Here is a 69305-nt window from a genome sequence, read left to right on the forward strand (position 1 = left end):
TCACGCCCCCTGCCGGCGCGGAGGCCCCGCAGCGCTCCCTGCTCCCCCCCCCGCCCACCTCGCCTGAAGCGAAGGGCGGGAAAATGGCGGGCTGTGGGGCTGAGGGCTCCGAGCGAGGCTCAGGGTGGGTGCCAGCCCACGGCGGGCTCATGTCGGGAACAAAACACGGGAACGGCCAAACCCCGCTGACAGGCGCTCGGGTTTGGTGTTGGGGGGGTGCGGGGTGCGCGTGCGTTTCTCTGTTTTGGGAACAAGCACGCCATTGGCTACGATGAAAGGTAAAAACTAACACATATTTATTAAATGGTTTTACAAACAATCAATAGAATAATTCCATGTTTACAAAATAGTAATCAGGCTAGGTAAAGTGCTGCAAAACATTTTAAATAAAGACATTTTTGTAAGTTTCCAGTTTCTGGTTGCCCGGGGAGGCGGTGGCGACAGACTGCCGGGCCGCTCGCACGCTGAGAACAGACGTGGAGACTGCGGGGAATTTGTTCAGAAAGCTTAGACAGCCTGGGAAAAGTGCAAAACGAACAAAACCCAAGTGAAGCGAGGGTTTCTTCAGTTCCTATTACTTTGGGTTAACATTATTTCCCCTCCTCTGCATAGAGTAATTATTTTTTTTTCCACGAACAAACTGAAGAATGGTAAGTAGGTGTGTAGCACAGACACATGGAAAAAGCCCTGTGTGCTGAAAATGGGCGCTTTCACACCAGATTTGACACCCCTAAGGCCACCCATCAAATGGCCATCACTCCACCCGTCACCCGGATGTACTGACGCAAGGGGCAATTTTCCAAATACGAAGGACTGACAGACCCTGTCCTGACACATGCTGTTTTCTTCAGCAGGGACGCGTGAAGAAGCCACCGCAAGGTGAGGGAGGGCGAATGCTTTAACCACGCGACTGCAAAAATACACAGCATCCTCCGTTTACTGCCAGGTAAGAGCACACCAGACAATAACGTGGGCAGAAGTGATCCCACGGCAAGATCATACCCTGTGTTACCCCATGGCACTCGCTCACACATCCACGCTCTCCAATCTCGCCCTCCACGCTGTGTTGCCTTTTGACTGGAAATTGCACACAGGCAGGTCTTCCAGGGAACAAAACGCACGTTTCAAAGCTACGTGCTACCTCATACTCGCTTGCCTTTCTTCCTGTCCGTGTACTCAGTTTTGGAAGATGGGAAGGTGATGACAGTGCTCAGTAGGAAAGATGCGGTGGACCATTGTGACAGGAATTTTTAAGGAACTGCTATTTTGTGGCTGCTGCTAGAATACAGCAAAATGAAGGTTTCTCGAGGGATTTCCAACTAAAGGCAGCGTGGATGGGATCTCACAAAGGAGAGAAATGTTTTCTTTGTGTTTTGCTGTCAAACTGCTGGCAGTGGAATGTATCGTGTCCAAGCAAAGTGTTTCTTACATGCAGTTGTTTGGGAGGGAAGAGGTAATTTCCTGCAGAAAATTAAGCATCTTTCCACTACCTGAGGAAGAATATTAAATGCTACAGAATTACTTCCTTCCTATTACACAGCATTTAGGGGCTTGAATGTAATTGACTACCACAAGAACAGAAAAATAAAATTCTAAAGACACTCAGATAAGCCATTATGCCCCTAAACTTTAATGATTTGCTTGCTCAAGTTTTACTTTGTTTTTCTTTCGGGGGGAGTGGGGTAAATTGAGACTCGTACTGGAGAAAAATCAATCTATTGTTCTATCTTGAAACCAGAAAATGGATCATTTACAAAAAGTCCAATAAACTCCTCCAACTGCTTCTCCTTCTTGATCTAATCTATTATTCTAGAAGAGTGCCCCTGTGTTACATACTTTTATAACCACAAGTATTCTTCATAAAACAACAATAAAGTGCATGCTGTTGTAATGCCACCATTGACAGCCAGCTAGTCCGTCCCATCAATCTGCTCCCGAAAAGCCTGTGAAGGACTGCTCCCTCCCTCCCGCCTCTCCCTGTCCTGTAGCCCATTTCCCCTCCTGGCACCAGTACTCCTGTACAAGGGAGCACACGTTTTTTTGGGTGTCCTACAAAGTTTTACTGGCAACTTGGAAGTTGTACTCTTCTAACTGTATAGATTGTCCTAAACATGCAGCAAGGAAGTGAGACTTTTAACTCATCTGAGAAATTTAAATGGCCTTTAAACTTACTGATTTCCCAGCAAAAGCTTCTTTTAGTTTTTTAAAAAATGGGAAGGACAGGCTGGGGGGAAGCTAAAAAGGAAACTTAGCAACCAATGCTGTGGAAGTGATGTGGCCATGTTTTTTTTAATCATTTCCAGAAACTTGCTTTTAATGTTAAGATGTAATTTCAAAAGCTGCATCTTGTGGGATCTATATCCAGCATCCACTTAGTTCATAATGGATTTGATAATGAAGGCACAGGCTCACTTTTTTACTGGTGAAGGACAGCAAACACAGTCAATACGCATTACTGACACAAAAGCACAAGCAACGATAAAGCTAGTGTCAAAAATTCTCAGCCTCTTTCCTTTCGCTACACTCTTTTTGGCCATCTGCCTATTTTTTCACCTCAAAAGGAAAAAAAAAATAAAATGGAGTTAACTTGAAACACAGGTTTACCTACACATATATGTTAGTGGAAGATTTTTACAATCTGTTGCTGTACTTTCTGAGGGTCCTGGATGACAGTATTCACCTCTTCAAATGCCAGCAAATGGAAAATCACTCGAGGAGTAGTAGCAGCTGACATGGTCCCTCAACTTTGCTAATGGTTTACATCACATTAAAAAAACTAGCTTTACTTCTTCCTATTTCTTTGATTACTATTGCTTGGTATGACAATTCAATTTTGTCACAGGTGAACAAAAAAGCCCTAGAAAAAGTTAAATAAGTTATCTGCTTAGGATCCCATGCCACTCACTCAGCATGTGTGGAGTTTTAACTGGCAAATAATTTAAACAAGTTCTTTTTTGTTTTAAATTGCAGGCCAGGAAGAAGATTCTGAGTGTCTTCTATAGCAAATGACCTCACCGAATACTTTTAGGTGTCTTAAAATATTCAGCTTGCAACACAACTTTTGTTGCAAGTGATGGCAGCTGTCCTGGGGAAAAAAAAAGCCCAAACCCGCAGAATCTTGAATTAAGGAAGTGGCACCTAAAAAAAAGCCTTTTCTTTATTTCTTTTTTTTACCTCTAACCTCTATTCCAAACAATAACTACCCTCACCTGCTTCCAGAAAGGTTGTTTGGTTTACATATTAACTCTTAAATATAAAAATGTGTTGGCTGACTTACGTGGGCAATACTGCCAAGGACCAGACTCTACCAAGGAACACAGCAGGTGGTCAGTCAAATAGCATGCCACTTTACAACTCTACAAGCCTAAAACAGCAAAAAACTTGGAAATGCATCACCATATCCAAAATAATTCAAAGGTTTTAAGTATGAAATCAAGTTCTTTGATAGTGTTGCACACACAGTTAAACTAGAGTTGTGCTGGTTAATGTATTTCATATATAGTAGATGCACTACACGTAATGCTAACTGCAGGGATTCATACTTTTCGGTATGATTGAAGGAGGTGAGATTTAGTTAATCTCATTGCAATCCTCTGGTAACTTACCCTCGCTGTGTGCATCATTAATTGTATTACATGGTTGGCAACCGAGAGTAAATAAACTGCCGATGTTGAATATTTGGCTCAGGACCCCAAAATACATGGTTGGCAAAAAGATAAAAAACCCTCTCCCCCAACTCTTTTGAACAACTGACCTCCAACACTCATCTGCAACCAAAGTGGATAGATAATTCATTTCCATGCTATTACATTGAGGTGTAACTACCAGAAACATTAAACTATTGGTATCAGCTCATAATTTATCCAGTTAATTCACTCTGCGTAAGGGAAGTTATTACAACACATCTAAAGGGATAGTTAAAGCTTACAGCTCAGAATTTTCCTTTTTTTTTTTTTTTTTGCATTTGATTTTTTTTTGTGTGTTTTATGTTTAATTTCTTCTATGTTACCAGCTGCAATTTCCAGGTTAATGACTTCCAAGCAGATTTGAAAGGAAGCCTGAAGATTTTTTCTTTTCCTGGGATTCTGCTTCTTGGCCTTGTGAAAGTCCCAATTCTTTCTCAATCTGCTCAAGCTCAGACTGGTCAAGCAGTTCAAAATCATCAGCCTCCTCTGTGTCTGTCTCCTCGCTCAAACTGGGCACTGCCTGTGAGGGAGCTTGCTGTGCAGACTGCAACTGGTCTTTGATGGCAGCAGACACGGCAGCTGCGATGACATCCCCAGCAATTCCACTCATTAAATTAAAGGTTTGGTCACTGGTCAAAGGCAAGGAGAGCCCTGCAGTGGATGGTCTCTCTTTACTCTGTCTGGAAGCACGATCCGCCTTGAAACATGTTTGTTCTTTTTTTTGTTTTTGCTGGATGGGCATACCGATGCTTGAGTCATCGTCATCATTTGTTCCGGCACCATTTTCTAAGGAAGGAAATTCTGAAAGATCTCTAGCGAAAGCTTCTTCATGATCACTAGGTCGGTCAAAATCTGTTACAGGGTTAACAGAAGGAAACAGTATTAAGCAAACACAAAAGGCTTCCCAAAAAAGCAGCCAAATATAAAAATGCAATTCATAAGTGTTCCTTTGAAAACATTTACTAATCCATAGTCTAGTAGTATTCCTGCAGTCTCAATGCAGAGAAGCTTTGTGCGACATCTAAAATAAAATGGTTTTGAGGTTGTAAATCTAGTACCACAAATCACCTGGTGTCAACCTAACTCAGAAAGTTATTTGAGGAAAGTATCTTTTTAAAATGGTATCTAGCTGTACATGAAACAACCCATGCAAATCTTTAGCACAGCTAGTTCTAAATATACCAACCACTTATTTTAAGTCCTAAAATTTACAATGTGATAACAGGTCTCTCAACTCTTTTTCTTCACAATATATATAAATTACAAATATGTAACCATGTATGAATGTATTACAAGCTTTTAATACACTTGTAGAATAAAAAAAGGAATGTTTATGTGTTTAAATAAAAATATAAAACCCGTATAAAGACTTGATTTATAACTTTTTCCTGTCTTGGCCAATGCTTGTGTTATATAGGAAACAGAAAATGGGAACTCTGTGGATGACCGGGATTGTTTCATGTTTTCAAGAGGATAAAAAGCAGAATGTAAACAAATAAAATATTAGATTTTAATGGCTGCATTAATGGCATAATATTTGTTATTAGAAACGTGTACAACATACTGTACAGTACATGGCCTGTGGAAAAGGCCTAAATGAGCGTAAGGGAATAGTTTGATCTAGTATTAGAATGAGAAGGTAAAAAATAATCTGTTTGAACTTACTTTCTATGAAAACAAGCAAAAGGTGCATTCATAAGGGCTAAGGAAATGAATCCTAAAAATGTCTCATACGTCATTTTCTCCATTTTCTTTAGGAAAAACAGGCTGGGAAGGTGAGGAGGAAGGGTTGTGCTGTATGCAGAGTGGTGGCTCAAATGTACAGAGCTTTGACAGGAGATGAGCCAGTCCTTGGATGCATCCCATCTGGTCTTGCACTTGTGTGTATGTCCCATTTGCTGCAATGCTCCGTAGGGGAGAAGAGTGGATGTTGTTTATTTTTCACTTAACAAGGCCTTTTATGCAGTTTCCCACATTATCCTTACGGCCAGACTGGCGAGCGAGCTGGGTCAGTGAACTGTAAGGTGGGTGGAAAATTGGCTGGACTGCCAGGGTCAAAGGGCTGTGATCAGTGATACAAGGTCCAACTGGAGGACAGTTATTAGTGGTGTCTCTCAAAGGCACTGACACCAACACTGTTCAATGTTTTTATTAATGACCTGGATGAGAGGATGGAGCGCATTCTCAGCAAGTTCATGGGCAGAAAGGAACTGGTGTGGGGCAGGTGTATTTGATATTCTGGAGGGCAGGGTGCCCTCAGAGGGACCTCAACAGGCTGGAGAAATGAACAGGCTGAAAAGGAACATCATGAAATTCAACAAAAGCAAATGCAAAGTCCTGCATCAGGGATGGAATAACCTGTGCAGCACTACAGGTTGGGGGCAACGAGACAGAAAGCAGCGTTCAAGAAAGAGACCTGTGGACAGCAAGTCAGTGGTATGCCCTTGCAGCAAGGAAGGCCAACCACATACTGAGCTATACTAGCAAAAATGAAGTCGGAAAGTCAATGGAAGGGATTTCCCCCCTCTATTCAGCACCTGAGAGCACCCATTTGGAGTACTTTGTCCTGTTTTGACCTCTCCAGTACAAGACAGATGGAAGACTGGAGTGAGTTCTGTGGAGGGCCAGCATGATTATTAGGGGGCTGGAGAACAGGACATATGAGGAGATGCTGAGAGAATGGGCTTTGTTTGGCCTTAAGAGAAGGCAGCAAAGCGGGGGGGATCATATAACTGTCTTTACCTAATGGCAAGGTATAGAGAAGATGGGGCCTGACTCTTCTTAAAGGTGCGCAGTGGAAGGATGAGAGTAAATTGACACAAGCTGGAACATGGGAAATTTTGACTCACTATAAGAAAAAACTTTTTCATCGTGAGGGTGAGAAAATATTGAAAAAGGCTGTCCAGGGAGGTTGCTGAATCTCTGTCGCTGGAAATGCTCAAAATTCAAATGGTCACAGCCCTGAGCAACTTGATAAAGTTGAACCTGCTTTGAATAGGCTGTTAGATGAGATGAATGACAATGGCTCATTCCAACTTAATGATTCTGTGATCGTACAATGCCGTCTATTTACAACTTGAAATATTAACAGAATAAATTAATTTGGCCTGCATAATGTCGTTAAGTAATATCACCCTACTTGTCATTTACAGTGAACTTTTTCTAGAAGAGGAGAAATGCAAGGTGAGCAGAGCAACAAATCCACAGATAAGATTACACCAAACTACTGTTGTCATTAATCTTTATTCAGGCAAAGTGCTAACTGAAAGCTTGCTCTGTAAAAAGTAAGAACTTAAAGATCTGCTTGAGATCAAGACAAGTGCTTGAGAATCTTCTCCTAGTCTTAGTGTTCGCATCTAATTTAGGCTCATTGCTGGCTGTCTTCGTTAGCATTCTAGTCACAAAACCTAATAATACTTTCTTTAATTGGCTGTTTAGCAATTCAAAGTATTCACTTTTTCTTCCTCAGCTTTTATTTGTATAGCTTACCCATGAAAGCATTAGCTAAGCTTAACTTAACTTAAAAGGCTTACTTGCTTAAAAGGTTTGGCGGGAGGGAGAGCTAAATCTGGCACTTACTGAATGTCTCGGTTTTACCCACCACTACTTATTTATTTAGCCACTTACTGATGTACTTTATTATTTTTAAGATGAGGAGAGTTCTTACATAAGATGTATCCAAAATTATATAAGACACTGAAATTAATTTTAAATTCATTGGGGGGGAGTGGGGGGGGGGAGAACCCAACCCAAAAAACTTCTGTCCTCAAATTCTCTGATCGTTTTCAGGTAACTTACATGATTGCAACTTATCGATGAAATAGATGAAGCCATTACATACCATCAGATGTGTCTGTCTGTGGAGAATACCCCTCGGATAAGTTAAAGGTCCCATTATCGGTCCAAGATACCTCCGATACATCTGTGTCAGACACTGACAGCTCTTTGGCAACAACTGCAGGACTAACCTACACATAAAAAAGTCCCATACATGGTATTCTTATACTCCAAAAATTCACACTACAGGAAGCCAATGCTTAGATACTGAAAAAGAAGCCTCTTGCATGTTACAGCAATAGAAATCACCTCCTATTTAAGCTTTAATTGTAGAAACATGAAAATAATAGGAGTATACAATACTTAGAAGCGAAGCATTCCTTTGTAGTAACTGAAAGCTGTATTATACTAAAGAAGCATAGAAAATTCCAGTTATTCATTCTGAAAGTAACATTCTACTGTAATGAAAGCAGAATGAGCCTGCGAATACAAAATACACATAAATGTAAAGAAATGCATAAACTTGGATCAAAAAACCAGCCCATTATCCGTAAGACAGTAAAAAATTAGCTAAATAAAAAAAATCATTATCCTTTACGAATTTATCCAACAATATTTAATTATGTCAGCTACAAAATTTTATCCCATGGGATATAAATTTTTTTTTCAGACTACAAAAACACCTTCGAAGTGATCACTGTCAAAGTCAGACTCTACACACTACTGATCAAAACTGCATAAGAATTCCTATAAATCTGAATTTTTTTATATCAAGCAGTGTTCTGACTGTAATGGAAAATCCTTTGCCATACAGTTATTTAGAATATTAAGAGAGAAAGGAGACATTAGAGTGTTGTCATACATATCTAGAAATATATCTATAGATAATATACTGATTCACACTATCATTGAAAATGATCAGACAAGTGATTACAAAAGTATCTGACAAATTATGTAGGTTTTCTACAAACATTTCCCTTTTCTATTTTAATTTGATAAAAATTAACTGCATTTTCACTGTTGCAAATAAAAATAGTCGCCTTTGCTATTCAATTCTAGCTTAATCATTCTACAGCCGATATGAAATAAACACATTCTTAGTTTAGTAGGCCAGAGAAACCATTACCTTGAAGGCCAGAAGTCACAACTGCAGTAAGTTAATTAGTATAAGCCTAAAGATGGAGACTATGAATGACTTTTAAAACATACTGCTTAGTTCAGGAACACAGCCTCCTGGGCAGGTTAAAGTCTTCCACAGAAGAACAGAGACAGTAGTCTAGATACTCTCCATTATCCATATAGATTTTAAAAGCAAGATAGGGCTGACTGAAAAAAAGTCACCTTAGGACACAGAGCTGATATGTCTAATTCACTGTCATCTTCTGTGGGTTTTGTTTTTGCTGTTTCTGAAAGAAAAAAAAAATATTTTTTTATCCTACTCATGACAACGGACTTCGAGGTTCAGTGTGTGTTCTCTGTCACACAGCTTGCGTAGTGCAGTAAACTTTCACCTGTGGACACAGTGCATCATTTACGTAATATGCTACTAAGGTGAGGGAAACAAGGCTGACTGAGAGGCTAGATATTTATCAAAATACATTGTGCAGCTGCCGAAGTGGGAGAGAGAATGTTGCTCTGAAATACATTCCAAGAGATGTTATTTACCTGTGTTGCACTTCCTTCAGAAGTGTCTGTTGCCCACCATCATGTTATCTGCCCCGGCAATATATATCTATCTTTTGAACTGCACTGCTGGTACAACGCACAGTTGTAACATATTGTTGGAACAGGCAGCGTAGTTATCTCAGCATATTACTTTTACATGAGAACAAGCATTTTCTGGGTACGTGCATGTAATCTTTGCTCACAAACTCCTCCTCCTTTGCACCCAGCTACCCTGCATTCACATTTATATGCAAATATGCAACAAAACAACTTCTGAAGTCTGGTAGAATGTTGCTCCTTACAGATGAAGAGACACGCAAATTTCACCTCCCCTCTCTGTCTTGAGAATAGCCTCATGAATATTTTAAACCAATATAACCTGAAAAACACAGTCATATTATTCTTGGTTGCCTATTTTTGCGACTTTCTATTTCCTCTCTTGTGCCAGTACAAGGGTTTGTGAACCCATGTGGTGAACGCAAGCGGCGAAGCAAGGTAGGGTACTTGTCTGGGTTAAATTAAACCAGACGGTGAGAGGCAGGAAAGAGCGAATCTAACCTCAACCATTTTCCCAGTGCTGGCTTATGAATTCATGAAATAGTCTGATCTCTCTCTCTGCCAGTTTCACTTAAAAGTAGAAAAAGGCAGACTAATACATGAAAGAAAATTTTCAATGCATTATTCCTTATTTCCAACAACTACTGCATTATATGTAAGAGAAGGGGAAAAGGCAGATGGTTCCTCTCTCATCATGTCTAGAACAGCACACTGTATGATGAACGGTTACAAGAAATGCATATTTTAAAGCAGATATGAAATCTACTGATGTAACACTAACTCAAAAGGGTAGGCTACCTGCAAGTAATGTGACTACAGTACAAAAGTTTAAGTACCAAAACTGTAGCGCACACAAAAACCAAACTAAAGATAACATTGTTCATATAAATATTTTTCTTGAAATAGCAGTATTACTTAAAATCTAAAAGTTTCCAATGTTATAAAGATTTCAGGTGAGCTAGGTGAGATTTTGTTTTAAACTGATTTCTCCCCTTTCTAACTAAAAACTTCAATTAACTGTAGCTACTATCCTACTACAATTCTTAAATGCTTCTTGAGTATTTGGGGAAGAAAACAAATTCTTGTTGCTGTTGGGAGTGAAAACAAGGCAGATTTAGATACTGGAACAGAGTTCAGTCTCTTACTGAAAATTCTGTTACATACTTATTTTGTGCTCTTGAGTGAGACTCCTGCATAAGTTTGCCTTATCTAAACAGAGATAAGCATTGCATACTTACAGGGAGGTTTTTTTTCTGAAAACCTACAAGCAGTACGTCTGATCAAGTATGAAGAGAACCATTAGTCCTGCCTTGTATCCTTCCATGAAATATTTTTTTTTTAACCATACCCAGACATCTGACATACATTATCACTCCTTATAAGCCTAAGAATGGTAGCCAGGTTCAAAGCAAGAAATACCTTTACAATTGGCTTCACAGCACAAACCAAACTGTCTACAAGGTGAATAAAATTTTCTCTGCATAGAAAAATACATTACTTGGGACTACACTTAATTACTCACCAGATCTCTCCTTCTTCTTCTGGCTGATATATTCCACTATTCCAAAATCTAGTTTCATCAGAACAGTCTTAATTTTGTTGCACACTTTCTGCCCAAATTCATTGCACTTAAGGAAGGGACATAAAAAGGCACACAATACTGTGATAAAAATGAAGACAGAGAGAAAAACTGTATTGAAATATTGCTTTATAAGAAGTTACTCAATAAAGCTTAAACAATGCATTTGCATAAGATAACTACTAATTTTACATAACACAATTAGTTCTACATAAAAACACATCGAGAAATGCCCATGTCAGACAAACTGTTAACGTCAAATACAGTTTCTAGGAGCCGTTCCTACTCGTTGCAGAAAACACCATTCTATTCGTATCAATTGACACCTTTTTTACTTCCAGTAAGGCACAATTTATCATCACTATAACATTTATCATTGTCTTGATTTAGTCTGATTTTGATACCTCTACCTGAGCAACATGACTATGCAACATTGTGCCAGAATCAACATGCTGGAAAAACTTGTAAGCTGACTTGCATGTGACAAAAAGCACTTGTTAGAACCTACATATGTATATATATATGTGTGTATATATATCTCGTAGAATCACAGACTGGTTTGGGTTGGAAGGGACCTTTAAAGTTCATCTAGTCCAACCCCCCTGCAATGAGCAGGGACATCTTCAACTCGATCAGGTTGCTCAGAACCCCGTCCAGCCTGACCTGGAATATTTCCAGGGATGGGGCATCGACCACCTCTCTGGGCAACCTGTGCCAGTGCTTCACCACCATCATCGTAAAAAATTTCTTCCTTCTATCTACTCTAAATCTATGTTCTTTTAGTTTAAAACCATTACCCCTTGTCCTATCGCTACAGCACTTAATAAAAAGTTTATCCCCACCTTTCTCATAAGCCCCCTTTAAGTACCAAAAGGCCTCAGTAAGGTCTCCCTGGAGCCTTCTCTTCTCCAGGCAGAACAACCCCAACTCTCCCAGCCTGTCCTCACAGCAGAGGTGTTCCAGCCCTCTGACCATTTTTGTGTCCCTCCTCTGGACCCGCTCCAACAGGTCCATGTCTCTCCCGTGCTGAGGACCCCAGAGCTGGACGCAGGACTGCAGGTGGGTCTCACCCGATCGGAGCAGAGGGGCACAATCCCCTCCCTCGACTTGCTGCCCACACTGCTTTTGGTGCAGCCCAGGACAACAGGGTTGGCTTTCTGGGCTGCGAGCCACATTGCTGGGTCATGTCCAGCTTTTCATCCACCGGTACCCCCAAGACCTTCTCCGCAGGGCTGCTCTCAATCCCTTCATCCCCCAGCCCGTATTGATACTGGGGGTTGCCCCAGCCCATGTGCAGGACCTTGCACGTGGCCTTGTTGAACCCCATGAGATTCACGTGGGTCCACTTCTCCAGCTCATCCAGGTCCCTCTGGATGGCATCCTGTCCCTCAGGTGTGTCAACCGCACCGCTCAGCTTGGTGTCATCTGCAGACTTGCATGTGTGTGTAAATATATATGTAAAGAAATAACCCCCCCCCTCCCTAAACAGAGACCAAATAATGAACAAATCGCATACATAAATCATGATTGAAAAAGTGACTATACTTACGCAGGACATAGGAGAGGACAACTCCAGGAATGTAACTTCCCAAGACAGTGAAAAATGTACATACACTGCAGACTAGTAGGCAAAACTGGCAAAAACATTAAAATTGGCCATTAACACTTCCACTATTTAAATATTCAGATCATTTTGCAAAAGAAAAATGTTGCATGCTAAATGAAAGCTAGAATGCAGTTGAAATTTCTTTTTTTTTTTTTTTAATTAGGAAATACTTTAACACTTCAGGTGCATATAAGCGTCAAACAGTCCATTTTGGCTAATTAGGATGTATCCCCTCTTCTGTTATAAAAATATGCTATTTTTATTCATTGACTGTAAAGGTTTAACAAGCTCATGTTTTTTGCTAAAATTACCAGATATTACTTCACCTTCATTACACCAAGAAAAGGTTAAATGGTTGACATGCAGGAAAAAACCCAAATCACTAACTGAAATACTACAATGCATACTTGCTGCATGCTTATAAAAGGAAAAAATCTGTCCTGTAAGCACAGTTCTCTCCCCTGTTGTGTTGCTTCGTGAAACTGTTTTCTCTCTTATGCTGGCAAGCATTCTCTCGATGCTTGTTGGCTACTCTATCATCCCCGTTAATGACAAGAATGAGGTGAATTTGCAATATGAAACTTGAGATTTGGCCTCTGCTGTGACTGAGACATATAGTGCATCTTTCACAACTGCACAGTGCTGAGTACAGCATCGATCTGTTGGAAGTTTACAGAAAGAATCCATTTGCTTTTGGAGTTGAATTCCAATAAAATGGTTAATTCAAAGAAATTCTGCACACAGCTTCAGTGCCTAATTTGCTTGTAGTTATAGCAGTAAAATAATGACATGGCTTGAAAATGAGGTCAGGAAAAAGAAAGGAAAACATGCTGTCAAAATCAGCTTTTCTAAATCAGTATTAGATATATCTTAACACACAGTTACTGTGTCATGTTACCACATGACAAAATTATGGGACTGTGTACACTGATGCCGCATTTCCTTACCTCAATATACACCTATGTCTTTTAAATATAACTTTATTATCCTAAACATCTAACTTCTTTTTGTATAATTTATTCATTTTTTAAATGTATTTCACCTGTTGCTCATCTGTATTTTCAGTCTAAACTCCTAATATTTGAGTGTGGTACTACATACTTCCTATTTGCTAATTCTGAAGGGCCTGTTTTCAGGAAAGATTTTGTGGCAAAGTTAATTGAGATCGAAAGAGGAGAAAAAGCCTCCTAATCTCCTTTTATATTGTATTTAGCAATACAAATATAAAAGTGAAATCTACTATTACCATGGTATACTTCTACATTATTCATATTTTTCTTTGGAAAAGAAAGCTGCTTCACTTTTGGCTAGAACTATATAATGATAGTCTTCCTGTTTGGAATGAAGATACCTTACTCTTGCTTGCCTCTTCCTGAACTGGGTTCTCCAGCTCAGTCTTTCCAGTAAAAAAACCAAACCCACCAACTATATCTGTATAGAAGAAAAATTATCACAATAAAATATGAGGAATTCTCTTCTATCATGTAATACTGGGGCAGCTATTCCTGAAAACTACAGTTATTTGGGAAAAAAACCTTGTGTATGTTTAGGAACTGTATACTTTCTCTGCTTTTTCAAGTTTTTATTAAATTGTGATGTTTTAAATTTCCTTTCCATGGAATGACTGGTGACGTTCCAGCAGCTGTAAGGGAAGGGACTGTATTGCTATAAACCTTACCGTGAGCAGCTTTGCTCACTGATGACCTATCTGTATTCTCCACAGCAAAAAGTTAGCAGAAACTCATGACTGAATGTATCATAATGTGTACTTCATCTTTCATTTTTTTGCTTGCTTGCTTCTTGTTGTTTTTTAAATCTATCTCACCTCTTCATTAAACAATATCGAACTGTTAATCTTACTTGGGAGTGCTTACCTTGCCAGGGTTTTGTTCCTTGAAGTGGGACATTTCTTGAAGAAATACAAATAAATTCATCAGTGTTTCTGAAATGCACTGATTTATTCTGGGTCTGTAGTCTTGCCTGGAATTGATGACTTCCCAGCTGAGGAAAACAAACAAAAATACCCAAGAACTTTGGTTATAGATCATACGAAAGTTGAAACCAGTTGAAAACATCATGTTGTAAAGCTATAGCATCCAGCGATCCTATGGCTGCCGCTACGCTACAGAAACCTGTGCTTGCTTCCACGTATTTTATGTTGGGCTAATTTGATCTTTTTTAATCAAAAAAATTCTGCTCAGTAGTAGCATTTCTCAGTCCACACAAGCAATTATGGAGGAAATTACTGCTTATTCATTCTGGCCATATGAAAACACTGAGTTCAAGGCACAGTTGTCATCTAAATTGAGCAACTGAACCCCAAACTTGTTAATATTATTTTTTCTTAAAAAAATATACCACGATGTTTTTCATTGCCACAGGATGGGCATACATATTAATACATTTGATTTCAGGCATATAATCCTCGTGCTTTTTCTTTTCTATTTTTTGTCGTTTTGCAAACTATGATGATCCATAAGATACTGTTATCCAACTTAGAAAAAAAGAAATTGCTTCTGAAGTCTTGATGCTTACATTCATTTCCTTACTAAATTTTTATTTTTCTAGTATATTGAAAGGACTGTTTCTAAAGCTTAGCTTTTGACTGTTCAGTCCTTTTAATAAAATTAAAAAAAACCACCTGTACTGAAGAATTTGCTGAAAAGTATGAGGAAGCATATGTATCTAATTTGGGGCTGATCAGTTTAGACAATATCCAGTTTAATGATCACATCGTATACTTTTTTGGTGTAGACAAAACATCTACAAGAAAGATGTTTTAGGAAACCAGAAATGAAAGAAAAAACACACAGAGGCCAGTCAATGTCAAATCAAACTGGTACAAAGGATGGATGTACCACCATGCAAATGCTGAGAATCTGAAGTAAATTCTGCACCAGTTTTACAAAGTTATCTTTTGCATAATTCATTGCTCAGTACCCACAGCTTTGATCACAGTGAATGCACGTAAACTATAAACAATCCTACAGTCATTTTACTCACATACACGATCCATTAAATGTCCAATGCATCACTGTGTTAATAGTAAACACTTTTGTCACAGGTGGATCAAATTACAAGATAAATCAAAAACTACATTATGAAAAAAATGAATGTACAAAGGTCGGTGTGCAGCAATAAGGACATACACATAGACTTTCAGATCAAACTGCCAACTCGTATTTCCAAACAATTACTCTGCTATTTAGCTACTAAACCACCACAAGGCCCTGTTAACAGTTCTTGTTATTCAGAACGCAAATGCCCTCTGATAGTTCCCTGGGACAACTTAAATTTTAGCAAGCATCAGTGACCGATGAGATTTTTGCTGTTCAAACTTTACCCTGTACAACCTTGGTGTTCAAAAGTATCATTTAAACATTTGTTTTAATATTAGGAATAACAAGATCTAAAATTTTAATTTTTCTGTAGTGAACATAAGACCAAAAAAAATTATGTCATAACTTGTAAAAATACCTACAGTGATTAAAAACTTCCATGTTAATATCTGTTCAACGACAGATTGCTTAGTCATTTTTATTGGAACATATTGTAAAAATTAAAAGCCATCAAGAGCATTCGGATTTTTCTCAGTTGACGGCTGGCTAGTAGGTTGCTTTTGCCTACCTTCTCTACTGAGGACACACGCGTAATCTACCTTTGCTGTATGGCATTTTATTAGCTACGATTTAATGTTCATTCTTACTAATAAGGAGCCATTGTGTTCTAGGCTATGAACTTGTTAATGTCTCTCATTTCCTGATATAAGGAAAGCCATGAAGATTTTGAAGTTTTTGAACACGTTTGTGTTTTTGTGAGCCACTGGCAGTATCGATGCACACGTACGACAGCCCTGATGTCCACAGGCTATCGAGACTCCTGGCTCAGGTGTTACTTGGAGTTTTGTTCCCATGACGAACATAATGGTGCATACTTAAAATTAGAGTGCTGCTTTTTAATTTGCTTAATACCTAACATTTTTCAAAACAGATGTGGATCCCAATATAGCAAATTTAACCCTACCAAAATAGGCTTATTTTTCCTGATAAGTATTTTGCAGTTCCCTCAAAACTGGTTCACAAACTCGCAGGAACCCACAAACTAGAAGTTTGGGTTTTTTTTAAAGTGCCTAAAAAAAGTTTGCTCCCTCATGTTATTTTTACTTTTTCAGTCTATAAAGCAAAAGTATACAGTAATGTTTTTATATGGGCATGAGTTCACACCCACTTCCACCAAGAACTGCAATGCAGATCTTTCTAGCAAGAACAACTGGTTTATTTACACAGCCCAAGGACATAACGGCTGAAGGAAAAAAGGATTTAAATTCTGGAAAATACTTACATAAAAGTTACACATATAATTGCACTGGACTACGAGAGATACATTGATTTCTTCTAAAAAGATAAGCTTCTGACTTGCTTCTCTTTGTAGGGCTGGGGCTATATGCTGATCCCGCACTGAAAGGGAAGGGATCTCTCACATGGCAGCATGCAAGATATACTAACATAGCACTGAAGGGATGGTTATTAAAAGGGTCAAGTGGCCTAAATTAGGCAGAAGCTTTGATCAGTGACTCATGATAGCATGCAAAATAATGTAGTCCACACTGTTTATTGCATTGTAACATCAAAAGAAAAGAAAAGTTTGGGATTACATTATTACCTCAGATTTCTGGTCACAGATTAGTAACAAAAGTAGGCAAATGATAAGTAACTATTTATATAAATGTCTATTTCACTTTATTTTCCAACTAAAAAAAATAAATTTCCATTTATAAATTTTCAGTTGGATAGCCCAAAGTTATGTCACTTCTATTTTAAAACTACGATAAAAGAAGAAAGTGAACTCTGTTCGAAAGAACAGCGAACTTAAGTTCTCCTTAAATCTTTTAACTAACATTTCAGCCAAACCCCAGACAACATGTCTGACATCGAATTCAGCAAGGTCTAAAGCCACTTTTTCTTACAATTACAAATTCTTGCTCTCATTTCTCCTAAACACACAGGATAAGAAGATTTTGGTCTTATGTTGAATTGTATGCTTTGGTCTAACTGCTGCCCACATTTAAATTTATGAATTTTTACATACTTATATCTAAGCCAGGAGTAAATTGTCTTCTCCCACATACACGATATCCATTTTTATTCTACACGGGAATGTAATGTACCTTCTTTTCTCTTGTACTGCAGACATACCGATTACTTGGAAGCAGCTTTCCTAACATAATGGAGGTTAACCGCCTTCTCCTATTTTCGGACACATAGTCTCCGCAGCCTCATTTTTGTAAAAAGTCAGGAATAATTTCGGTCAAAAATGTCTAGTTAAACACACACGGAGAAACTTCATCCTTTTTCTATGCCTATATTTAACTACCATACAGGAACTTCACCACGAGGTGGTGACACAGCAACATTGGTATTAGAGCAAGGTTTGGGAGCCATTTCATACAGAACAGAAATAGCAGGCGTGAGGGATTCATATTCAAACTATCACGTGCATAGTGGAACACAGAACATGACTTTATGTCATGTAAATACTATATATACACACATGTAAACACTATACTATAGTAAAGTGAGGAATAGGGCGACAATTTGGGTTTTAGACTTCAATCAGTTTTACACTGTGGCTGAAATACTAGTTTTTCTTTATTACAGTATTTACAGTATTGCAGTAGTGTGATTTCCTCTTTACACTACAGAACATTCAGGGTGAGGGCTTCCCCCTCACACTTTGAGAAAAAAACATAAATAATTTAAAATAGCGTACCTGATATTTCATAGGATAAGAGTCTCACGTCTTGGTCTAGGTGACTTTTGTAAGACAGAAAAAGCAACATATTTTCCCGTCATGCATGGCACTGCATGCAGGTATTTGCCTCTGACAGAGGATGTAAATAAAACCATTAAATAACTCACAGAGAACACTGCAGGAACCCAGTGGGAGGGATTAGCAATGTTACACGTGCTTCCCATCCACAATAGCGATTTCAATTGCCATCCTCTTTGGTAATTAGCAGCTTGAGAAAAGCAGTATACATGGGTTTTGTCTCCTGAGAACTGCCATTTTTATGAATACGCTACTCTCCTTAAAGAAACACTGCTTCTAGCTTTTGTAAACTATTCTGCAGCATTAATAATAGGTATTTTAAGAGTTGCCTGTTTATTCTAGTCTTGAAAACTACTATTATGACATTATTCTGAAGTACAAAATCCTTTTACAGTCTTTACTCCTATCCTTTATTTAAAATTGTTGACAGTCAAAGTGGAATGTTGTGGAAGCGCAGAGAGAATGTGGATAGGCCTGATGCCTACTATTGAAATGGAGCTTTGAAATACATAGGACAATTATAGATAGTTGGCTTACAAACTTTAAGTTAGTAGCAAAAACAGGGCGGGGGGGGAGATGAAAGCATAAACTACAATAATAATGCAAACTATTTTCATATAGGCTAACCACCAATATAAAGACAATATAGATTAAAGAGGAGGAGATACAAGGCACACTGGGATTACTAATAACAATTCAAAACAAACATGCAAATTATACAGAAAAGTGGCACATTCGCAGGGAAAGTTCTCTGGAGTTGCTTCTCTTGGTTGTTAGCAATGCTTTCTTTTGCCAAGTTGAAAAGTTACTGAACGTATGAGCTGCAGTGCAGGTCAAACGTACTGCTGGATGCTTTGGTCCTGTGGTCTGCATGTGGCACACTGACAAAGGAGACGCCAAGCAAGGAGGGTGGATGGTACAGGTGAAGTTTGCTCCAAAACATTACAAACCCACTATTAAGCTTGCTCTGCAAAAGAACGCTTGGCCGTTTCTTGTAGGCCACAAGAAATCACGAGACACCCTTGTCAGTTCTACTATAGCCACGCTTTTCTGTTTTACGAGGAACACCAGGCACTATTTTGAAGCCGTATTCTGACCTTAGGCAACCAGAGGTGTAAGAACGTCATCTTGCTGATCCTCAGTACGCCAACCAGATGCACATGCTGCCTCTTCTTGTTGCCACCTCCCAACAACTACCAGCCCTGGTAAGGTCTGTCCCTCCTGCCCCTTTTCCCCAAAGCCCACTTGAGCGGCAGTGCTACCCGCAGGGCTGGAACGAGGGGGCAGCAACGGAGATCCCGGTAAAGGGGGAGCGAGGAAGAAAGGAGGTACAACGCATACTTGTAGGTACGGAAAGGCAAAGAGGTTACGTCATGCCCTTGTAGAAACAGAGATAAACATTAAACCTGCATTAGACCAAAAGCTGACAGGTACCTAACGATGCGTACTCCAGGCAAATTCATTTTTCAACGATCACATTTAAAGACAAAAAGGAAAAAAAAGAAGATATGTGAGTGATGTAGATGATGGAGTGCATGACTACAACATCAGTCAACCAAGAACATAAACTACTTCAGCACAACATCAGTGGAATTACTTCCAGTACCTTAATAAATGACTTAAATGTGAACCCTGTGCCTCCTGCCAAAACAACTCCTGTCCAGATGCTCCTTTGGGGATATAAGCAGCCAACTCTCTGAACACCTTCAAAGGTTTTCATGCACGATTTAGGAGGAATAAAATTTTATGCCTCCATCACTTATCCTGAGTTTGATAGAAAGTATTACATTTCTATTCTAAAACTACTGTCAATAAGATTGAAGGTGTTCAGAGAGAATATTAATCACTTATATCCTTCTGACTACCTATTGCATGATTTCTAAAACTGAGCAAATACATAAACTGTTACCTAGTAGCTGCAAAAAAAACCCAAACCAAAACACCCTCCCGCCCCAGATGCTTCAACCCATCACAGTCACAAACTCTGGCCAGAAGAGTCAGTGGCATTACATTTTCTAAAACTGACTGATGGTGTCATGCTCTCATTTTGTATCTAGACATCTGTTCAAGCAAAGCCCCGTCACATTTCTCTCGGAAAGGTCAGCAGCTCTCATATTACTGGTTTAAAGATCTCTTCGTGATGTGCTGGATTTTTTTAATTATGTGTACATGGTTTTATATGTACCTGCACGTAGATACGCTACTCGGAACTGCAGCAGTGACAAAGTACACCATGATGTGGTGGATCTGAAGGATTGCATCTACATAAACAAAGAGTTAGTAATTACAGAGCTTCTAAACCTTCTTGATTTCCCAACTGCAACCACACACGCTTGAAACCTGTGCAGACTCTGTAATTTTAAGGGTAACTTAGAATGTATTAGTCAAGGTGGAAGAGCTGAAAGTTACATTCCCAAAGATATGTATATCAAAATATAGGTAATATAGCTATTTTGTAGTCTTTTAAAAAGTAGTATCTAGAGCTTATAGAATGATGCAGCTGTAAGGGATGTGGATGTCTAAGGACAAACCTCAGAGGCAACCAGGAATTAAGTATGAAACTTGACCAAATGAAATATCAAGTGTGTAAACTGTTAGCAAAACCCCATCAAACAGGTTTACCTTTTCAGAGCTTTCACAGGTCTCTCCCGTGAGGAAAGGAATCACCACAGTGCAGAAGGGAGTGATTATAACGATGCAGTTACCCTTCTTTGAAACAAAGGTTTTATACCTGAAAACCTATGCCAAAAATATATTTTAAAATTTGTCTTCTAAATTATTCAGGTACAGAGATAAGGGATATAAAATAGTATTTAGATTTAAAAAGTTTGTGAATAACATTGTAAATGGTTTTTTTTTGTTGTTTAAATTCCAGGTGACCAATACTCAGAATGACAATAACCATCCCCCTCTCTCTCCAAAATATAAAATACTGTAAAAAGCACATTTTACAGCTAAGTGTATTGAAGTACCAATGGCAAGACCTCTAAAATCTACTATTGAACTGTGTGGTAGAAAACAATGCAATATTGATTAGCCTTATTATAATACAATGAAACAATTTTGCGAATGTTATGTGCGCTACGTGGAAAGACATAATAGCAAGCATCACTGAACTTACAGCATAGCACCTTAATGACCTACACGGCTAATTTAAAAGGTGATTATTTAGAATTGTGCTTTATCCTGTGCCACTTTTGGATCCTATGCAATCGTTAAGTATACTAAAATAATTGTATTTGTGTCATGTGGCTATGAACAAGTCAACAAGACTTGCAATTTAAGTGAATCACTGGGGCACTGTGTAAAATCTTGCTTGCTTCAAAGAGTTCCACAAAAAGATGCTGTATCACTGAAAGAACGAGGAACATGGGAAGCATCCACAAATACACTCTGTTGTCAAACTTCAGGAAGATTCTTCATCTACAAGGTTTTTGCTACAAACTCTACAAAGCTTTTTTAACAGAAATCTTTCCAGCTTGTAGATATCCATATGCACTTTATTTCCCATTACTAATCTATAGGCGCTGCACAGGTTTAGGCTTTCACCAACACGTAATACTGCGGCAAACATCCTTTAACCGATCACATTTGACATCCCTTGAATGTTAAGGCTTGGGCACACTTGGAATCTCTAAGATATACAAAGCTAGACAGATTTTGTTTTTAAATTGAAGCTGGAGAATGTCATTATCAACCTTGAAGAGTAACTAAGAACATTTCCCAATCCAAAAATCTCCTTTAATTATCATCTCTCCTGTAGTTCAAATACATAATTTCTAAGAACTAAATGAATTCTGTTCAAACCATGCAACATTGTTTTTCCAGTTTTTAAAGTGTTTTCTTTTTGATCTTATCTATCTTCATCTGACACTTCAATTCTGTGCTTTTCATTAACAGTGAGTCAGTCTAATTCACTGTTATTGTTTTTTTTTCAGGGGAAGGTGGGCAATAAAAAGCTGAAAAAAGATCTATTTCACAGCTTTCAGTAACATGCATGCCCCTTTTATTTCTTGACCAAGAGTATTTTTCAGTGATGTTACTGTACAAGAAATATGTTTAAATCATCAGCATTTGATGAGGCTGGATGAGTTTTTCTCAATGGACTGCACAGGAGACTGGTCAGGACATGTGACTTTTAACAAAAACATGACAGAAGCAAACTTTCATCCCTGACTCTACATGCTTCTTGCACAGTGTGTTAAACTAAAATCATAATGGTTATTTTCTTCTCTTCAACTGACATGGGAACATTTTACCACTGGTGTGCTGCTAAACAGTATCAATCCCATAAATAAAGGTGGGGTTTTTTGCTTGTATTACTAGTCAAGAACAAACCTTTCTGAAAATGAAAGCAATCCTATTGTTATAAAAATACACCGAAGTGTTCTGCAAAGGGAAGGGAGAACTCATCTTGTCCTACAAGTTGCTTAAAAAAATAAAAAGAAGACCCATTACTACCAAGATTTTATTTTGGAGGTGATGTGTTCATCTTTTCTATTCAAGTATAACATCAGTTGTCTTATAAAGTCTCAATAAGGAGCTATATTGTCTTTCTTTAGCTGATCAGATACCAACTGGTTAACTCCAACTTTTTTGAAGGCGATCCCAGTACACAAGTTCCTCAACACAGCAGATTGTACTAAATGTTGTCACTTTTTGCTGAATGTCCTGCTAAAATAAACAAAATATACTCCAACTAAATTTGGGGTGTTTCATTGTCCAGCTCCTCTAGACAGACTCTTCTAAGCAAACTGACAGGTCAGCTCTCACGGGAAACCCTCCCTTTGACCCGTACTACTCCTGCCCAGCTCCCCTGAGAAGAAACCAGCTGCTCCAGTTTGAGGTTATTCAAAACGAAAAATGTGATTGGGTAGTCAAGTGCTGTTAGTCCAAAGCCATGACTTAGTCAATAAGCGTGGATTTTTTAAACATCTCTTTGCATGAGAATTGACTGTTTCAGTGCCACATAAATACTATTACAGACTTGCTTTCTGTTTAGCAAAGACTATAATGCTATTACTATGTGCTGTTGTCTTTTTACCAAGACAGTACAAGGGCTGGGATCTTCCAGGTCGGTTTCCTATTTGTAATAGAAACTGGTGATGCAGAAGAGACATTTTTATTGCGCTATTTTTGTTCAGAAAAGTAAGGAAGTCTGGTTTTTATCAACAGGAGTGTAAAGTTCTGTTTGCAGAACTTTAAACGGCTCTGCCCAGCTGTTGGAAGCAATTCTTTCACATTTGTTTTTCTCTGGAAAAGGCAACTCCTTTAACCCTTTTTTACAAAATCAATTCATTTTCCTCCTTCGGCCTCCACATTCTTCAGCTGGGATACTCCTAGTTCAAGGCCTCTCAAAGTCAAACAGCTAGGAAAGATGAGCTGAGCATTCCTGGAGTTGCAGGGCAGCTGCACAAAAAAGGAAAATTGGATTTTCAACTGCCAGACAAAGAATACTTTTAACCTGAAAAAACACGAAAACACCTTTTCGTGTAATATTACAAGGCGGCTTTAACTCTTTCTGCGTGGAACTTCGTTCTGACTCTTTTCAATGGGTTTTAGTATATTTTGTATGAGCAGGTAATCATTTACTTTGATGCATTACTGAGAGTTCCCAGCATGAACTAACCACTTGTTGCCTACATTTGTGCACTGAATGCAACTGTAAAAGGAAATAAAGTACTTTCCACTTTATTAACTAATACTAGCAGAAGAAACAAATATTCTTATATAATTACAAATCAAGATGCTTTGAGTAATGAAGTAACACACATATTTGACTTGAAACTGGATCTCCATTTTTCTAAGTCCAAGCACATACTGAGAAAGGTCATGCACTCTGAGATTGTAGTTCAAAATCAACTGGTTCAAAATAACATAGCTTTCTCTCCCATTTATATTCAGGTCATAAAAGTTTCCTGGCTAACAGTTTAGCGCACCGTCCTTTTCAGTAACAGGCAGGTGACAGCGATTAGAACACCATGGACATTGTTCTGATAGAGGAAGGCACACGTCGGTATCTCTTTGAAGCACCCGTAGCCGTGTGGTTCCACCACTTCGGGACCAATTATTCACAGTACCTTTTATCCACTCTTGATCATCATTAGATTCCTCATGAGATGACAGTTTTTTAAAAAAGAAATTATACCATCTTACAGCAAAACTATAGGGGGCCTGATGATAAAGAATTACTGGGGGAAAATATCGTTCTTACGCTAAACTGTTTTCAATTCTTTACCATTGACCACATCTTTCCTCACTGTTCTTCATCTGCTACTGCCCAGGATCTTATGACAGAACAAAACAGAAGATACGAGTGGGTACCTAATCTTCACAACTCTTGGCTTTTTTACTAGTCGTACTAAGAAGTACTTGTGCGTATGTTCCTTTGCTTATTACATGTTTAAATTCACAGTATGACTAACAGGCTATTGACCAATGCCACATCCTTAACTATGATGTTATAATGTTCATGAAATACACTTGTGATGCAATATTACATATTTTCTGAAGTAGGACATGAACTTGAGAGGGGAGAGGATGTAAGAAGTATTTGTTTGCATCTGAGAGGCAGCTACAAGGAATGCAGTGTGCTGAAACCGATCAGCAAACAGCTTCTACAAAAATACCACTGTCGTCCTCTTTTTAAATACATAAAGCAGTAGCTTTGATTCAGTGTGCCCTCAAAATTACGCCATTATCTGTGCATTTACCTTCCTATCTCTTCTTGTGCGGTTCTAAAATGAATTGTTCCAGTACAGTTCCCATATTGGTCCAGTATAGTTCCCATAGCTCCTCCTTCTATTCCCTCTTGTTTAACTTGGACCAAAATATTCTGACCTCCACCAAATCTCATTAGCACTTCTGTAGGAACGGTCTCCAGTTATACCCTATTTGTTACCGCCGAGACAAAAAGGCAAATTAATTACAGAAAAAAACAGAACCTTTTGATTAAACTCTTTTCTCAAACCTTTTTGCTTACTAGCAAAGACACAACAGGATGAGGGACTAGGATCAGGTCAATTAATTTAATGGTAGTTTCAGAAATGATAAATGGGGAGAGCAGGCCCTATGATCACGCTTTTTCAGGTTACTGCTTTAGACACATTCATCCTTTTTGTTTAAAAAAAACAACAAACAAAGAACCTAAAAACAACAAACAACTTTGATTCATAAAAAAAGAAGTCTTAGAGGGTTTAGGCCTAGTATTACTTCTATTTAACTGCCAAAGCTTGCTACAAGCCTGTATAGAGAAAGAATTGTTAACAAAGGAAGTTAGATATTACAAAGCTTGTATGTTTTGCATACCAGTTGCATCCTTTTACGTATTGGTAAACACTGCTGCTTTTTTTTTTTCAAATCCGAATTTTGAAATATTTTTTTTCCAAAATTATTTTTCTTCTCTGCTGCTAATATTTTCTCCCATTTTGATTTAAAAAAACAAACAACCACAACACATTTTCAAAGAAGGACATGATGCATATCCTTTATAAAATTGATTCAAAGGGGGGAAAAAAAAAAAAAAAAAGGTGATTATCATCTGAAACCCCATTTTTTTAATGTGTCATGCATACTGGTGTTTTCCTGTATTGAAAAATATACAATTTAACAAACTGGAGATCCAGCTAAACATTTTTAATGAATAGCAATTAACACTTTGGTGGCTATCAGTAACGAGTCAACATTTCCTTAAAAGAAAAAAATGCTACCTACTACTACAATTGCTTTTAATCTGTGTCATATATAGGGCACAACTTAGATCCCTGCAAACGGAAACGCGTAGGTGACCCCACCCTTGCAGAGACCCAGTTATGCCACTGGGGATCCATTCACCCACACTCATCCCATTAGGTGACCATGCCTGAATATACTGATCTACAACAGACAACCAGAAATGTCTTCCGTATTTCATCTATCTTACAACACCACTTTGACATACATATTGGAAAAAACACCCACATAAATGTTCAAAGTTAAATCTAATGAGAAGAAATCAATTCTGAAACCACAATGAAATGCTTACTTCTGATTCTTGTAATTTTTTAAAGTTGCGTCTATATTCCAGCATTTTGTTAACTCACTTCTAAAAAAATAAAAAGTTATTTCCACATACATGACCATTTTTCTTTTTTGCAATATCAAATGTTTCATTAACATCATTTTAGAGCCAACATTTTGATTAGCATCAAGACTGTAAAAATTGCAACTATGGAAAGACCATGTGGACTTTAAGAAACCTAGATTATAATAGCCAAACATCAATAACATCTACTTTTAAAATACCTATTTTAAAATCTGTCCATCTAGCTAAATTTAATTAGTGCATTTATTTCATAGGAATGTACTGGATCATATTTGAGAAAATAGTATTTGTTAAACGGCTTACTAAGTTTCAGATCCAACTACTTTCTTCTCCTAACCGCTGGTTTTATGAGCTAATTAAGATAAAAGTTAAACTTCAGAAAGACAGGCATACCTCCAAGGGACACAGTGCCCTATCTCACAGTAATGAGTTATGGGTCTGTCAGTAATGTGGCTCCCGACTAAACTATTTGCGTCTCTGACATTTTGAGGCTCGTAAGTTGTCCCATGGTTGGGCAAAGTGACTAGGTAGAAACCACCCAGTATTTTCTGCCCTTCAGCTTTAGTTTAAGAAATATATAAGAGCTGTACAATTTAACCTCTATGCAGACATTAAGATCTAGTTCTTCTCTCCTAAGAAGCCTTAGGTTAGCATTAGAGGCAAACCCCTCAACAACTAGAGGATCTGTTACAAGGCAGAGAAAACTGATCGTAGGCTGAGAACTCGGGAACGCACGCAGATTAATTACACGAAGCCTCGGTCCGTACTGCGCTGCACGAGGAGCCCATCACAACCAACGTACAGTACCTTTCATCTTGTCCCAGATCCTCACTGTCTGGCATTTCAGATGTAAAAATGAATTATCTCTCTCTCTCTCTACCAATCTAGATAATCCAGGCAACGATCTTCTAAGTCTGTTTTGTGTTTTAGAAGCGGCAACCCGGGCAACTGTCCTGTTTGCTGCCACGAAGAGCGCTCCTTGCTCAGAGAGCAAATGTTTACAAGACATCCTAAGTGCCTGCTGCTCTTGAATGAAGTTCAGAGCGTTGGGCTTTGATTGGCCAAAACTATAAATAAACAAGTCGTGACTCACCTCACACACTATGACAGGGTGTTTAGTAGCAAGCACAGCCAAAAGCAAAACAGGTTTGGTTTTTTTTTTTTTCCCCTCCTGGTCATGTGAGGGAGAATCACCACCCAGTTAGTACATTTTATTTTTCTGCTTCCACTGGAAATCTTCCTCAACGTCTCCTTTTTTTCTCAGGTGTAACTGAGCAGCAGTGTAAAAGACACAAACTTTAAAGTAACATGCTTAAAAATATAAAAGCCAAGAGCTTACTCTAACTGTAAAAATATCCTTTTTTTCCTCCCCACAAAGCATCAGTCACAAGCAGTCAGAAGCAGCAAAATTATTCTCCACTGACTAAATTCACAGATGAAAAAAACCAAACCCAAAACTTAGCGATTCTTTTAAAATAAGGAAAAGGAAGATGAGTTCTCAGTAAAGATTAATTGCACTGGTTTTAAGTTCTGATTCCAAGCTTGTCTGCCACAAGCAGTCTTAGCTATCACAGGGATACCAGCAAATTGTACTGGAAGAGCCCTCAAAAAGAAAGTATGCCAACAGGAGGAGGTTTTCTGCCAAAATACTTCGAATGACTCTGCGAACAACCTAAGGTGAATTGACAAATTCACTTTCCTCCTACGGCTTTTTGCTGCATGCATGACAGGAATTCTGCCACTCCAGCTACACCAGCTACGTCTCTACTAATTTTCAACACCCCCACAACCTTATCTGTGCTGATGAAGCTTTGTCGCGCAGCCCAAGACTCCAAGCATCCCATATGTACATTGTTCAGCACATTGCTCAGCACTGTTCCTTCATATGGCTTCCTTTTCCATTAAACAGCTTGACCTATTGCTCTTAATATATTTTCAAATAAATATTATATCCAGAGATCTTCACGCAGAAATCTTTTATTCTGCGAAGGAATCCAGCAAGCTTTAGACCTGCCTCTCCTGCATGAGATAGCAGGAATTGTCCTGGGGATGTCACATCTTAAAAACAAATGAAAAAAAATAAGCAAAGCTGGAACAAAAGGTATGCGAGATTAAAAAATAAGCACCCCATATCTGTGATTTGGTAAGCTGTATTTGGTGCATTGTGGGTAATGCATCATTCGCTGGAAAGCTGCTTAACTTCCAAAACTACAAAGCATTCTATCCTTTCTTCTTGTTTTAATACAAAATGCTTCAAAATGGGTAGTAAGATCTAGATAAAAATTGCAAAAACTCCCCAAACCATATAATCATAGATCTATTACTTTAAATGGCATGATTTATATTTACTATGTATGTGAATTAATAAAACGATCTCAGGAATTGGTGAGAAAACAAAACGAAACAGGAATGCTGCCTATCTGTGAATGACAACTTCCTGAACTCTTCTCCCAACATTCCAGTTAGTTCCTTTTTCCTTTTCTTAATCTCATCCCATCTTCTGTATCCATACCTTTCCTCAGTCTTTCACAACACACATTATTCCCGAGGCAGTTTAATCATAGTGGACTTTTAAAACAAAGGAGAGCAAAGTAAAAAAAGGAATAAAGTCCTATGTCTAAATTATGCAAAGGAATATATAAATATGTATTAGAAAACATCCTGCCCTACTCAACAGAGACATTCCATGGTCACTTATACCTGCATATTCCAATATCATCTGCTCTTCTTTCTTCTTTTCTTTTTCTACTTCTGATAGTTACAGGTGAAATAATTAGAGCTGAATTTCCTTCAAGCTTACCCTGAAGCAACAGAGCTGCTAAATTCAAAAATCTTAATTAATGAAATGGTTTTGTGTGACAGCTTAATTTTCAGATTAAAATTCTGAAGTCCTCTAATTAGGAAAAGAATCAAAAGAAATAGCTGAAATATGCAAACGCACAAAAGCATCATTAAAAATTTAAATGTAGCATCAAAAATGAAAGCAAGCAAAACTAAACCCCTCGTGCAATTTGAGTTGCTTTTGCTTGTTTACATGCATTGCAATATAGTCTTACAGAGCCACACGTATTTACTATGAAAAACGCCTTTTTACAAAACACTGCTTTTTAATGCATTTGACGATCACACTCGGCAGCTGAAAAGCTCTCAGTATCGTGTCTACCCCTGTATTTCAGTCTTGGAACTCGATGTACTCCAAACTCTCCCAGTATGACTTTGGACTGTTCATTTCTTTGTCACGCCCTGTACACAATGCTTGCTGCTGCAGCAGAAAATTGGTTCACTGTTTCCTTTTGCAATTCCTTAGAACTCTTCCCCCGCCCTCAGTGAGGTAAGGAGGGTAATATCACCTTACTTATTGATAAGCGAGCCCTGGAAAGATGAGGTTCAAAAGTATCTACTAAATGAGTACCTAACCAAAATGTCAAGGACCTGTTAACTTAGGAGTAGAGCATTTATAAAACACTTCAATGCTCAAAGACAAGTTTCTACTGATATCACTGCTCATCATTTTTGCAAATCAGACTTCAGAACAGCATAAGCACATAATTAGCCGAACTGCAATCACACTAAAGTATTTTGCTATCACAAAGAAGACTTATCTAGAAAACTTGTCTCAATTTTTTAATCATTCTGAATTCTTCCGCACCGAGGGAATTAGAGCTCGTAGTGGCCCATCTGGAGGTTTCCAGCAGATCGGGCTCCAGACTATTCGACAGCCGCACGAGATGGAACGACCTCTCCAAGTGCACTCGGGTGGAAGAGCAGCAGGTGAGCAGAACTACTGTACTGAATCAGGCCAAAGGGCTTCTGGCATCTCCTACTGTGTCCAAAAGCGCAGCCTAGGGAAAAATGCATTGCTGCCTTCTCCAAATACTCAGTCTTCCAGACTCCAACGTGTGGCTCATGGGTTTCCTGAACCAGCAGTGACGTCTGTATTTTTAGCTCTGAGTGGATTTCCATCCTGTGACAGCATCTTGCGGCAAGGACTTCGGCAGCTTAACTACATACTGTCTGAAAACAAAAAACCCAACCAAACCCCACCCTGTTTGCTCTGATCTAGCCACTTCCACTGATGTCTAGGAAGTCTTATACTGGAACAGGTAGATGACAGTTCTCTCTCTTCAGCTTTTCACAGCTATTAATCATTTTTGCAGACCGTTATCATATCCCTTTTGATGGGACTGCAGAACTGAAAGGTGGAGCCGCCTAGAAAAGAGCTCGCCTGGTATTAGAATTGCTAAAAATCAGTTTTAAACTTTTTCAACATGGAAAACTCAAAGTGACTAGAAATGACAGAATTGAGGAAGGAAAAGCTCTTTCCTTACCCGTGTTATTTTTCAGGGAGGTTCTTACTTCCTTGCTTAGTTCCAGCTAACGCTACAACTTTCTAAATTGCAGGGGACTTTGGTCAATCCTCTCTGTCCTTTCTAAGTTCCTTCTTGCCATCTCCGAGGCCTCACCTTACATGACTAATCCCTGCTCCTCTCAACAACCTCTTTGCCTGAGCTGCTATCTTCCAGCCTTGCTATGTCTCTCTCACTTCTCGCATCCAGCTTTTTCTGAAATTTTCCCTCCCTTTGGCTCCACTGGTTCCTCCACAGAAGGAACAACCCCTTCCTCCTAGCCCGTTACTTCCAAAAGGAACACGAACACACGTGACTTTGTAATCAAAAGGAGAAAGATACTATCAATTATGTTCTGCTCTTGCTCAGCTTATTCAGCTTTAAAAGCCCTGTTTTGCTCATGTTTCACGCATGTGAGCTGTTGCATGCCCTCAAACATCCTGGCTGTTCTTTTCCAAACTCTTCCTACAGTTACTATAACCAATTTAGGGTGGGAGAGACCAGAAGTGTACACCATGATTCCCAGTGAGGGCAAACTATTGATTTACACATTTTGACCCTTTTTGTGAGTTGTTCCTCAGGCTCTGTTGGCCCTCATTACCACATTTTTACATGCAGCTTTCCACAGTACCCAGTGGTCTTCATTTTATTTGGATAACTTTAAGAATCAATCCTTCTTACTTCTGTTCATCTCCATTGCCCTCTTCTTCAACTAAACAGACCTCTTCTAGACCTTTCTCAAAAATTTCTTGACAGCTGGTAAGTAACAGCTCTCTTTACCGTCAGGTATTAAAATACCCTAAAAGATGTGCTGGCACACAGATTGGATGCCAGCCTGACAATATTGCTTCATCAGGGAATCTCACCAGTTTTGCTCTTGCCGAGTACAGATTCGGACTGAACATGTATCACAATCATCAAGTAAATGGCCTTCCCCCCAAACTGTACAGACATCTATGTGAAATTTTCCTTTTACAGGCAGGCACCAAAGACTTCAGAGGAAGTCATCAGCAAAAGAAGGAAAATAAAAGCTATATTCTTGCCAGAGACAAGGAAATAGCCTTACTGGGTAGCTGAGAGGATTGGAAATAGTGTCGGATCCACTGTTTTACATACTCAGATCCTGAAGATGCTCAGGGGCTCTAGCAGCGGGGTGAAAGGCAGCGTGCTGTCCATTTGCAAGAGTGCAAGGGGGATGATCTGGCACTGCGTGGTAGATTATGTACCCCACCCAGTCTGCAAGCTTTCGAAGATTTTAATTAGTCAGCCTGTGGCACGCTTTAGCTGGTCAACCAGCTCCAGAACTAGTCACAATCGCTGCCGCCGTCTATGTCTCTCCTCCTCTAAAAGGAGAGTAAGACGGTGCTTTCAACGTATAACCCTGTTCTAATTATTCAGCTATGAATGAGCCACATTCTAATAATGTGGATGAAAAAAATAATGAACACCATACTATGCACTTAGAGAGATCCTAAAAAACCTCACCTGTCTCATAGCAAAAACTCATGCTCCAAAAAGAACATCTAGTTTAGTTCATATTTCCAGAAGGAATGGGCCATCCAGCATTTTACTTTTTGTGGACCGCTTATGCTGACATTATTTTCAGCAAGGGCATGTGTTTAAACATTACCATCATTGTCAAAGGCACGTTTATGATTAAAACTAATTTGAAATGCATGTTTCTGCTACTGAAAAAAATCATATTAATAACATACATGAAGTCCCCAAAATGGAATATGTTCCCCCCCTTTTTCAATATAGAAAACTGAATATATTGGTCACATTTGTGTGTGTGCAGGCATCCGTACGTTTATGTATTTATAAGCACACACACATGAACGGATACGTTTTACTGTATTTCATCAATTTCAAGTGCACACCCAATTTTCCCATATTTTCAACATCCAAATTTGCTGAATGATACCTGTTCCAATTCTTTCTGACTAGGTAAAGTGGACTTCAAATTTCAAATGCTTATTATATTTACTTAACTTTGAGATCCCTTCATACACTGTAAGATATACACAGGAGGCTTGTTTTAGAAGAGAGGAAGCCTTTCATACAAGCATAAATGAAAAAATCATCAAGATAGACATGCTGAACATGCTCAGTTCTTTGCTGAACATGCTCAGTTCTTTGCTGGAGTGTTATAGCAGGTATAACCTCAATCTGGTAAGCAGTGCACTAAAAAAAACCTTAAGACACCTATTACACACAAAATACAGTTTTGTATTTATCTGTACCTAGGACTAGGAATGGCAAAAAAATAAATAAAAAAAAATAAAAATCTTTCAACAGTCAAAGACCAATGAAAGCAAACAAAATAAGTGCTCAGGAAAATTTTTCTCTCTTCATGGAATCCTGCATATTATGCAGGATTCTTCTTTGTACCTGGATGAAGTAACTAATTGTTAAAACATTTTTTAAATCACAAGCTGCACATTAAGACACCCCCCCCCCAGCATTCAGTTTTGACATAAGAAAAGTAATGCAACATTCAAAAAGCTAAACAAGATATCACATGCAAGAAATATTTACTTGGCAGAACAAAGCACATGAATATGTATTTTTAAAGAATCATAAAATATTGAGTATGAAAGCAAACTGACTATCAAGAGACACCAAAACCTGATTTGTATCAGCAACAATTAATTGTCACTGTAAGGTTTTTGTGTTTCATCATAAAGCACGCATAATAACACACCAGGGTGCATGACAGTATTTCCAAGTTTTCGAACACAAGCAGAAAGAAGAGTTAAAGGAAGTCAGAGACACTTCAACTGCAGTTTAAAAAGCAAATTACTACATTTTAGTCATGTGAAGATAGCATATCTTCCTCTGGTACAAATATGATAGGTCATGCTGGATTTGTGTGACAAACAGAGAAGAGCTGGAGACAGGGCTGTAGAAGATCTTACCACTAAGGGTGAAAATCTCAAGTGCTCTGGGAGTTTTTGGCCATGGGATCCTGTTAAACAGCTATAAAAGAAACAGATTTTGGAGGGACAAAAAAACAGGTAATACATCACCTAGCAATGATCTGAGCAATTTCTAAAGATAACTGAATATTCTTCCAAATTTTTGAAGAGACACTTTACATACCGTTTCATGAAATTATTTTGTTTACTATACCACATTCCCTATTTATCCTAAGACCTACAAAGGTACTTATGTACCAGTTAATCTCTAATCATGATCTGTAATTCAGTAAAGTCACATTAAAATGCAAATATTTTTCCCAGGCACACATGCTACTCAAACCTGCCCCTCTACCTGTCTCTTTTGGTTTGTAGCAATCTGAATCTGTTTCTTCTCAGCAACTGGTTTCTTCCCCCACTGAAAAAAGATGAACTATATGAAAGGCAGACCAAGTAGCAAGACAATGAAATCAGCTTGCATTGAACAAATTGGTCAAAAGATTAAAAATAGTTAATAATGCATGAAGACTTTAAAATATTTTTCAAAAATGTTGATACAAAGAGCTAAAGCACAAACCTGAAAAGTTTGTTGTGTTTTCTAATATAAGTATGAAACACAGCACAAAACAATGCAAGAAAAGCAGACTGCCAGCAAGCTACCAAGAAAATGAGAATATTTAGAAGACAATTCTGTATGTAATTCAATTAAGAACATAAGATGTCACTCAGCTACATAGAATCTCTAAGATAATTAGGACACTCAGAGCCACATACTGACAATCCGTGTATCTAAAAGGTTTTGCTGGTATGCTCACAGTTTGCTAAGACAACCCCCCATTACTTTGATGCTGCTATCATCTTATGAAGAAGAGGATATGAGCCAGTTTTTCGCCTAATCATGTAATTTATTCTTTGGTGCAATGTAAGCAAATCAGCTTATCAACATCTTATCTATTTGTTGGTTTACTGTGTGACAAGAAATAAAATCTCTACTGTTTAATATGCCTGATGGTAAAATTACAATCATATTCTCTCCCTTTAAAAAGAGCTTTTTTCATTAGAATTGTCTTTACTCAGTCTCACTGTAGAAGTTTATAGAACCATGCAACTGTGACATAAAAAAATAATGTGACTCAGTTTCAAGGCCATATTTTTATCTGATGGAGCAACTAGCAATTCGTATGCTACTTGTCAGTACTTTCCACCTCCAACACATGTAACAACACATTAGCAAATCTGATATATTATCATGAAAACAATGAAATGCAAATTTATATAAGCAAAGTTTGAAGTATTTACAAACTAAAACAGCTCAGGGAGAAAAAAGCCAGAGTGCATGCCATTTTAGAAGGCACATATTTGTGTATGCTGATTAACAGGTTTGTTTAAAAAAAAAAAAGATATCCCCTCACCACAGTTCATGTTACCGTTTAATCTCACTTTATAGCTCTACCAGCTGTAAAGAGAAAACAGACATATAACCTCGTTAAACGCCAACATCAAAACTTAAAGAAAATAGCCCTACATAATATCACAGGCAACAATGCAGAAGGGTAAGATAGGTAATAATGTGAAGTAGCAACAAGAAATACATTACACAAAGCAATGGTATGCTTCACACCATGACGATTCATACGCGTACACAACTGCAGACTAGATAGGAAGGTTCATTCTGAGACGCACTGATGAAAACAAAACTAACTTTATCCTGGAGCGACCGGTGTGCCCACTTTCTTACCAGAGTTTCTCCAAAGTAAATACTTGTCAAACCACAACCATTTCTGCTCTTTTAACACCCAGCCCTCTGTGAAACAACTGCAAATTTAAAGCTGCGGAGCCCAATGAACCACAGAAAAGGCAAGGGGACAGCCAAGACTGCAAAAGAGAACTCAACCCCCTCCCGCAATCACACCTACCCCCCAAAAAACCTACACAGTTCAATGGCTCTTGGGCTAACGCAAGCCAAGAAGGGTTCAGAGCAGGAACGATGCTCAGGGAAGAGCTGCAGCTTAACCCACCTGTCATCCAGGGCACAGGCAGAGCTGTGATTTAGTGGAATCCCCTGAACTGGTTGGGCGAGTGCTGCCAGAATGCTCAGCCACAAGTGCTGAGCACCCGATAACCTTCGCCCTGCCTCGAGAAGATGGTAGCTCGGATGACATTTTGCTGAGAGGCTCACAGCACTACCGGGAAGCCAAATTAACTTCAGTTATCTAGACTTTTGTCTCAAAGTATGGAAGACATAATTTTCCTGTTCCTGTTCTGTTACTATTGATTTTTATTTCAATTCAACCCATTTCATTTCACAAAGTGGTTTAGAACACATGTATAGAACACCTTGTTTTGCACAACACAATAGCACCTCCTATCACCCTTACAACTTCCTTTCCCCTCATTTTTTACAGACATCTAAAGTTTTCTAAAAAAAACTTTTTGTTAAGCTGTAGGAAAGGCACTTCAACAGTACATTCTGCTGCCAGAAGACTGAAAAAATAAGCTTTCAATTTAGAAGTTACCTATTCATACATGTGTTTTATCTATATAAATCTGTAAAATGCATGTTTTATCACAGCTTTTGCCATTTCCTTCAGAGTCTTGATCTCCAAGATACCTATGAGAAAGCATCCTTTGCTTTGAAAAACCTTCTCTGCTGATATACAGATCATAGAATCAGAGTATCTCAAGTTGGAAGGCACCCATAAGGATCATTGAGTCCAACTCCCTGGATGTTCCTATAGAGGAGGGAAGTACAGCCCTGACGTGAGAACTTCATGCAATAATTGTTCAGACACATTTAGAGCCTTTGCTATCAACACACAAGACAACAGCCTTACATCTTTTGGTGTCTGTTTGCGTTCCAAGAAAACATATAGTGCATTCAGCTAAAAGTTCTTAAAAATGTTTAGAACAATATTTTTTTAAAGATCAGACGTGCAAACCTCAGATATTGCTGCTCTGATTGATTTTATTACTCTGATCTCATGCCTAAATGCATAAAAGCAAGTTCTTAAGGTACACATTGACCTTGCAACTTCCATAGGATGTGGTGGTAGCAGCAGACACTCAGTCTAAAATTGGGCAACAGTTATCTCACATGCCCTTCTGCTATTTCTCAGACTTTAACGACATACAAATGCAGAAATAAATAGATGTATTTATTTTAGTCTTACTATGTCACTTAAGTGAATAAAAAGTCAATGCTTGTAACGCTTTTAACAAGAACAGCTATACTGGGTCAGCCAAAACTCCATCTAGCCCTGTGCCTTGTCTTCAACAGTTGCCAAAACTGAATACCTAGGGATACCTAAGCAACAGAGTAAGAACACAGGAAAATACATAATGGTACCTCTATGAAGTACAATACAGCCTCCAACAATCTCAACTTAGGGACTTTCAAAGCCAGAGGTGGTGATTTTTTATTTAATAGCCTTCAATTAATTTTCTTCAAGGAACTGTCCTGTAATTTATATTTTTAATCCACATGTAGTTCTAACATTCACAACAATCCCATGTCAAGGATTTCTAAAGCTTAATTACATCATTTTATTTTTCCTCAGCCTGCTGCCTGCTATTTTGATGCCTCCTCATTCCAACAGCATGAGAGAGAAGACATGTTCCTTGTGGCATCTTAGAGACCTCTATTACATTTCCCCTTAATAGTCCTTTTCTCTTTTGAAAAGTCCTATCTCATTTACTTGTTCTTTATATGGAAATAGTTCTGTATATTTGCTCTACCTTGTTGCTCTACTCTGGACTTTTTTTCTCCTGTATCTTTTTCTGGGAGGTAGCAGATCAGAACCACCCACAGTATTCAGGATGGGGACATACAGCACATTTCTAAGAGTGGCATGTGGCTGTGCTTACTTTTGTCCTGTACGTCTTTCACTGACACTTAACAGTAGATTTAGTCTGTTGATCAATGCTGGTTTGGTGAGACCACATCTTACTCATGAGTGGTTACAGTCACCTCGGGACACTATTATTTTATATGTGAATTTAGGACTGCTATTCCTCCATAACTTTACAGTTACCTACACTGAATTTCATATGCTATTTTACTGTGAAAGAATCCTGTAAAGGATCTTCTGAAATTCTTCACAGTTGGTCCTCGTCTTCATTGCCTTGAATAATTTGGTCCCTCCAGCAGGCCTGGCCACCCCACTATTCACCGTGTTTTCAGGATCACTTACGAGTACATTTATCAGAATCGTTCCAGCACACACTGCTGCAGGATGCATTCTCTGACCTTCCATTAAGATGAAGGCTAGCCATTTACTCTCACTGCTGTTCTCTATAATCCATCTGTTTTTTTATTCATGGGATGACCTCTCATATTGCAGAGTTACTTATTTGCTTTTAGCTAATGCCTTTTGGAAATCAAATGGACTACATCAATCTCTACTCAGCATTCTGTCACAGTGTCTTCCCATCTGAAATTTTTAATACAGACTTTTAAAGTTAATATTTTACTTTTAAAGTATTTAAAAAAATATTTCTACTACTTTCATATTGTATATTTTTATATTTGCCATGAAATTCTCTTAAGCATTACCTCACACTATGAACTGACCTACAGGAACGTCAATGGCCACAGCTATGTCAGTGATCTATTAATTGTACCACCAATCCAAGCACTCAGTAAAAAAAGGCTGAACTTTTGAAAGAGTATCATTCTCCTTACATCAAATCTAAGCTAGGAAAAGGAAGCACGTGTCATATGGTGCCGGGACCACAACATTCACGTGGGCTTGACAGAACTTTTGTGGTTTTGTGCTACAGTGAATATTTATCTCTGAAAATTTTTATTAAACTGGTCTCCTGAATATGTCTGATCACCTGTATTCAAAGAGTGGGGAAACTAGCAGAGCATGAAAAAACATAATGAGCATAGGCTACCCTCTATTTTCCTCAGTGTAAAAATAAAAGATGTGTAGCTTTATAGAACTGATTTCCAGTGTTATTTATACTCTAAACCATCTTGGAATATTAACCAAAAAAAAGAGTTAAGTCATGAAATATATTTCAATAGGTAAACATGCAGCATCTCTTCTGCCAGTAAGAAAAAAGAAAAAAAAAAAAAGAAGGAGACTCAGGGAAGGAATATCATGATGTTTGTTTCAAAACAGCTGAGCTGTTTTACTCAACTGTATGTCAAAATGCCTAAAAGAATATAATATGTTATTCTGCTGATAGGCTCACATGCTTCAACAAAACTGTGTGCCAGGACATTCCTTACTAAATTAGTGACTAATCAGATGTTGTGCTGGGAAACACACCCTCACGTGTCACAACGACCCAGGCGCTGGCAACATTAAAAAAAAAAGGGGGGGTGGGGAACTACAACTATAGGTTCTCATGCCCCCTGTAAATAACTTCCATCGTGCGTTTTGTAATCTAATACTTGCATTTGGCAAACCAGATGCAATTAAAGGTCAAAACACAACTACTATATAAACTCAACTCTACTTACTCTGATCTTTCTCCTGACTATCACAGTTGTAAAGATTCCAAGCAATGACATCCTCTTCCTTCCATAGCAATAACTAGTATATATTTATAACTAACTTGTTTCATTATTCATAAATGTTCCTTGCTTCTTTTATTAAGTTCTCAAAATAACCAAAATTGCTTGTTTCTTTTTCCTTCTTATTACACTCAAATTTCCAATATGCTTTATAAATTGTTTAGAATTTGAAAACTTGCCAGGAATTAACTCAACAGGCTGTTAGGAGACCTGCGCATATTTCCTCCTTGTGAAAAAAAGCATTTTTACAAAACTGAAAATGTAATTGCTATATTTTTGTTGGATACAGGGGGCATATTGCATATGGAAAACTGTGTAGCACTACGGAATTTCCAACCTTTGTTCTTGTTGGTGAGATATAAGACAGTACAAAATATTATTTAAATAATTCAGTTTCTCAGACCACATATAATAGTACAGAAAAGCAAGCTTTTTAATCAGAGAAAACAGATACCGATTCAATGACGGGCTTCAGGTTCTAGAAACCTTTGCATTATCTGCAGAATGGCCTGAAAGCTGCTCTCACGATGCTGAAATCAATGCTTAGGGACAACTGGCCCCAGAACCATTTCTGTACATCATGTATATATATTCTCATAATCAGATTGATGCCAATTTGTGTGGCCAGAAAAAAAACCCATGACTGGCAACAACTGTGACAAGCAATCACGGAAATTGGGAGACAAATGCCTCTGATAAATATACCTATGGCAGGTTTGGGTATTTGATTCAGTAACTTTTTCATGTGGAACAAACCCTATTCTTCTCCTCAAAATAATAAAATAACAAAAGCAGCATTTCTGCCTACAAGAAACAAATAAAACAGACCAATATTAAAAGGGGAAGAAAGCTATTTGTACTTGCAGGAGAAAAACATCTTTTTCACATTTTTGGGTTTGGCATAAGCCATACCATTTGCATTTCATCCAGTCTTTAGTGATAATATGAAAATACAGTATATGGTTAAGTTTGCTACCTGTTTTTATGGAGTTTTTTTACCAAATATGATTTGACTTGTGTTTAAGAAAAGCTATTCCAAAATGAAACAGTCCGGTTTTTTTTTCTTAATCCTAAAAGCAGTCTCTCTATTTAAAGTAACACTGGGGGCTCCCTGAATGCTATAGTTTATAAATACCCTTTAAGATGACAAGTCAAATGACTTCAGGATTGTAAGTTATCTCTCACAGTTGTTCAACTGTTAAAATGGAAAGCGGTAAGAATAGAATAAAAATACCCATGGTGAAAATGTTACATGTGCAATGGAATAAACATAGGCAATAGGACACATGACCATTTTAACATTAATCTTTGCACTTAAATTTACTCTCTACCCTTTAAAAAGGTCAGTTTTGCGAACTTGTCTCCTGATGAGGAATTTGAGGTCTGTCACTCTGTTCAAAGTTCCACACTGATCAGAAATGCAGTCTTCCTCTACTTGTGTTCTGTCTGGTACTTGTTGCAACGATATTCTGCTGGTTTGGGCATTAATAATAACCTGACGCAACCCACCTAATTATATAATAAAGAACATTTTAAAATACATACAAAAGGTGAAAATATGAACATTACATTTGTAAGCAGAACAAATCTCTGAGGCAGGCAAACATACCCAACAGCTCTGTGGCAATCAAACAGGCTGTTCCTGGACTAGGCAGCAGTTAAATTTATTGTATGGTATAACCCTACAAAGAGTTACAAAAAGGATGTTTTGACTGTATGTCAGTTTTCTGTTCTGTTTAACAGGGCTTGGTACCTTGCTATTCTAAAAAAGTACTACTTCTTGTCAACCAGTTGAAGATACAACAATATGCAGCTACAGTCTACATATCTAGACATTTTACTAAGTCTGCCTAAGCTCTTTGAAATCTTTTAACTAGAAGATAGCCTTGCTAACTCTGTGAGTTGCCCTAAAAAAAGGATATTCTTTACAAGGAACTGACTTTTTGCAGTTTGTGCTGTCTGCAAAGCCTTGGAATACAGTACCTCCACTTGAAAATAAGGAATTAAAGATTGCGCTCCAAGCAGTAACCTAGTTGTTAGTGTACTGATAGGCAGCTACTTCTGCATAGTCACAGCTACAAACTGCCAGACATTTGACATGGATTCCCTCCATAAATTAAAAAATCCCAGAACACCGAACTTGTTCAAAAGTCTTTATGGATTAGGGATAAATATACAGGGTGAGGGCTGACAGAGGCAAGGAGTGACGAGCTCTTCTGTTCAGAATGATGCAGCTGCATCCAAGTCTTCGCCTTTCCCTGTCTGAGGTGGGTAGGAAGGCTTTTGCTACCCTTCAAGAGGCAGTTCATAATTTGAGCCTAAGTTCAACATGTGAGTTGAAACACACCTGTCTAAGAATGAACATTACTTTTTGGCTGACATTTTGTAAGAGTACATCCAAATCTCTCAGATCCTTGAACTGGAAGGACGTTTATCCAGGATATGAGGGGTCTTTGCCACTTTTCCCCACATACACTTTATTCCAAGTTTCACTTTCTTATTGAGGAAATGCCTGTCAATCACATCCTTGGACAGGTTTTCTTATAATGCTATTTAGGCCGGCAGCCAAGATAAGAGTATACCCTTCTACACCCTGCCTCTGAAGCATGTTATTTATAATAAACACTTTGTAAATATAAACAAGTCAAAAAAAGAAACAAAGCAAGGGCTTTACACTGAAAGTGCAGCAATACTCAGAACTGACAGCGATACATGGTTAGCATGAGAAAGCTGATCTGCTGAAAAGTGGTCAGAGAACAACATTTTCTTAGATTCAGGAGGTACCCAAATATTGTCCCTTTTAATTCATAGGATACTCTGTGGGGGTCTTGCACCCCACAACAAGCAAGGATTAATTGCTTGCTTCAAGAGGGGTCCCTGAAGACAAAGCGATCTGAGATGCATGGTACCAACACAATTCCTCTGCAGTTTTCCAGATATAGTTTTTCTATAGAGATGTTCACAGGCTTAAGAAATCAACCCACAAAGATGGGATAGACGACTACTTTAAGAGAAGCTTGTAGCTTTCATTGTACCTCCAAAGTGTGGCCCATAACTCAACATGGAAGACAGTATGTTTTGTTTTCCCTGTAATTAGACTTCTAAAACTTTATCTCTGCTGCTGAAAAATAATGGTGCCAATATTGCTATATTAGTAAGAAGCATGGAAATATTAAGAAGCGAAGGACATCTCGAAACTCCCTTGCTGAAAGCTGGGAAAACTTGGCCAACGGCATGCGACTGCACTGTACAAATCAGCAAATTCAAATGCAGCACCTGCCACGCTTGCTCTTGTCTCAGACGGAAGAGTAGATCTAAGAACTTGTTATTGAGATAGTGCAAAGCTGAGAAGGGGACCAGTGGCATGGGAGAGCTCCAGACTAACACCAAGCATTTTTGCTATTTTCTCTTTCTGAATCTCTGGTTCGCTTCTCCACTCACCTCCTTGCTGGAATTTTCTGTATTTGCTTTATCACTTTCCTTTCAACTCCCAGCAGCTTCCAGGAGTTGTTTTGTTTTCTTAGTGCTGGAAACAAGCTGAACTAAAAAGACCAAAACACCTGCAGTTCTATATATCTTGTACTTAATGTTTAGTTAATACTGTGATCAAAAGAAACATTTGATCGTTACAATAACCACAGCAATAAAAAAGATGTGAGACAGCCTGGATGATGGCAGGCAGCAGCGGGGAGGTTGCATTTTTTTCCCCAGTGATGATAATACGGGTATTACGTGACATGCCAGCGAGCATGACACAGAGCTATCAGAACTGGGTCAGCTCGGAATTAGCAGTTCTTAGGTTGTTCACAACGTACAAATCCACCTGGCTCTGCTCACAGACACCTTTAACAGAACTGCATTTTTGACACAGAGGATCCAGAAGCAAAACTCTCATGCATAATTGAACAGTGACTGCAGCTCCATACTTCAAAAAATTAATTAAACACAGAATAGAGCTGGCTTTACTATATGTTGGAAACTGCTGAAGAAAAACTGCCCTATGTTTAAATAAAAAATGACGAACAAAGGCTGTATTTCCATCCTCCCATTATTACGGAGCTATCATTTTTCAACTGAGTGTAACAGTTAATTTTTACCAGTGAGTAACAAAGGAAATTAATTACTGAGTCACTTTTGCACAGGATGCAGCATACCCTGCAGTTTGCAAAGACTGCACTTATGTCAGGTATTTATTTCACACGTTTAATCATAGATGCAGTGGCTTCACTGGAATAAAAGTTTTTCAAACCTAGCTTATTGACGTATAGTAAAAATACACATCTCACTGTGCTGGTGCCCAGATGACCTTTTTTCCAACATGGAGGCAAACTGGCAAAATCACAGAATCATTTAGGTTATAAAAGACCTTTAAGATCATCGAGTCCAACTGTAATGCTAGGTATAAGTATTTTTAGAAGCCTCCACATGAAATCTCCTGAAGTTGTTCCATGAAATTACTCCTTCTGACTTATTCAGGGAATTTGTTTATCCCTGAGAATATACAAACAGAACGCTATTAAAAAAAAAAAAAAAAAAAAAGCTTTCAAACAATATGCTTAGAAATGATTACTGAAATCTCCTGTCTGTGACAGATTAGCGAGACCAAAAAACAACTGTCAAATCAGACTATGTGAGCTGTTCTTCTGCATCTTGAAATTTTAATTAAATATTTGTATAAAACCACTTTTGTTATCAGAAGAAGAAAAATTTCCCAGAGGTAAACAACAGCAATCTTCTGAATGACTCCCTAGTATCTCAGTTCTGCAAAACCAAAATATGCAATAGGGAAATCTTTCAGAGCTCTTTAAATAGAATAAAAAGTTTAAAATAATTCTTGAGAATTTTGACTACAACTAGCCAATGGGTTAGATGGAGGGACAGGATTGTGGGACAAAAGAAGAGAGTAATACATTTCTCAAGGAATTATGGTTTATGAAGCTAAAACTAGAAAAAATAGGGCTATCCAAGCAATTTCAGATCAACTGCTCTCACTTGGATACTTGGAGAGATACTAACACAGCTGACAAGCTGTTAAAGCAGTCAACGGTGGTTACTCAGTATCCAAACAAGTAAAAAAGAAGGCCTATTTCTTTTAAAAAGTACATAGCCCGTCCTAAAGAAAAGATGGAAGCATACATCTCAGCTGTTGCAATGTTTTTGAAAATTTCCTGTATGACACTTAAAAGCAAACTGCAAAAATACAGCTTATATGCAATCCCCATGAGATAACTTCACGTTTAATTGAAAAGCCATACCAAAGGGCAGGTATTAGAAGCATCTTGTTATGAGATTGATACGTCCTTAGCATTTTCATTCAGTATGCGCACTAATCCTTCAGATGAGTGAGTGGCAATACCCTGGGAGGAGCGGCAGGCGCTGTAGAGGACAGAATCAGTGTTGGAAGAGGAGCTCAAACTGGAAAACGGCATGAAACAAATCAACCAGCCAAACTCATCAGAGGCGTACCATATTTGACAAGCCAAATGCATGAACCCAAAATGGGAAAGAACTTACTAAACAAGCAGTGCAGCAAAAAAGGAGAATTTCCCAACAGAATATAAGCTACTTGAGTTATTTGCAATAGTCTTAGAAAAAATAAATCTATGCCTGGGATGCATTTACAAAACATTTATGCTATACAGCACAAGTCATCGCTTTTACTTGATACTGATAAGGCCTTGGTTTGAGCATCATGCCAGGAGCAATACAGATACTCAAACATGAATGATAAAAGTTTCTGAAAACATAACTCACGACTCATCAAATATTAAATTGGGTTGATGGAATATATCCTTGTCAAAAAAAGTTAAAGCAGCCCCAGTAAAATTCTGCTGGTCCTTTGTTTCCGCCCTTACTTCCTCAGAAGTTACTCTTTTCTTGCAGCCACGATAATGTTTAACCTTTATTCTTAGCTAATAGGGACAGAAGGCAAATAAGGCTTACAGAAAGAGGTATGCAATATTTATTTGGTAGCAGTAGACACTGGAGAATTCCAACATTTTCACCTCATCTCTTCCATGCACCCTCTACAATGAAAGGCGAGTTGAGCTCCTAGAGATGAGGAAGAGAGGAAAATGTCTTGTGATGGCTAAGGCAGAAGAATCATGTTCTAACCAAATTACTAGAGAACCACAGATAGTAGGCCTGACTTCAAAAGTTCACAAACCACTCTATGTGAGAAGAAATCGGTTATATGCAGCACACATTATTTCTGTCAAATATAAGAAAAAAACCAAGCCAAACAAACCAACTATTTCTACCAGTGGGATACATAACACCTACAAAGGCTGTGCCATCTCCTTTGTTTCCCCTGCCCTTAAACAAGAAAGAACCAACCAACCAAGACCCCAGGATAAGTGTGTAAAAAAATGTATTAAACGATCTTCAGACTTGAAGTGTGACACTTTTGCTAAAGTTGCAGCCTTTCTAGTGAAGTATTATTATTATTTGTTCCTGTAAGAAAATGAACACACAAAATTTTACCAGAATGCTGATTTTATTGTTTATCAAATATAAAAACAAACCCTGAAGAGCATATTACCTGAGAAGTGAGCTAACAATTTGGAAATAACTAGCCAGAAAGCAGGAATAAAGTCATGCAACATAAACCAAAAGATGTTATTATTAAGAAGTTTTTGCAATGTAGATAATTTTTTCTGCAATCTGCAGGGAAGTTTGAGCATTTATAGATAATGTGCCTTTGTGATTTGGAAAAAAACCCACCATGCATATTGCTAGCTGTCTCAGCTGTGACAATGCATTATATAAAACAAAGGATAATTACAATTTGATATTTGAACCATACAGTAGCTACTGAATAAATAAAATATAGGTTTAAACTGCAAATAAAACTCAACTTCCATTTGCTAAGACTACAGTTCCACATGTATGCATCCACCTTCTGCAGGACTGCAACCACTTTTTTATATTAAGAACATTTGGAGAATAATACTTTTAAGCATAATTATTTGAGGTATGTTATTCAGCAATATATATATACTCCAGCACAAACTCCTATGAATATATGAGCTGAAATGAACAGACCATCAAACATCACAAAATACCAGGAGTAGAAGTCTTTTGAGTACACTAGATACCTTCAGATTATATTGAAACAACTGAAGAAGGAAATATTTGCACTCTGAAGCTGATTTTAATGTATTTATCTATTAGACTACATTCTGCCTCCTGCCTTCCTGTAGGTCCACAGGAAGTTTTTTCTTCAGTCTGTTACCAGATTTCATGCAGTTGTGTACAGCCATGTGAAGAACGGATCTCACCTGGATGACCAAACCAAGACTAAGGGACTGCGCAACAGAAACTGATACCGATAGTCCCTTGTTTCGGTACTGACTGGCCCATATGACTGCCCTTGGCTTACATTAGCTTTGTTCCTATCTGCAGCATCAAGGAAATGGATTAACAAGCATAAAACAGAAACGCTTCCGTTACAACCTTGAATCTGTTTGGATTTCCTAATGGAAAAAGACCTCTGATTTCCTAACCTGCCCATCTGCAAAGAGATCTCTTCCCAACACCCTGAAGGACAGAATATTGGTTTTTGAGATACAATTAAGCAGCATAACCTCAAGGTCTCACGAGTGATCTGAATATACAATCATACTGTGCCGGAGATTCATCTCGGACAAACTGCTTGCATACACAAAGAGACAGAAGTAAACCTAGTCCCCATGCTTGTTTGTCAAGCCCTGCAGTTGTTACTGCTGTGGAATGGTATTCCAGCATGTCGCTGCAAGAGTCAGCTTCTTATTGTAACCATGAGCACCAGTCAATGGCATCCTTAAGACAGACAGGCCTTCAGACCAACAGGGAATAATGACACAAGGGTTGTAAATGCTCTTACTCATCTCACCACCCTAGGCTTACTGTACATATTCAAGGGGACCAAAAAGTGACCACTAAGGCACAATGTACCTGACCAGTCTACAGACATTTCTTTTAGGACAAGATGAATCATGCCATATATCTCATGAAGTATTTCAACTCTTTCTCCATTGATCACAAAATAAAGCTAGGCAGAAGACATCAGAAATGTTTAGGCAAATGACTTGCAGATTGTCTTAAGCAAACCCAGCAGGCGAAGCATATGCAAATCAGAGGTATGTAAAGCCTCAGACATAATAAATGAAACATGGTAATTAGATGAAAGGGGGAATTGTCTCATTATCTTTAGTGATAACATGAAAAGTTTTTTCCATTGCTGTCAGTGACATATTAGGAATAATTTTGCACAAGTGCATTACAGAGTTATGATTAAAAAGATGTATTTTTTCTTCTTCTTGGGAAAAAACAATAACCTCACATTGTGTGAAGTCTGTCAAGCTCTGAATGGTGCTAGTACAGAACATTGTTCGTTAGAGCGCACTGACCATTGCAATGCAATGACCAGCCTATGAGCTGGACTGATGCAAGTGTGGAATTTGTGTAGGTCAAAAGATGAATTCATGTCTTGGAAAGTTACGACCTGAATTTGAAGCTGTCACAACAGGGATTTAACACCTGCTGGCCCAATAATGGATGTAGTTCCGTACCAAGCAGTAACACTCCCCTGGAAGCAGGCAGCAACTTTGATGGGAGTCCACAAGTATCACCACAGTTAACTCTCATAAAAGGAATCCATGAAGGAGGGACTGGAGGAGGGGGGTGGCGAGAAACAGGAATGTCCTGGGCTTGGGCAATAACCTCTGTGCATCTGTTTGTAACCTCCTGTCAGTGAAGGCTATTATCTTAGAAGTATCCCAGTTGGCTAACTACTGAGGTTCCAGAGAGCTTCAATATTAACCCATGGTTTTCAACATCAAGACCTAAATTGCTTCAATAAAGAGCTGCCAGTTAAAAGCTGCAACCAAGAAGTGTCCTTTTTTCTTGTAATGTTCCTGTTTCTTCTTACAGAAGTCTAAGTCTTGATCGGTCTGATCAAATGGGCAGCACTGGATAAGACATGGTGTTCAGGGTGCTGTGCTTTCATATTTCCCCCCCTCCTTGGGACCAGAAGAAAGCATGCAAGTGTACCTGGGAGGAAAGACCCCCTCTGGGAAAAAAAAGTCTTTCTTTCAAACTATGGGGCCAGGAGAACCCTTTCAAGACTTACTTTCACAGCCTAAAGAATGATAACCAAAATGTTCCATGTATAATAATGGGGTAAGTACTACACACTTACTGCAGTCTGTGCGGCTGATGTGGCTGTTAGTGCAGTAGGGAGCTTAACACCATCTGTGGTCAGGCAATTATCTTCCTAGAAATCAGTAGCTTTAATTTGTTTTAAAAAAAAAGATAAAGCATAGGGGGGCCTAAAAACTAGCTATGCAGAGCTGCCAGTTTTCACAGCATTAACTCCTTTCTTTCTGGCTTACTCTCTTCAGTCACTCTCCGATGGCCATTTTAAAGCGCTATTGCTTAGACTCTTCTCAGGCTGCAACTGATTTTTTTTTAGGCTTGCTATAAAAGGATAAATTTGAATGGCTATTAATATGACCTCCTTAAGTTTGACCCCTCAAGAAATGAAAGTGTGCTACAATTCCTGTGCATATTCTAATACATCTACTAGCACTGACTAGAGAAGCATCAGGTTTCAAAGAAATCTTGCTAGGATAGGAAGAAATAAAACAGCTTTATAAAGAAAAAGAATAATTTAACAAGTGACGATCTGCAGTGCTCCTTTAACAGTAGTTATGCATTTTTTAAAAAGGCAAGATATCAGTAGAGAAGTTCCTCAGAAACAGAAGCAGATTCAGAAACAGAATGTGCTACAGGAGCCTGCTTCACTGAGAAAGGTTCAAGATGAGATCTCATCTTACTTCAGTTTGAAGATTTTTAATTTAAAATAGTACTAAATAACTCCAGTAGAAATAAAAGCACAGACACAGTTACATGGGAGACAACAAGCATTCTCCATTTGAGTTACGGCAATGAAAAAGAAGTGAGGCTACGCTTGCTTTAACTAGTCAGCAATGCTCAGCAAAGATCAAGGAGAACCAAAAGCAAGTGCAACAAATTAACACTATCTTTACCAGAGGACTCCCATCTCTGACGCTTGGAGTATATGTGCAGCAGACGGGATGCACAATGCACATGAATGTTGAAAAAATGCAAGTTTCAGAACAGTGATAATCAGTCATTCACCCTCCAGATACCACAAGCTTTACTTGCAAAAATAATAGTACACACGATACCATCTAGCTATTAAAATCATCATAAGCCTGTGCCACCATTTATGAAACATCACAGTGTGATAGTGACTGATTGATAGTAATTTTTTGAAACCAGAATTACATAACACAAAGGTAAGGCAGGAAACGAGTCTGTTCAGACTATCTGTTACGTTCCGACTATATCTGTTTTGATAAACTAAACTGTGTGTGGCAATGCTGTCCGGCACTAGAATTGGTCATTGATGCAGTTAACCATTAAAATAGCTCTTGGCAGAGTTTTGGCACATGCCAACCAGCACTTTCCCAAACAAGCCAAGGTACTTTCAAGGTTGGCACAGACCAGGAATCCTTTCCAGCCTGCACAGGGCCATTCTGCGTTGACTATAAAGCAGTTAAGTGCTACGGACACAGTTGTTTTGTGTCTGTGGGCCATCATGCCAGAGAATGATCATGAACACATTTAATTTATTAGAATAGGCATTGCCTCTCATTCAAAGTACCACAAATCTAAATTTTTTCTCTGTATGTTATTTAAGAGCATGCGATTCTCTGCTGTGTAGTGTTTTTTGTAAACAGACAGTATGGGGATTACATTTGACACAGCGTGCTTATATAAGGTAAGATGAAAACAGTTTTTCATATCCAATCTTGAGTAAAATGAAAAGCAACCACGCACCCAGCCTTGATGTCTTACAGCAGTTCTTCCAATTTCAACACAATCAACAGATACATTTATGTTAGCGTTCAAAAAAAGCAAAAGAAAAAGAAACAAACACCCACTCACAATGCAAACAAATGCAGTCTTAATGTGAACTTACAAAAGTTCTAAATGAAAGCTAGGGTGCAACAGTTGAAATTTCATTTATGTTAAACAACCTCCCTTAAAGCTGCCTTAACACCAGAGGACTGTGAAGTGTCTAAAGCAACTTCTATTTTTAGAGAAGGTATGTAAGAGCCAGAGAACTGCAAACCAGTAAAGACTCATCTCTGCTCTGTGCAAACTGTCAGGAAATCTAATAAGGGACGTGCGTGCCTGTCCTATGGTATACCGTAAAGGACATCACATCACAAACCTTTAGTGCTTTCGAAGAGTCAGCCAGCTTGCAGATGAACACTGATATCTGTAAAAATTCACCTGGATTTCTGAGAAGGCTTTCATCAAGGTCTCTCATAAAATGCTCTTATGGAGACTGAGAAGTCATAGGATATGAGAGCAATTATTCTGGTAAAGACAGAGACTGACTGCAGGGAATTACAGAACTTTAACCAAGTATCAAGTGATTTGCTTGCAAAAAGGCAGATGAAATGTGAAGAGATTCACAGAGGACAAAAAATAATCTCAAAATCACATGGGCATTAAAGATGACCTTTACTACTCAGGAGCATTATCTTGAGATGACTGTATATCCATGACAACATTAATTCAGAGCTCAGGAGAGGTTAAAAAAGCCAATCAAGCATTGGGATTTATCCTGAGGAGAGGGCACTCTTATGACAATGTGTAGTCCTATGCCAATGTATAATCCAAGGGTCTCCCTGAATGCTGAACGCAATTTCTAATTCTGCCCCCCCTCCCACCTCCCCAACAGAAAGGATAACAGAAATGAAAGAAAAGTGCAGAAAAGCACGATGAACAGATCAAAGCTACAGACAACTTCTGTTTTAGGAACAATTAAGTAGTCATGAACTGAACCGGACAGGATAGTGGTTTATAAAGTCACAGCTTGCTGGAAATAGAGAGTGATTGCTCACTATTTCTTCCAACACAAAAAAAGATAGAAAGGGATTAAGAAACTATTATATAGCAATAAACAAACACAAGGCCGTGTTCACAAAACACATAGTTCAGCTGTGGATATCTGTGCTACAGGATGCTGCGAATAGCAGAAGCTTTTTAAGAACAAAAGCAATGAGACAAATTCATGGAGGGTCCACCTAGAACAGCTTGGCAGGGGGGCAAATAATACGGATTGACCTTGTGTTCTTACCATTGCAAATTATTTTACACAGAGACATACAACACTTCTATTGTATTACCCAATGGCATAGGCTATGATGAGCCCATCAAATTCTCTTTTCCACTCTCTGTATTCGCTTCCTACAGACCAGCGAGTCAAGTCCAAGATTCTGGACACCTGAAAACCTGAACCCAAGATATTTAAAGTACTATTTATAGTCTTTTCATGAAAATTAACTGTTCTGGTTTTGGGACTCGATGAACTGGGAAGTGAGAGAAAAAAATTGTCTCAGACTGCAGAATTATTTTTCATGGAAACAAAAGGCAGTTAAAAACCTATGTTTCCTTCCACTCTATGAGCAATTTGATTTTTTTTGCCTTCCTCTTCTCAAACGTAAACAGACAGGTAAATTCAGATGTCAAAACCCCAAAAGATAGTAAGTTTTATGTACATTTCTCTCACAAAGAAGATCAGGAAAGAACAACACACAAATCATGCTAAACTATTGTGCCACAGCAATGGCTTCTCAGTTAAAATCTTTGAAGCACTGCTGGTCTACACAGATACACACAGTAGCACTAGCTATGGTACAAGAACCATTTTACGCTGCTCCATTCATAAACTAACCTGTCATCAGTTCCATATAGCTCCATTTCAGGTGTGTAAGAAAGCCTGAAGATATTTCATACCTCTAGAAGTTTAGGAGTGACTGCACATCTGAACTGCTTTCTGTAACTGCATGATATTGGTACCTATATCTAGGCAGAAAACAAAACCCTGAATCTTCCCTTTTCAACTTTGCATTACTGTTTCTTCAGTGTCAGGGTGTAATACAATAGCGTACTAATGGATATGCTTTCAAATGATGTCATGTATACAGTAATTCCTGGTGGTCTGTTTAGAAGAATAATGCTTTCAATATACAAACTTTTACTCTGAAAATGGATTGTCTGTAAACCATTTAGAGATATTGTTTATACTGCAAACCAATTAAATCAATTAATATACTCTACCCTAACAACATGATATAAACATTTGCCTGTGGACTGAGACAGCCCAATGGCAAGTCAACAGACTTCACAATTATTGATTAATTTCTACTCCTATGGATATCAACTAATATTTATTTGAAATTATAATGATCAATTACTTGCGTTGGCTACTACAGAGAAAGGGAAACCCCAGAAAGCTTACCTACTTCTAGACAGCACTGGTATAATGACCTACAGTATTATACCCTAATAACCAACTTCAAAGAAAACACCAATTCCCAGAAAACTCAAAGCATGATAAGCCTACTGTAAGAAAAAGCATTTCTAAAAGTATTTTGATATTTTACTGTATACTTTAATATAACTCATATCAGAAAAAATACACTTTCTACACAGTTATTAAAAAATAAAAGTGATGAACAAGCAGTAATAAACCTAGAAAAGATGCTAAGATCGAAATAATTCTGTTCTATTTTAATTAGAGGGAAATTAGACCATTTTTTAAATTCCAGATTAACTATAAAAAAGAAGATATTAAATAACCAATGTATTAAAAATAATATACCTACTTCCCAGTGATGGTCCTCCAAAGCTGTGCACCTGCAATAGCGAGAATGTAAGATGAAACACGATGCACTAAAACAGAAACATTTTTTTTTTTTCTTTATTCATAAGGAATGTTCAAATTTTGGGCAAAATGAATAAGGAAGTCTCTGTAACAGTCAAAACAGGAAGGATATAATAACTCAGAGTAACAGTTCTTGAATTGTTTTCTGTACACTTAACATACCAGTTAAAAATGTAAAAAATCAGTATTTTATATTGCTACATTTTCACATGGAAGGAGAAGATAACCAACATGACTCACACTTTACATCTACAAACTGACAACCACTTTCTACATTCCTTACGAATCTGTAATAGTCTTGCCATCTAGTGGTTGGATGGGAGTGTGAAGTAGCTACACAGAAGTGTTACACTGGGAAGAATTTTTTCTTGCTTTTTGGAGTGGCACTTCATTGATTTCAAGTCACTACTACAAGATTTGTACAGTATTACTTCAAGAACCGGATTGCTCTCGAACTCTGTGTACAATGCCATCAAAGGCAATAGTAAAATAAAAAAAGTTAACTGTAGTAAAATAATCATCCTGTAAGCTGGGAAACGCAGGTCTAGCTAGCCTCACCTCTATGATGAATGCTTAAATAATCACATAGAAACGGGAGTGAAACACAAATGAAGACAGGATTGTATTTTTACACTCTGAGCTTGGTTAATATTGGTACACCTTGGATTTGGCCAATACAAATATATTAGTAATTACAGCTAAGAGAGAATTTATGTAAATCACTACCTTCCAGCTAGCGAGTTATTCAACATTAGTGGCGATTTCTATAACACAGAGCTTAAAAATCAAATTCTGCTAAGGTTTGTAAGTTGACCTCTGAGCTTGTAATGCTCAGGCAGGAAACAGAATGGTAATGAAGACTCCAGAGAAGGCAATGACACTAAACCGTGCTTCAGAAAAGGTTGCGAATAACTGCCGTAACTTAGTAATAGGCTTTGGTGGTCAGAAATGACATGGTAGTACATCAAAGAGGAGTACCATGCTTCTCTGACACCTATTTCCTGCTTTTGTACTATGTTCAGGGGATTTTTCAAACACTTTGCATGGGGATTCAACATCAAACAAAAGGCAAAATAAGACACTTCAAAAAAAATCTTCCTGACAGTGAAAATTACAGACTGACCACGAGCATTTTGCCAAAGAATTTTCAAGATGGTAGCGAAGTACAGGACAGGAATTAAAAAAAAAACCGAACCACCAGTGCAGCCAACAAATCCAAAATCCCTTTCAAACTTGGTTGTATTCACCTAAGATTGTATACACACTGGAAGCTAAACACTCATAAAGTAGAAAAAAATACTGCTCACATCTTATCTCAACTGTGCTAAGATAGGTCATTTCTCAATCTATTTACAAAGTTGACCAATTTATATTGGGTGTCCCAAACCTTCCAACAATGACATGATTACAGTAATGTCAGAAGAAGTATGAATGCTTAGGAAAACTTTGTATTTTAGAAAACAATGCATTTTCAGACCTAGCAGCTAAGAAACAAGAATGACTGTTCACTGATACCAATTATACTCATGCTAAAACAAATCTCCTAATTCCCTCTCTATAAAATATAGCAGAACTTCATTGAAAATGGTAATAGATCATCACAGATATATTATTCTTCTCTGAAATTAGCTAATACTTTTACAATAATCATAGTATTGAAGTGGATTTAGTAATGAACTAACATGCTCTGAATTGCAGGTCTTTAAGGAAGGAACTCTATCAGTATACTGCCTTACCTCTTATCCTCGAGAATACCAAATCTTTTATTATCTGAAGAATTAGCACTCCAAGTATGATGAGAGAAGTCAGATGATACACTCTCCAAGGGGTCAGTGCAACAAACCTAGAATGTCAAGAAGAAATGAATGCTGAGTACTTCTAAACTTATTGGAAGCATATGTAAACTGGCAGCTGCTATTAGTACTGAAAATAAATAAATAAAAAAAATAGACCGGTATTACGTTAATTGAATTTAGTTTCTCCCCACAACCTTTTCACAGGAAGCAAACATTGAGAGCTCCAAGCATGACATAGTCTCATTTAGAGACACAATCGTTAAACATACATTGAGTTTGTAGTAGATTTTTGTCCGTACATTTATTTAAGCAGCGGAAGTATAGAAAACAAAATGTTCTAATTATTGCATAGGAAACATTACTTTTTCAAATTAATTACTGTTTTATTAACGTAAATTGTCTTGGCACAACACATACGAAAAAGGTTGAACATTTTCTTGTGTTTCCTATAGGGTCTATGTTCACACAAGATTTTTATACAAATCATTCTTTCAAATGCAAAGATGAGGTAAAACTGTAACATTCATGGCATAATACTCAAACTTGTCTTCGTAATGAGCTTTTGTGAATTTTGTTTTTCATTACATAAATTTTTAGAACATGTCCAAGTCAAACAGACCTAGACTCAGAATGTATGATTTATAATCTCATGCACTGCTGACTTTGCTATCCAGGTGTGTTTGGAGATCAGTTCTTCTATCTGTTTTACTGACAAATATCTTAACTCACAAAAAAGGACATGAAGTATAAAAGAAATAAAATTCAATTAAATAAAAAAAAGCTGAAGTATTTTACTAGCTTGTTTCAAGCACTTTAAATCAGACATCTGAATACGGATAATGAGCACATTAGTATCTTTTTCAAGGTAAAAGCAAACCCAAGTAACTTAAAAAAAACCAAACAACACTTGGGGATAGCCAAAACCAGTAAGAAGCCAAGGCAGTGGATCAAATGAGAATACCAACAGAAACAAAATCATACAAAGCTGGGAGGTTTCCAAGAAACCTCTCGGATTTGAAAACAGGGCAACTGGCCACCCAGCTAGTTGCTGCTGCAGAGTTTTTCTGCAAGAAAGAGAGGGAAGGCAAGTGAAACCGAGTAGCAAGCATGGCCACTGGAGGAAGCCAACAGACACCCTTTGAGCACACTTGGATTTTTAAAAAGAAAATTGACTTCCACGTGTTTCTAACAAGCTCAGGACACAATGCAGTTTTAGAAAACTGCTCCAGTATTCCTTGCAAACCTCAAAAAACCAGGATTGCATCAAAGAAAATGTCCGTGACACTAATTTTTGCATTTAACACAAACTCATAATGCTCAATCACCCTGAGCAGACCAGGATATGATTTCCAATATGAACAGATAAGCTCACGCTGAAAGTTTTTTCTGAATATTAAGGGTTTCTACATCTGTGCAGAGTTTGAATTGTAAGACTATTCTATTAAAAAAAAGTATGAAATCAGTACCTCTGTATAATTTCAACCAGCTCAAGAAAACCAATAAAGATGTATAGAGAAAAATGATTACGAGGTAAGCTATTTCAAAGCTTCCCAAGCATAGCTCATTAAATCAAAACTCCTAACAGCTTTGCATCATGCTGTACCACTATTTTTCTTGGTAATAATCTTCAACATTAAAAATTCTTGATTCTGTTTAAGGATTAAGTTCAACTGCACTGAAGACTTTGTTTAGCCTACTTATTGATAATGGCGGGTGGGAGGAGAGATGTAACACCATATAGAAAAATCAAATGAGGAATTTTTCATAAAACTTCCAGGTATCAGAAGTTTATAACAAATGCAGACCATTAAGTTATGTAGGCTTAATACCATGCCTATTCTATGGGTTCTTTGTGGTGCTTATGCATTAATATTTTATAGACTCAAACAGTATGCCCTGATTTAGCGATTACCATTGTCCAGTCCTCAGTGGTTTCAAAGAAACACAGCAATGCTGAAATTTATGTATGTGTGCGTGCATGCCGGTGCATACAAACACACACATTTTACTAGGTCTTAAAAGTAAGACCAGATGTTTACTAAAAAGCTTTAGCCTATCTTTCAAAGAACATACAGAACATGTTTGACCTACTTTATGCTGACAACTAAACCATACTCCGAGTTTCACTGCAATCACAGCTGTCACCTGCTGTTAAAAACAATTGCACTAATGCAGATGAGGATTAGCAAACAAGGATTAACAAGGTAGCATCCTCTCTGAAAGATGCTTCCAAGTTATGGCATTCTACCTTCTTGATACTGCAGTCTTCCTGCTCCGTAGCTTTTGGGGAAAAAAACTGTAATCTAGTTGGAACAGCTAATGTAGTTGCCAAACAAGGGCTCTTCACTTGTTTGGAGAGCTTTGACTTGTTCTGACTGGACTTGCCATGCCTTAACATTATTAGCTGTCACACTCCTTCCTCCCTTATTTAGATGGTGCTGTTTGCAACAAAGTCCAATCTCTTACAAATTCATTCACAGCTGGTGTGTGTCAGCCCTCAGGTGCTCCAACAATACAGATCAGAAAAACTCTTTGCGAGCCATATGTCAGAGATCTATGTCCTCGAAGCCCTTACTGGTCAAAAGCTGATAAGGTGCCCTTGTAGGTTTTTTGGCATATGTCTATCATAAGCTTCTCAAAAGGTTAGTCCAACATGCCGGGATCTGAAAACCACTTACTATGCTAACAGTGTCAGGATTCAAAATTCTTATAGGAATTATCAACATGATGCATAGCAACCAAACAAAAAGTTTCAGTGGTATTTCTGCTTATCATTAGGAATTGGGGCTTTTTTTCCCCTTCTTTTTTAAGGAAAAGGACAGAGTTCACTTAAGCATTTCTAACACACACGCGTATCTGACAAAACTGAAAGCCTCCAGAATGACATCATCATACACTGCACAAAAATATTTCTGTTTAGTAGAAGAATCAATAGCTATACTTACTGAACAAACTGTTATGCTCTCTTTTTAAGCAATAACAAAGCAGACTGAAGTTCAAGTTGTTTGATTTCTTCTACAAGCGGTGTGGAAGTAAAAACCACTACTAGAGACATAAACAAGTTTTGTCCCCCTGTGAAATTCTGCACTATTTTGAGAGGTATGTTTTGCGTTTTGGTTTTTCTTTTGTTTTTTTCAGAAAGCAAAGGTTAAAACAACATATAGAATTATGCATTTTACATAATGATTTCATCAGTTAACAGGGCAGCTTGGATGACAAGAGGGCAAGAAACTCTGCTGTAGACATTGTAGGTCATGAGGTGCCACGGGACGCTAGGTATCCCCAGCACACGAGAGCCATTCACTCAGACACAGCTCCAGAGGTAGGATACAGCCATCTGGTTTGGGGGCTGATGCCAACAGTGGTCTCACCCATGAAAGATGTCCTCCGCTTAAACGTGTAGAGTGGTCAAGTGAAAGAGCTACGGGAGGCAGTAAGCAGTTGGCAGACCACTACGGAGTACGATCTCCAAAAACTTCATTGCGTAAGAACCTGAGCAACTTGGTCTAACTGGACCTCATTTGAGCAGGTCAAACTAGCTGACCCCCTGTTGTCCTTCCAAACTGCATGCTTCCACATAGGAAGAATGGAAGCTTGATGGAACCAAGCCTGCTACTGAACTCCACGGTGGGAGATTGAGAAACCATGACAATAAAATGAAATAGGAGAGGTATCAGCTATTGACTCTTAGGACAATTAAGCAGTGGCTGCCCACAGAGGTTGTGGAATTTCCATCCTTGAAGGCTGTCAAGACAAAACCTGACAATCTGTTCTGAATTAAGTACTGATCTTTTCAGATCAGAGCTGGAGGTCGGACTAGAGACCTCCTGAGGCCTGTACCAACCTGAACAATATTTTCATTCTGTGACTAATTTAGTCTATTAAAAGTGGCTGGCAAATCCTTTTCTGTAAAATGCTGAACTTAGAACTTTAAGGCGTAACAGTTTCTACTTCTTGGCCTGGTTGTACTGCAGCTGGACTGAAATGATCCTAAACTGCACAATTAAGAGTCAAAACTTGACAATTTCCACAACTACAAGTCAAAGTTCAACTGTATAATGGTAAACCCTTTCTATCGCAATTTTAAAATAATACGTATATACAATACTACATACAAATGTGAGATTTTCTGGGGAAAAAAAAAAAAAAAAAAGTACACCATTCTGAAACTCCACTGAGAGCTACCCTACCTGCTCTTCAGCATTTCACCTTCACTTCTTCCTACCTACAGACAATGACAGACTACAAACTCATTTTCTTAAATCCCATAATGCAACTTTTCTTAGCAAGTCACACTTCTTTATTTTTAGTGTCACCAAATAAACACGCATTGCCATTAATCTGTACTGCCTCTTCAGAAGTTGCTAAATTCAAACATAACCTTTTCAGTATTTTGGCAACTTTCATATTTTGCTAAAATGTTAAGTTCAAGAACCGTGCTCCAACTAAAAATAAAAAAAGAATATCCTTTTGACAAGCTTCCCATAACCATGAAGGTCAGATGGAAAGAAAAAATGGGACAACAAATGCAGCTGAAATCCCAATGGCAGAAGCAAGACTGTACATAGTAGAAGAGCAACATATTAAAACTAATGATTACACCTAATCTGGTTAGAGAGCTCCTTTACTTGCTCCTGGAGGTGATATTATCTAATATCGCATCACCTGAAGATAGAAAAGTACCCTAAGGTACCTTGTCCTTCTTGTCTTTTCTCCAACCTTTATTACAGTATGGGATGGCCATATGTCAATAGTGGCAAGATATGTTAACTAACACAACAAATCCACTGGATCTGTTATATCAAGAAGTAGCCACCTCCCAGTGCAGAGCTCCTGGGCCAATTAGCTGCACAAACCTGATCGCACAGAGTCATTCAAGTGGCACAAGCCAGCTAAGAAATTTCAGAGGCAAACATTGTCATACAAGATTGCAGTCTGTAAACATAAAGAACTCTTATAGGGCATGACAAAAGCCATTTTTAACTGTACTTGTGAGATACAGGGAAGGGACGGACCTACTAAATTGCTTTAAAAGTTAAATAAATCAACTTGATGATACAAGCCTCATTTCAGCTGTGAAGGTATTTGTTTACAACACATTCTAGAATTATGAATGACTTGTACTTTGTAAACACAAACCATAAGAAAATATTTCATCAGGAATTAAATGATTTAGGTTATAAGCAGCCAGAGCTAGTTATTTCTGGAAAGCCTTAGCAGGTACACTTTTAGTAACCATCTATCCTTGGATGAATTAGAGATACTCACACAAATAAATGAAAGCTGTGAATAACACAGACGTGAACACGGAGCTTTGTTTCACCGTCAGCTAGTACAACACAGTTATTGGCTGCATAAGTGATTTGCGGACTTCAGTTCAGTGCTCAACAAACACGTATTTACATTTTAAAACCAAAGCCCAAACTCTTCAGTCTTTTTGTGGAGTTCTAAATAGCACAGGATGGTATATACTTGTTTCCTCATTAAACGCTAAGGTGAAAATCCACTAACACCTTCCAGCCATAGTTTTCCATAGAACTGGTCTTCTGTAAGACACAGGTAAGCAAGCACGGGCTATGACATGGAACAGGTAAGAGAATGGCTCTCACCTGTGCAGATCAAATATTTCTAGTGCATTTTGAGAATGCTCAACTGCCAACAATGGATATTCTGGCTTTTTTATCTGCTAATTTTAAAGGCACGTCTACTCCTGCTCTTACAGGGGACTGCCCAACACCGTTTCAGACAGGCGTCCACAGTGATGGCATGTAGAGAAGGAAAAGATGTGGTCCTAACAGTTTCCTGGTGGTAACTCTTTCCTACCTGGAGCTGAATGTAGACCATTCTTCCGTGCTTACTGCTGGAGTGATCAGCACCAGGCTGGCTGCAACAAATTCTGATGCGTATCTCAAGCAAGAGGTCTGGGGAAGGGGAGGAGGGTTAGTTTTCTTCTAAATACAGCATGAAGTGCACTTCCCGAAGAACGCTGCTGAAATACACTGCAAAGGCAGTATCAGAAAGCTCGTGCTCTTACTGATCACTGGTTCGATCATTTTGTTTGCCCTCTTCTGAATCAAGAAGCAACAATATATATTAAATTCAATTATATTTTGTTTAAAGGTGATTTAACACTTTGGCTCTCCTAATCGAAAAAACATGCCAAAGCAGGTCTGCAAAACCTGCTTTCTACATCTATTAAACATGTGAATCTACAACTTCTATGTGAATTGCTCTTAGATGTAAATGATTTTCATATTAAGCTTCTGTAAATATCAAAATGCAGTATCTATAAATATTAAACCCCAAATGCTCAAAAGTATTCAATGCATTTGAGATCCAAAACTCAACAATCCATTATTTTTCCTGTGGTTCCTTTAGTACATCTTGGTCTGAGCCAAAGTATTTAGATACTTGTTCAAGAATTACAGTGCAAAAATCCCTTCCCCATTCCTGCACAAGAAGTGTAGATACTCACTTAAGGCAGAACAAGTTATGCACGCTTTTTTGGTAGCTTCTATTTATAGAATAGAATTTGGTAGAATCTTGTTATATTGATATGATATTTAACTGTCAGTCTGCATATCTGAAAGATACACAAAAACCTGTGGCACTGCACATTCCCTGTTGCAGAGAGGGGAACATATTACATGTAATAAAATACATTTGCATATGTGCTGTCAAAAATTTTAGAATGAACAAAGATTTTATAAATTTTGTCTAAAAAAACCCTCCTCACCCCTACAAAAAGCATAAATTGTTGAATAAAATAATTTCAAAAACAATTACTCTACTTTTTATGTTAATCCAGATTTAAAAAATACACACCACCACTCTGGGTACCTGGCAGCTTGAACTCAAATAGCTGTATATCTGTTTAGCTGAAAACACATGAAATACTGTAATAGAATGCTTCTTAAAATATGTACATTAAAAAAAGTTTTACATTACCTTTAATTTAATGGAGAAAAGTGTAAGCTTCTGTACAGACATATATTAGGAAGAAACACCTTTTTCACTAAAAGTTTCTTCTAAGTAAGAATGCCACCCAAGAACTTAAGATATCTACGATTTTTAATAAAACATTTCAACCAGAATAGAATGAAGAACTGGAAAGCAGTTGATTCGTGACTTATGTGCCAACTAGCAATGAGTCTTCCATTGGATAGTGCTCAGAAGACTGTAAGTTCTACCACTAAGTACATAAAAATAAAAAAATAGAAGAGGCACGATTCTTATTCTAAAACTTGCAGCATTTTCTTTAATTCTTTCTTTGTTAAGACAAAGACAATTCAGTCGTCAACCTTTTATTCAAGAAGCTTATTTGTCAAGTTTTATTCAAAAGATGAGGATCATATTTGTTCAGCCAGAAAGCAGAGATCAAATCAAACCTGGACAGCTGTTCTTTAGAAAACCTTCTAGAACTTACTAGGAACAAAGATTGTGGAGTAATAAATAAATCTCTTGTGATAAGAAACAGAATCCCACAGACTTAAACTACTAGTGCTTTGACAGCCACCTGTAGAAGTGGTAGTTCTCTCGGAGGTCTGTGCACAGGTCGCAGGGCATAAGGCACAAACTGCTGGACACTTCTAACTAAAGTTAGTAACACATAGGATAGGAGTTCAAATTGTATATTGTCTCTACCCTGATTACACGAAATGACATTTCAAACTTATTATAAATAAGTCTAAATAAAAATGAAAATAGTACAATTCTCTAAGCAAAAATATTAGAAGAATCTTTAAAATGCTTTGCATTTAAGCACCAAAGAGAAATTTGCTTAAAAGCTGGTAAATTTGGAAGCATATTGGTGGTCTGGGAAATAGGATCAAGTCAATAATAAAATGTCGCATTACAAAATTAACTCACACTGTTTGCAAGGAAACCTCTTGGGGAATGCAGCAGTTAGAATCACATTTCAACATCTGTGGCTTGTGGATCAGCTTTACTGCAACCTATTGCATTCAGATAGGCATATAAAATAAAAAATTGAGAAGGAGGAAGTTTAAATGACCTAAGCTACATACCTTCTGAATCTACCATGACATTAAGTGCTACTGTTACATCGGTGAAAACAAGGGATGATATTTCCATGGAAGTTAAAATTATTTTGAATTAAACACGTAACATCAAATAACCTGGCTTCCTTTTTTTTTTGCAGAAACATGCCCAGATGACCTTAATTAACCTGTACTCTGGCAAAGTACAGAAGAAATCCTAATCCCATTTTCTCATACAGTAGCAGCAGTTTGATGATAAACAATCCACCCCTACCATGCTGCCCTAAATCTCCTTTTCTTTAATGCTCTCATTAGTCCTGTAACATCTACCATGGAGCATAGCATATCCCCCCTAAAACCTCCATTGTTCTCAAAATTCTACTTACTATATGAAAGGTCTCATTATTTTGAGTTAATACGTGAAGAAATTATCATTTCTCTCTTAAGACAACAGCTTTAGACACAGCATTTCTAAGTTTTAGCAAGACAGAATAAACCCAAGCCATGTTGCAATTCGTCTATTCTCCTTTGTTCGGGATTTCCATCTTCCGCAAAGTCCTCATCCTGGATTTGGTCCTAAATTGTTCAGCAATGCTTGCTTTCCCTCACTTCCTCAATTATCCCATTTGATTTCTTTTCTGATTGATCCTGTTTTCATCTTACTGGTTGAAAAATGCTGTAAACTGTCCAGGTTTTTATGTAACACTGTCTGGCTCTTAAACAATGTCAATTTTCATTCCTGTAAACCAACTTCTTGGCCAAAACTATGCAGACTGTCACTAAAAAGCTGTTGAGATAATGGCTTTAAATTTTTTTGCTAACTAAATTAAATTAATTTAACTTTCTGTTCCACGCTTCTACCTCCAAAGTCTTCAAAAGTTTTAAGAATTTGTATTGGAAAAGTGAACACAAGCTTAAAACTGCCTGAGTCAAAACAAATAGACCCTAAAATTATACCACAACTTGTGTTGCCATCAGAATTTTAGCTTTACTTGAGAAAGCATATTTTGGAATATTACCGTCTAGGAAAAAAAACCCCGAAACAAAACACCAAACCACAAACATTTTTTTTAAGCTTGCAGAACAAACAGCAATTTACTGTACTATAGCTAGGTATATTAAATAATCACAACACCAGTAAGTTACAAAATCTTGGTAAAAGGCAGCAGATTAAGTTAAGACTATCAGACTAGAAGAAACATAAACTAGCAACCATGTAAGAAACCCATTCACGTGGATGCACAGTGAATTTCAAAACTGCCTATGCCAGAATTTTTTTCTTCTCTTTTCTGGTAATGAATGTATTATAATTATAAAAGAAATGCGTCAATATATAACCTAATCTATTATCCTTATTTAAGGGAAAAGAGAGAGAAACTCTTCTTAGGGTTTGAGGCAGGATTACAATCTGTATTAAATTATTCACTTGCGTGTTATCCTGATACTTTGGATTTGCGGAAAGTAATCCCAAAATTACTAAAAAGGTAGCTCTAAGATTTCCTGTAACAAAGACAGCTGAAGACTAAAATTTCCCAAATTCAAAAGCACATTTAGCATCTGGTTGCTGTAAGAAGAAAAACATTTTGTCACAGAAACATACAGATGTGTTCTCCTGACTCAGGAGATATTACAAATTTAAGATAGTGATCTGAAAGCCAACATACTACAAACTGGCCTTAAAATGTCAATACCCCTTCTCACTCCAACTCACTTAATTTTCATGCATTTTTCTTTATGTTTTGATTTCACAGATTTCTTTTATTCCAATTCTCACTTAATTTAGTTTGGTAATCTCCCTCCTGTCCACCGCCACTGATAAATTTCCCACATATACTCTAAATGAAAGAAAGTATTTTGAACCAAGTATTTTCTTCCCAAGGATTTAAATTTGGGCAGAATCAATTCTTTCTGTATTATTTTTGCTCAGTATGCTCTCAGATTTGAGTGTGGTTGTGGGAAAGCATATGTCTGAGAGGAAAAAAAAAAGGATTCTGAAACAGCTGAATTACTGTGTACCTGAATTAAAGCAATAGGGAGTAAACTATTTATATACTGCAACTTGCAATTTCAATAACTGGACTCATCAAAAATCCAGAGTTCTTTAATTGAAATTAAAACCTCAGTTTAGATAGCCAATACAATCTATACAGAGTCTCTGTAAATTTCTTACTAATGACATCTCTGGTAGCATGCTGGTAATGAGGACTGGTTTGGATGGATAAAAGCCACATGATCCTTGTACAAGTGCTAAGGGAGTGATCCTTAAAGAAGGGACCACACACACTGCTGGAGGAAAGCAACCACAAACTTCACAAGCCCAAGGCAGTACTGAAAAACACTGATCACCACACCAGCCTTCTAGGAATAACAACATCACTAGCATAAGACCACCACCTAATACAGACAAGACCAAGAAGAAGTAACATTTTGTAAGCAGTGGACTTCCTAACGTTCAGGATGCCAAGTTCACTAAGATGTCCTGTTTGACTGAGCCGTTCCCCGAGGACTACATTTCCAGTGGTACCCGCGGTCCACGTTGATAACAGGCAGAAATTTAGTGTCCCCTATCTCAAACACTTTAAATGGAACATAATGATATAGCTGTACCAATGCATATATAGAATTACAAACAGCTATACAAATCTGGGCACGGCATGTCTAATAGGTCAGTTTCTTTCTTGTAAAAAAGAATAAAAATCCAGATACAAGCATACACTGTGTATGCACACTGCTCTCTAACTGCGCAGAAACCTTGCTTTATAGGAAAGCTGTCCATCAAGATGTAGTAGTGGCAGCATTCACAGTTTGTGTGCAAACAGCTGAAAGAAATGCCTAGCCCAGTACTATTTTCTTATGTTGAAAGCATAAATTAATGAACGAAAAGTACTTTGAGATCTCTCCATACTAAGCACTATCATTGCCAAGCAGAGATTCAAGTAAGAAACACTTTAATAACAAATCTTAAAGTGAATTGGATACTTCAAAACAAAACAAACACTTCAATAACAAATCAAATTGGATACTTAAAACAAAACACACCAAACCTCTAAACTCTGAATGTGTTTTTGTTGCTAACATGTAAATAGCAATTAGAGTTTATATCTGGAATAACCTTCCTACTGCAGTCTTTATGTGATGCAATGTACACAGCCAGTTCAGATATAAGAAATAGTGTTTCCTCTCTTGATGAATTAATTCTCCCATACAATGAAAATATTCTTTAGTTGTGAGACCAAACAAACAAAAAAAATCTGAGTATGGATGGTGACAGAAGACACTATTTTTAATGGTAAACTTGGGCAGCATGCCTGTCTAAATCAAGGAATGATACTTGTATTCTACACAGTCAGTCAGTTAAGTTGTTCATCTAGTACATTAACATCATGTAACATTGTTAACAACAGACCTGCAGTAACATACAAATTTGTATATCAGAAAGCATATAAAAATCCTCAAAGAAAAATTTGGATTTGAGCTAGCAATGAGAACAGCAAACAGGGCAACACAATAAATTCCTTCCACATGGAGACAGAAACAGAGAAAACATCTATTACATCTTAAGTCTTCCTACTGCCTCTCTTCCCGAGAAACCCTATGGAAATCAGTCATTTGGGCAACTGGTGAATAGATGCAACTGGTGCATCTAAGGACGACCTTGCAGACATTAATGTATTATGTCTGAAACGTGTCACTGCAAATACAAAACATGTATTTGAAACACATATCCGCAGACTACGAAAGACAAGTAACAGCACAGAATTGCTAAAAATAAACTTGTGCCCCTGGCCTCATAGAAATATTGAGGATGACAGATTGGGAGAACAACAATGAAAGGTGGCCGCTATCCCCTCTACCCCATACACACACACAAAGTAATAATTAGGCTAGAATACTAGCTTAAAATCTAGGGTTGACCGTTAATATTTGTCTAAGATTAAACCCAAGACTGAAAGTTATCAGTCAGCAGGCTAACACTTAGAATACCTGGACTAAGCTTCTGGCACCAGCAGAGTGTTTCTCTGCTCGTGGGCAAATCACTCACTTTTTCAGTACTACACGTGTAAAATAGGAAAAAAATACTTATTCTCCTCATGTGTTATTTTGACATTGGTTTGTAAACTATCTACAGCAGAAAAGTAGAATCCATATCACATTTCAGATGATTAGGTGCTAAATAATATATATTTAACCCTTGTTCATTTTAAACATTTCCAATTGGGGTCCTTTGGGGCAGGGGGCTTTAAGCTGCTCATGGTGAATAAATAATGGAAGTGGTAAGTGCTACATGCTTTTTCAAAAACCAGATTCCTTTTTAACTGCCAGCCTTGTTTCATTCATTTTTGAGAAAATTTTATGAAAAGTTAGTTCACTAAATATACCAGTACATATAAAATCTAAATTGTATTATAATTAATATTTGATACATTTATTCAAAATATTAAAACATATCGCATCAGCTTTTGCAGGGTCTGAACTTTTGTGCAGCCGTTATGTTAGAAATCCAAGGAAACTAAGAAACGGTACAGTACTGCCTACTCTAAGAAGGTCCTGAAGTCATGATCAAGAACTAGTTGCTTTAAGCCTTGTTAAAGAGTCCATGATGATTTGTTAGCAACATTCAAAATATGAAGGAAAACAGAATGAAATTAAATCAGTAAATTTCTTGTACCTACAAGAACATTATTGCAGTAGTAAACATCAAAAATGCATTTATATACAATATCATGGTCGAAAGATTCTTAATGGGAAAAAGGTTACAACCAACTATAAAAAAAAGCCAGAAACAACACCCAAAGGATTTTGTGGCATCAGAGAAATAGCTGACCCCCAGCAGCTCCTACTGCAACAGTTTACACATGAAGTGGTTTGAATGGCATACATGCAAGAACTAAACTAAATGTGAGGGAAAACACAGTCCCGTCAAAATTAAGACATGGGAGGAAGGGACTATCACTACTTTTCCAACATTTAGAAAACTGTAAAATTAAACTTCACCTCCCTCTTCCACCAACATTATTGCTGATACAGTGAGAAAAGCCTCCCATCCAGCAACAGAGACTTCTCAACTTCGAGAAACACCGAGATTAGCGGCCCTGCACACTGGGAGTGAAACCACCTCTGCATAGGGATACTTGCAGGCATACGACGAAGAAAGATGAGGCACATGAAGCAGTAACTGGGAAATGTTTCTTCAACCTAGGCTCCGGCCAGCACAAAGCCCTCTTAGGAGAGACTTCACAGGCAGCAGGGGCGAACTCTCATTCCCAGTCCTGAAGCAGCAGCGACTGGCTGAGCCATCGCAAACCAGGCTGACCAGTTGGATCTCAAACGAGAAAAGGGGAAGCAGCAAACACACTGTGCTGCAAACACTCAGGATGACAACACCAAAGCAGGGAAATGTAAAACTGGATTTAAATGTTTGCTTCATTTTCAGACTGTCAGATTTCATAGGTTTGCTAAAAAGACCTTTCCTGATGTTCTTCAGTCTAAAAAACCACAGAAGTTCACTGGCCATCATATCTGCTCCTACATATTTCCTAGTTTGTCTCCACCTCTCAAATCTCCCTGGTGCTAGGATAGCGAGCTTCCTGCTGAGGTACAATACCACCAAAGTAAAAGCAATCCTTGCCCTGACTTTTGCCACTCTGACTCATCCTGACAGTAAGAAAGCAGACTGAACTCTAAATTTTGATAAAATAACTTCAAACAGTGGTCATCAAACCAGTTGCCAGTAAGACTACCAAAGGAGGTTTCCTATAGGCATTAGGTAATGCATGCGCTATATACCTTGCTTATGAACAAAGTCGGACAAAAGAACAGCAAACAGGTTGCCCAGCAGCTACTATTCCTTGAGACACAGCAATGTAATGTTAGACGCTGTCCCTGAAAATTTTATCAGGGCCGTGTCACAAAGAAACATTATGACTCTTCCAAATCACTGAAAAGAACAGATGATCTCTGAGGTATGCAGAACATGAGAGCAAAACCATGTAACCTTCTCAATGAAAGGATTTATCATGGATACCTAAGAGCAAGATGGATAATAAAAGTCAACCTAAATTAGACATCACACATACTGCTCCTGGGAATAAAGAGGATAAAATGATTTTGAAAATATTTGCACAGAGAGATTTTCTCATGCAACACAAAGCTTCAGAAAGTTCTCTTTCCACAACTTGGATCTCACGTTTAAAAATCACGCTGTTAGGGTTATAGAGAACTAAGTGGAGTTTGTAATTAATCCACCTCTTTGCTTGTTTGCCTCTCATTCACTTAAGAGGAAAGGAGGCAGTTCTCGCCACAGGAAAGGAAACACAATTCAGTCTTAGAGTATTATTAGACAGAGCCCCAATTCATAAATCGCGCTACATGAGCGAGCAGGCACGCAGCAACATTTGGGATCAGAAAATGAAAAGACTCAGGCATCGCCAAAACATTTGGGATCAGAAAATGAAAAGACTCAGGCATCGCCAAAACCTAAGATCAGGGGAAAGTCCTGAAGAAGTTTCACAGCGGAAGACGAGTTTTTTTCCTACGGAAATAAACAGAAGAGTTGTTACAAACACAACAACGAGCACCTCCGTAGGCTAATTTCTGGGGTTTATTCGACAAAACCGTACCCGACCAGAAAAAGCTTAGTCAAAAGAGTGGTGCACTGCAGTAACGCTCCCGCCATCCCCACTCCACGA

General features: G+C 38.0%; 1 protein-coding gene across 1 annotated transcript; it reads right to left on the minus strand.

Annotated features, from left to right (window-relative positions):
* Positions 1 to 4001: 4001 nt before the first annotated feature.
* On the minus strand, positions 4002 to 27273 carry FAM134B (family with sequence similarity 134, member B). The gene is made up of 7 exons (XM_010571460.1): positions 27090 to 27273; positions 14245 to 14371; positions 12314 to 12398; positions 10708 to 10845; positions 8805 to 8869; positions 7528 to 7654; positions 4002 to 4538 (listed from the first exon to the last, which is right to left on the minus strand). The coding sequence occupies exons 1-7, from the start codon at positions 27122 to 27124 to the stop codon at positions 4027 to 4029; spliced, it is 1089 nt and encodes a 362-aa protein (XP_010569762.1). The 5' UTR covers positions 27125 to 27273; the 3' UTR covers positions 4002 to 4026.
* Positions 27274 to 69305: the final 42032 nt, after the last annotated feature.

The sequence above is a fragment of the Haliaeetus leucocephalus genome, unplaced genomic scaffold (assembly GCF_000737465.1).
Source record: "Haliaeetus leucocephalus isolate CR32 unplaced genomic scaffold, Haliaeetus_leucocephalus-4.0 Scaffold328, whole genome shotgun sequence".
NCBI lineage: Eukaryota > Metazoa > Chordata > Aves > Accipitriformes > Accipitridae > Haliaeetus > Haliaeetus leucocephalus.

Excerpts from the sequence above, each read along its gene's own strand:
- FAM134B (XM_010571460.1), bottom strand. The coding sequence starts at position 27,124 with ATGCCAGACAGTGAGGATCTGGGACAAGATGAAAG. Across the intron at positions 10,846-12,313 it reads TGTCCTCTCCTATGTCCTGC|TATTGTGTGCCTTTTTATGT; the intron begins GTAAGTATAGTC and ends TTTTTATCACAG. Across the intron at positions 8,870-10,707 it reads GAAGAAGAAGGAGAGATCTG|AAACAGCAAAAACAAAACCC; the intron begins GTGAGTAATTAA and ends TTTTTCTTTCAG.